Raw genomic sequence first — 72,089 nt, 5'->3', positions numbered from 1 at the left:
GTCACTGTCCTCACTCATGGATTTTTCCCACTCCTCCCGGTTGATGGCCGGGATTTCCACCAGAAGAATAGTCTCCTCCGGAGGGTTTTGCATCGGGTTCCCATTGGTGATTGGTAGTCTGGAGAGACAGTCCGCAACCCTATTCTCACTTCCTGGGACGTATATCATGGTGTAGTTGAACCCTTGCAGACTCAGCACCCATTTAGATATTCGTGGGGTGGTATTTTCCAGGCGCTTAGTGGAGAATAACGGAATTAAGGGTTTGTGGTCCGTTCTCAGCACAAACGGGATGCCCCACAAGAAATATTTGAAGTGGTTTATGGCCCAATAGCACGCCAATGCTTCTTTCTCTATCGTCGAGTAGTTCAGCTCGGCATCTCTCAAAGTTCTGGAAGCGAAAGCAATCACCGTCTCTTGACCTTTCGTCCTCTGCGTGAGTGAAGCACCCAATCCCTTAGCGCTAGCGTCTGTGGTGAGGGTAGTTTTAGCATTAGGATCGAAAGCACTCAAGATAGGTGCATCAACGATGGCCTCCTTGATGAGTTAGAAGGCTGATTGGTGATCTTGCTTCCAAACAAATTCAGACCCCTTCTTCAGCAACTCTCTGAGGGGACACACCTGATCCGCAAAGTTTTTGACGAACTTTGACATGTATTCCACCAGCCCCAGGAACGATTTGAGTTCATCTTTGTTGGTGGGTGCCGGGGCTAATTTAACGGAGTCCACCAGACTGGATCTGGGTTTGATTCCCTCACTTGAGATGGTGTGACCTAGGTATACTACAGATTCCACCCCGATTCTGCATTTATCTTTCTGAGTGGTGAAACCTGCCTTACTAAGTCTGGTCAACACTGCTTCCAGAGTCTTATTGTGTTCTTCCTCAGATGAGCCATGAATCAGGATGTCGTCCTGGAAACAGAGAACTTTTTCCAGACCTTGCAGGATATGCTGCATGACGCGTTGAAATACTGCCGCAGCAGAAGCCAGGCCAAAGGGTAATCTGGAAAATTGATAAGCTCCGTGCGGGGTTATAAAAGAAGTGAGGGGCTTGGAATCTGGGTGGAGAGCGACTTGGTGGTAAGCCGAGGATAGGTCTAGGACAGTAAAGACTTTAGCTCCATGGATGGCTGACAGCATTTCATTAATGTTGGGGAGGGGGTGTCGATCCACCCAAATGTTAGAGTTCAAATCCCTAAGGTCAACACATAGGCGGATCCCCTTGTTTCCACCTTTGGCTGCTACGACGATGGGCGCCAACCATTCAGAGCTCTCAATCCTCTCTATGATTTTGCACTCCTCCAACCTGTCCAGCTCCTTCTTGAGCGGTTCTCTGGTCAACAGCGGGATAGACCTTGGTTTGTGGATGATAGGTCTGGCATCGGCTTTAAGTTTGATTTTGTGGAGGAAGCCTTTTAGGAGTCCGAGTTTGTCTGTGAACACCTCTGGGAACCGATTGCAGATTTCCATCCCAATGTTGGTCCTGTCGATAAGATACACAGGTTCCGACGCGTTGGGGTCTAGTCTGATTCCTAACTCTTTTTGGTGTTTCCACCCTAGTAAGTTGGAACCATTCTTCGTGATGTAGACTTTTCCCACGGTTGACCTATCCTTAAAATTAATGTTCATGAGTAACATTCCTACTAGTGGTATGGGATCTTGATTATAGCCCCCTGGTTTGACATCAGGAGGTACGAGGGTATACTCCCTTGTCCCCGAATTGGCCTGAAATGTAGCTTCATTCACAAGTGTATATGGGGAACAGGAATCAGCGTAGACCTCATACTTTACATTGTCCAGAAATATTTCACACTTGGGGTAAGGAGTGCTGTTGCCTTCTGAAAAATTAGATACTTGAAAAACAATATCTTCGCTAGGTAGTTGAGGATCTAGATCACTGCCTATCATGTGGGTGACACTGTTCGTTACGTTGTGGCATACTTTAGAGAAATGGCCTCTTTTCTTACACTTGCTGCAAACAACGCCCCTTGCAGGACAGTTAACGCTGTTGGCCAGATGATTTGGATTTCCACACCTATAACATTTTGGCTCATTCCCTGATGCTGTAGGTGCTTCCGGATTGGAAGGTGAAGGTTTGTGTTTGTGGACTTTACTGGAGATCTTGTGTACACTGTTCTCCGCCACTTGTTTTACTTCCCCCGCTTCCTTCATTTCATTCATGCAGTACGCTGTATGCTCTATGCTTTTAGCTATATCAATGGCATGTTTTAAACCAGGGGCTTCTGCTAGGAGTCTTTCTTGTATCTTCTTGTTAGAGGTACATCTAACTAGTTGATCTCTGATTAGTGATTCAGTTAATATCCCAAACTCACACGTAGAGGCTAAACCTCTCAGAACAGCAATATAATTTATCACTTTTTCATTTCTTCCTTGAATGCGCAAAAAAAATTTGTGGCGTTCTAACACAATATTAATTTTGTCACCAAATTGAGCTTCCAGTTTCAATAATGTTAACTGATACACATCATACTGGATATCACCCTCGCCCCCAGCCCCCTCATTAGCATTTTCTACATTATAATCTGGCAGGTCATCAAAAATATCCCTCCCTTGCTTTCCTAGATTATGCAGTAGAACATGTTGTTTGCGCACCGCCGAAAATCTGTCCCCCCCAATGGCGATAAGGTAAGATTCAAACAGGTTTACCCATTTTTTCCATGGGATCACCGGATCTCCACTCTCATCCAGGAATGGGGGGGGTTGGGACATAGCGAATGCCGACATGGTGGAGAGTAGTGGGAGAGGAAAATGCAGGAATAGGGAAGGAAGAGGCAAAAGACGGAGATAGGGGTGAGGATTGGGAATAAAAGCGTGAGGGAAAGCTAAGTGTGAGATTCACAGAAAGTTGCAGTAGCAGTAGAAATGACAAAAACCCACCCGTACGCCCCCACCGTATAATGGAAACATTCAAACGTGGGAAATGTTAAATAAAACACTACATTTCCATGGGCTGAGCCTGTCAGCGAAAATTTCGAAGCAGGCTGGATGAGGGAAGACACGTGCAATATTATTTTCCACCAGCAGGAGGAGCAGACGTAAAAGCAGCAGGGAGTAGTGTCTCTCTGCGGAGCGTCCTCTGTGGAGAACAGTCTGAGGAGAAGCGGAAACACCAGGAACCAGCAGTTTGTGAGGAGAGTTGCTACGTCGCCTCAGCCACACACGAAGAGCAGTACTGTCGTCCCCGACCATCCGCAACACACTTCCCTTCACAGCGCTCAGTCTGAGGAGAGGCGGAAACACCAGGAACCAGAAGTTTGTGAGGAGAGTTGCTGCGTCGCCTCAGCCACACACGAAGGGTAGTACTGTCGTCCTCGACCATCCGCAACACAACCTCCCCTCACAGCGCTCACTCCTCAACGACGGCACACAGAAGACAACAGGCGAACTCTCTAGGGGAGAGTAGGCGTCTCCCTGTCAGTCAAGACGGACAGCAAGTCCGTGGAGCAGCGCCGAGCAGCAACGGCAGGGACTCACCGGGGGGATGATCAGAACATCAGAAGAACCGAAGAACTCCCGCAGGCAGCGAGCTCCGGGGGAGGCACGAAAGAGCCCAGCAGTCGGGAACTCCCATCAACGGAGTCCGGAGGAGGCGTGAAGGAGCCAGCAGCCGGAGACTTCAAACGGCGGAATGAAAAGGGGAAAGCTCCCCCCCCACGCCGGCACTGGGACCGATGGCAAGAAAGATGCCAATACTGCCTGAGAAGTCCAACGAGAGGCGGTAGGGCACTGGGGGAAGGATCCAAACCGTCCCCAGCACGGTAAGACAGCTCGTCGCCAAATGAATGTTGTAATAACTTCCACCACGATTAGTTTGTCAGGAGATGGATATTTATTGTATAGATCCTTCAGCCTCTCGTAGTGAGAATGCCAACATTCTAACAGGAGCTTCAGCCCCAACGTTCTAAGGCTGGGCAATACCAATTAGCGGAGGAAAGGAGGGGGGAAGGGGGGAAAGGAGGAGGGAAGGGAACGGGAGCAGATTATAACACATATTAAGTGCATCCTTGTGAATTATGAAGACAACGTCATTGATGCAGTTCGTCCTCTCAGTCATGTTCCTCTTTGTGCAAACTCACACATGGAAAAGAACAATGCACAATAAAAATTGCAGCGTCAGAGTGGAAAATGTGCAAAATCTGCAAAGCACAGAGAGTAAAATGTATCTGTATTTTCTTCTCTTCGTAATGCACATGCTAATATTTCTGCGTAGCCGATGTGCAAATAACACAGTCTTACAATTGGTATCAAACTAATCATGAAAAATAGAAAGTGAAAAGGTTATTAGCGGTGCTGTCAAATTCTAAGTGGGAGAACTATGGGGTTAGCTTGCTTAGTTCAAGAATATATTGCTCACTCTGGTGCTTAGGAGATGGTCAAAACATGTCAGAGTTCTAGAGAATGATTTACACAGTTTTTTTCTCTGGGTAGTTGTGTGTTATTTCCTCAATGAATGTGAATTACACCAATATATTAAGGCCCGTTTCTGTGTGATTAGTTGAGTCTTGCTCCTGTCTTCCACGTAAATTACTCTTGACTATTCAGGTCTGAATCACAAAGCATCTGAGCAGTTATTTCTTACTTAACAATTAGATGTGACTTATTCCTTATTTTCTAGGAGCTTGGAATGCTTACCTGTGGCAATAACGTTCAGTGATTCTCAAAGCATTTTTAGGTTCGGTCTAGAACTAAATTGCTAAAAAACATGCATTGGCAAAAGCCAATTGGGCTGTCATTGGCTGTCATCTTTTTGGCGTATTCAGTCCGTGGTTAGTTTAGCATACTTTTTTCAAACGTTGTTGTACAGGATGCCGGGCGCTAACCAGTCAAAAAAATCAAAAAGAGAATTCTGGTGTAAAATAAAAATTTACATCTCAAAAAGCACACATTTCCATAGTAGTCACTTGTACTGGCACTGTAGGGATGTGCTCCTTTTGAAGGGAAGTATAAGGCTGCTCACAGAGAAATTAGCCAATGACTCAAGTAGGCTGATCTACTACCCCATGTCGTAAGAGGTGGAAAAAAGTGTGCGTGACACACTAACAGACCAATGGATGAAGAGGACTTGCTGACAGCCCTGTAAATAATCATGCTAATGCATATCATTTTACTAAAATCGAAAGGTCTTGGGCAGACCTGCATACTGTTGTATTTACTTACATAGAGATGTGTTCAGTCAGCCCTCTTTCTACATTGGTCTTTTCAACTCTAAGCCACATTTTTCAGCAGGGAACAATGCTTCAGTCCACTTCATCCACTGGCTCTCTTGCAGTATGAGTGATGACATTTTTCTTGGTTGAAGGGGCCCACCCACCAAAAAAGAGCAGACTTTAGTGCCAGATCTTGTGAGCTGATGCGTTGTCTTCACTTTGCCAATTTTAGTTTTCTTTCAATTTTTTTTTAATCCAATTTTTTTTTTCATTCTTGTATGTGTCAATAATCTCTTCAGGTTACAGCAATTGAAAACCAATAGTAAAATGTTTTTTGGCAAAATAAATATATTTTCCTGAGATGTGCATTAGGTCTAAAAAGAATAAACAGATGAATAAGTACTCTCTGTATCTAAGCAGACTTTGCCTTTATCTGCCAGAAGCTTGTGGGAAGTATTGTGTTTTCTTTAACTGTTGTAAATGCTGCTGCCTGGTATGATTTGCTCAAACGCTTCGTCCATCATCCCCTTTGGTATCGCTTTGTTCGCCCTAAGTTGGCAGGGTATGCCCAGACGTGGGTACCTTGCTCACTTTGCCACTGGATTCAAGATAGCCTGGCTGATGAGCGTTATGAATCCAAAACCGGTCCCAGGATGCTTGTTTCCCGGTCCAGGGAAGACATGGCTTGGCAGTTCCGGCTGGACTGTTCCCATGAGGCACAGGGTCAGACTGATTTGCATATGGCCATGTCTGAACTGGGATGGTGGAGTGAGCTAAAGGAAGATGATGGATTAAACACAGATCAGTTGACTGGGGGTGAGTGTTTAATTTGCTCAAACGCTTCGTCCATCATCCCCTTTGGTATCGCCTGGTAGGAAGCATAAATAATATTCTAGAAAAAATATATTAAATGTCTTCTTTTTGATTTAAAATGTTTTTTGCAAGGTTATGGCTGTCACGTCAAGGTAGCAGGATCGTTTATTTTCTTTCTTTAAATTTTATACCATAGGCTGTCAATAATATAATAAAAATAAAATTACCAACCCACCAGTTTGTTAATTACAGACTTTTTGCCTTTGCTACTGCTTGTTTTCGTGAGCAATCATGGTTTACTCTACGAGGTGCACAATTACATCTCACTCATATAAGACACAGCTACTTACAGAAAAAAAGTTTGTGAATGAGGCCTTCAATATTTTCTTTTTGGCTTTATTTGCTACGACTTGTGCTTTTTAGATGCCCAGAGGAAATCGCAACGGTCGTATCCCTTAATTTTTTGCACTTTACAAAAGCAGCAAAGATTCACTGAACACATAATTAGGTACTTAACCCCGTCATCTGAACTGTGGCCAGTGATTTTTGCAGAACGTTTCAGAACTTTCTCAACAGGTTTAGATTTACTAAGATTTTGTTATTACTTTCTCTTGCAATACTTTCGATTTACTCCTGAATTTCAGGCCTACTGTTGGACTTCATGAATAAGTGAGAAGTACCAGGAGAGTATATCACACATTCCCACAGCACAGGATATGTGAACTGGGCCCACAAACATCTGAAATGTGCCATTTTCAAATAATAAAAGCAGTGAAATTGTACTAAAATACAAAAGTCAAAATTCTTCGTTTCTCATTTGAGCAGTACATGTGACAAATTCTAAAAGGTCATTCTAAATCTGAATTTGACAGCCATTTTCTCCTGTGTCTTCTCGCCTTCGGCGTCTCAAATTAGAGTTACTCAATTTGGAATTTTCCCAATCAACGGAGCAGCTTCTTTCATGTTGGACTTGTTTTTCCAAATGTCATAGCCCATTCCTGGGCTGTGCCCTTTAAGGTCTGCGGCAGAGCTGGTGCCTGTGCTAATCTGAAGTAATTGCTTGGTGATGGAACTGTGTACTGTGTGTGCCATGCTCCTTATTACAGCATTTCATTAAATCTGACAAGTGCAATTGTTGAAACTTGCCATTTGCGTCATGCGCATTGTTTTTACGCCCTCTTGACACATTAACCAAGCTGAAACCAGTGGTGTAACTCAAAACGAGGCTCCTGCTGCAGAATTTAATGAGTGGCCCCTAAGTCTCAAATATCAATTATTCATTAAAATTTGCCTGAATGGGGGCCCCTGAAGGGTTGGGGGCCCTTGAATGGGAGGTTTATGCCTCGCTTGGGCTTAAGTTACACCTATGCCTGAAACGCATTAACAACTGAATACAATGCTAATTCTATTTTCTGAATTGTATTTCTGGTTTATTAAACAATCAAACCTTTATTTATATATTCTACTTTTTTCCTCAGCATATATTAGGTTTCCTTATGTGATATGACTGGCATTGCCAATGTCTGTTCAGACTGCACAGGTTCTGGAAGGTGAGACAGGCTCTGTACAAGATCTGGTGACTCTACAATACACTTTCATTAGAGTTGACAAGGACGGCAGGGGAGACATAGTACATTTTTTGTAAAAAAAAACGCAGTATTACTTGAAAGTTTTTCCATTGATTAGACAAATCAATGGACTCTCAGAACCTATGCAGACTTTGACATTATCTGACAGAAGCTTGTGGGTGCCATTGTCTTTTCTTTGTCTTCAGCACAAAGAAACCCCAATGATTCAATAGTAGCTTTGATAATAATGCGTAACATAACATAATATAACTAATGTCTATAGCTGACAATCTGCTATACACATATTGTTCAGCCGCGGTCTGTGCAGGTAAGAGTGGTGGGGCAGTGGGGCCGGGTTAGGGGGGATTTCCACAAACGATGACGAGGGAAAATTAAATAGATAAATAATTTTCCCTCTTCATGGTCCGTCGAAATCCCCCCTCACCTGGCCCCACCGGCCCACCACTCTTACCTGCACATGCCGCGGCTGGTATTGTTACCTCCCAACTGAATTAAAAATCTATAAATTCTATTTGGCTATTTCTGGTTAGGCCCTGGTGTAATTCAAACTACCAAAAAGTCTCAGGCAACTGTTCATCCTTGCCCAACAGCCAGCTGTGCATGTTCGCACTTGTTTAGAAAAGTATTGGTGATTGTTTTCAAAACATTTATGATTCTTTCCGAAACATCCATGTTTGTTTTAAAAACATATCGATTCTATAAAAAACCCTGGAGTGACCACTTTAGTATAAAAGACCCTCACTCCCCCCTACAAATTAGAGGGCATTCCTTCCAAGCTGTGTCTTGGGTCCTGCATGCCGAATCTCCGACAAGCAGCGGTCTGACATACCTTGAGGGTTGTCATCCTTGACACAGGGATGGGGTCCTTTGTTGTTAACCATCATGTTGAGGGGGCTGGTTCATCCCTAGGGGTTTCTTGACTGCCCATACATACACCTACACATCCAGGTTAGGCTAGGTACATTTTAGCAAATTACTTAGGGCGCGCATTTTAGAAATTTGCAAGTGCTACTGTTTTTATCTGAACTGTTTCTGTTCATCTTATTATCACTATGGTAGAAATGTATCTACCATTCCCTATATTGGTACTAGGAATCTCTTTTTTATGCTTCTGTCGCAGCACATATGTTTTACACAAGGCTGTCGCTGGACCAATAAATTCTTATTGAAACGTCCTAATTGCGGCCCTGAGCGTTCTCTGAGAGAAAGCAAGCACGAGTGTCTGAGCATAACGTACTGTACTGTTTTCCACATCTCTGCGGAATCAAGGTTGTCATGTTCAGTGGTTGCCAGAAACTACCTATACCACTGTAGAACACTGGGGGTGATAGTGGCTCTGTAGAGCTAGCTGGTTTAACGGCTGACATATCCTGTGGAGGTGTCCAGAAGTGGTGGGGACCCCAAGCCCTTAGTTTATGTCATCCAAAACGCACAGGTCCTGGGGGACTCCAATGAACTACACGACAATATCTTGGCTTTGACAGACAGCATGGATCATGATAAATTGGGCAAGTGATAATACGTTATCTAAACTGCCTGACTGCTCTCACTTGCTCATAAAATCAGGCTCTTATTCATTAGCTGAGAAAGTATCTTATACCTGATGTTGATGATGAGTTCAGAACAACTTGCTTTGTCTTCAGAGTAGAGAATCACAGTCGTACTTCAACCTTGCTGGGACATTATTGGCTTTCTAAAGGATAAGATGGCTACAAGCTCCACAGGCTCCCATATCATATTACTATTTCCAGAAAAGGGAGAGGAGGAACTGAAAACCTCTTCTGGATCTCAAGAGCTTTGTCTATCAATGCGTAAAGCTTTTTCTCTGAATTGTGTGCCTGCCACTGGTTACTGGACATTATCCACTGTGAGCTTTAATGCTTACCACTGTGTAGAAGGTCTCAGGTTCTGTTGCTCTTTCACTGGAAAGCCAAGGTACTTCTTTGGCCATATTACCCCTTAAATGTAGATTATTTAAGCAATCAATGCATTTATAAGGCGAACTCCAGAAGTTTAAACAGTGTTGGAACTCAGGTTAAAGTATGAAACTAATCACAGATAACAAACTTCAATATCCAGTTTGAATTAGGCACAGGCAACATTTCGATTACACTGGTATAATCACACTTAATTTTTTTAAATAAATATTTTTATTGACATTATAAAATCACATTTCATTTTAGTCATTTTATTTTATACTTCTTATTTGAAATTCCAGAAAGGACACTATTACGCCACATCTCATAGTTCGGCACCTTGCACAGGAAATATTTGGCAAGCACACACAGTCACAAAATAAACAACCAAAAGGTGTTGGAGGCAAATGCAGTTTTTGCGGTATTTCTTTTAGCACATGGCAGAACCCCTCTCAGAGGGCCACGAGGCACAGAGGGGCTACTGGACCTACCTGTGGAGATTGAGGCATTTTACTCTCGATGTACCAGGGCCTGACCTACTATAGATTCCGAGCAACTGGGCCAAGCACCCCTCTGCATTTGACTTTCTCAAGTTATGCATGGTTGGAGCAGTCCAATGCTCTCTCGGGGAAGGTGGCTACAGATTAGTGAACACAGGCTCAGAACTCAACATGCGTGCAGCAGCAAGTATAAATCATAGTCCAGCAAAATACTCACTTTTATAAGAAAAAAAGAGTAGTATTTTATTTCTACCACTAACCACACAAAGGAAAAATACGGAAACAACAAACAATTACACAGTTCTCTCTGAGGTCAGGGCTCTAGTGTTTCATTGGCAGTTCACTGACCCACTCCCTGAATGGGGATCATCAGGCATAGAGTAGGGAGTATTTGGGTCCCAAAGAACTGGTACCAAAGTCCAAATTATAGTATTATGTTAACAAGACACAGAGCTCTGGTAGTTGGTGATGGAGGGTATGAAACTATATTCAGAAAGAACTTAGTTACTCCTTCAGCTATTCTCAAATGCCTAAAACACAATAGGGCAACATTTGATGCACAACTTTTTTTTTAGCACTCAGAGCACACGTACTGAGGTATTAGGCTTTAGAGGCACATCCTTTGTAAATGCCTAGCTATAAATATTTGGTTGCAGCAGCATCCTCAAGCAATGGAGCACCAATTCAACCCTGAATAACTGAATTTGAAAAAAAACTTAAGGCTAGATTGCATGTTTGGTTCACAAATATCATTGCAACTTTAAGGGCTAGTGATGCCCATAGGACTTACAACGAACAAGGAAAAACCTTTGATCTTTTCAGATTAGGGAGTGTTAAGGTTTCCCACAAAGTCAGGAGTGGGGCAGGGTGGATCAGGGCAAAGCATGAGCACCTGATCACAGTCTTGGAAGTTCTCCTGTAGGTCCTCAACCCTTTTGTGAAGTAGATTTCATATGTTCGGTACTTGCCTGTTGAGCTGCAAGATACCCGCTGCTCCTGGATAGCAGGGTAGGACTGGGATATAGGGCAATCAAGCTGTGCACGAACGGCTGACTTGACATGTCAGTGTGTAGGCTGTTTTTTGGTTGTTTGTGGGCTTATGTTCAGGTCTGCTGAGCCAGCTTTTACTGTTGATTTCCCAGACATTGAAACAAACATTGCCTGCAGCAAGTGCAAACCCACACGGTATTCCATCCCTTACACAACACTTATAGAGCGTGTCTTTACAACTTCAAAACTGCCCCAATTTTCAGATATATGCCACATATTTAGCTATCTAATTTTTCAAGAAGGGGCACTTTTATTTTGGTGCCAGGGCTATATTCTGCCCAGTCCAATCTTGCTGAATAACATTACTCATGGGTCGCTCCCTCTCTCAAGATAATATCCATAGAGGCTACAGTATGCTAGATTACTCTTCTTGTCCTCTTGACAAAAGTCCCTCTTCCCCATACCAGGCACTCCTGATTCCTCTACTTCACAGCATCAAGGCTTATTCAAGAATACTATGCTCGCTCCCTAACTTGGGAACGGCATCAACTTTCAGGCCCATGTTCCCGATCAGATATCCATCAGAGCTTCTCTAGGACACCTTGAAATCAAACCTGGTAACTCAAGGAGGCCTGCATGTGCTGGAGCGGGTAGTACAACATTTTAGTACAAAACTGTTGCAGCGTGGAACACATGTATCTAAAATTGGAAGTAGTATGGGGAAGTAAGAGCAAATCATGTTGGGGCAAATGGTTCAAAATTCATAAAATGAGCAAACCTAGGTTGACAGAACCTTGACAGTATTTCTTTTTCAGCATTTGCAAGGGATCAGATTGGCAAGCACAGTACACATTTCTCAAGGAGAAGTCTATCAATGGACTGGTTCAAAAATGGTTAGTCACAAATAGTGCTGGTTAAGTGAATTGGATCTGGCCCAAGTGACTAATCAGTGAGATGTTCCATGTATTATGATCCATGTCAGTGTCTGAACTAGTGAACAACTTGAAGGGATATATGCCTTTGATCAATGCTAATAGAATTTGTAATATAGGATTTATCTGTTAAAGAGAGATAAAAAGACAAAAGATTTTAGGGAGTTGACAACAAAGTTTAATTAATATCGAGTTTCTTGGATGACTGAAACAAGGACATCTTCTTTGACTAATGTGCCAAAGATATAAAACCTGCCCCTGAAAGTCTTTTCAGAGGATATGTTCTATCTTACCAAAGTGTTTGTTGATGATTCAAGGTTAAGTTTTCAGTTTCACTTGAAGGAAACTTCGTCGAAACTGGTATTTCTGTTCTTAACCCCTGTATTCTCCTCTTATTCACTGATGGTGAACACCCCTTCTTGCAGTGTGAATCTCCCCAACAAAGTTGCCAAATGCAAAGTCTCTGTGCTTTGTGCTTGATAAACAAGCATTGGCATAGCCAATAGGTCTCGCCTTTGGAACCTTATAAGTGTTTAGCCATGCAACAGTTGCATAACTAAATACTTATAAGGTCCCAAAAGTGAGACCTATTGGCTATGCCAAGCGGCCGTGCGGCCTCGAAAGTGATCGCGATCGCGATCAAACATCAGAGCGGCCGTGCGGCCGCGAAAGTGAAAGTATTCGCGGTAAAGCGCGGCGCGCGCGCCCGCGCACATGCGCTGTAGCTCTAGGCTGGCCTGGTAGCACTTTTTGGAGCCCTCTCAATAAGTCTCGCCAGACCAGCGCATGCGCTGGGTCAGGCGAGACCTAAAAACTCTAACTCTGGGGCCAATGTATTTACCGGCGAGGGGCCCCTTTCTCTCCCAGGGTGTTGGAGTAAATTATCGCCCTGATGAAGATGCAACCTGCTGAATTTAGACATGACCACTAATCGTGCAGTCATCTCTAAAACATTCCTGTTAGTGTTTTTTGCAGTTTGGAGCAGGGCTCCGTCAGCCCTTACTGAGGCAGGCCGTCTGAGAAGTTTGGCTATGGCAGGGACAGAGTAGCCTCTGCCGCAGCCAAAATTATGGTCCGTGCACATGGACAGGCAGACTCTGTTGCCCGTTGCAAAGGATCTCCCTAACTGCCAAAAAATTAATCAGCCCCTATATCTCATATAAAGAAGGGTTCACAATGCTAAGTCTGTCTGCATCAAACCATCAAAAACTATAGCCTGTATTTGTGATCACTGGCACAAGCTCTTGTGATATATGTTTGTCTGCAGACAGTGGCGACAGTGGCGTAACTAGACCTACTGCCACTGGGGAGACCTCTAAGTTTGCCGCCCAGTGCAGGATGGCAGCCAACGGCCGACTTGTTCTCGTGGGCAGGGGGATGGTGGTAATTGACAGACACAACATGTTCACCTCTGCCGCTCTCAAAACTATTTACCCCCCCCTCCCCCCCAGCTACACCTCTGTCTGCAGGAATGTCCCTCCAAAGGCCTTCCAAGAACTAATCTATGCTTGTCAACTTAAAATCTCTTCATCGCTGTGCAGCTAGATTGATCTGTGGCTCCAGATACGTCTGACACATTCCATATCTCCCACGTCCTCCAAGGGCTCCCAACTACAGGATGGTATGCCTTTGGAACGATTTTTGTGACATTTAAAAGAATCAATCTGTGCACCCCATTATGCTTTACAAACATGATCCCTATCTCCAGCAGCATCCATGACGTTTGCAGCGAGAAAAGGTGTGTACTTTATGGAAGCCAGTTTTCAACCAAAGTTCCAAAAGTATGCACTGAACATTTAAAATAATCTTGTTCTGGAACTTTGACACATCCTTTCCTGATTACATTAAAGAAAAAATATTCATATTCAAGAAATTATTCATTTGCATGGAATTGTAGCGCTGCCTGGGTGGCTAGGGCCTAGCGCAGCGCTGAAGAGATACACACACCACATAGTTGTGCTATCGTGGCGGGAAGACCCCCAGCGGTCTCCCGTCGTTTATTTAATACCCCGGGAGGAGCCTGCCCCGAGGAGGGAATGTAGGCAACAATGTATGAGAGAGCCCGGGTGGCTCTCTACATCAATGACTTTACAGTAAGGCCAATTGACAACATAAATCACATATTTACTTCGACACATTCCCCCTTATATTTGGAAATCATTTCATAATTTTTGAACTTCATGACTCTGTATGGGACTGTGCCTGGAAGCCTGTAACAATTACTGGATCCCAAAGTGATCACTGGAAAACTCATGTTAATTCCTATTTACAGCAAGGAATTTCGGCTACTATAACGCAATCTATAGTCTACTATAACACATACTATATAACTATAACTATACTATAGTCTACTATAACACATACTATATAACTATAACTATAGTCTACTATAACGCATACTATATAACTATACTATAGTCTGCTATAACACATACTATATAACTATACTATAGTCTGCTATAGCATATACTATATAACTATACTATAGTCTACTATAACACATACTATATAACTATACTATAGTCTGCTATAGCACATACTATATAACTATAACTATAGTCTACTATAACGCATACTATATAACTATACTATAGTCTGCTATAACACATACTATATAACTATACTATAGTCTACTATATAACTATACTATAGTCTGCTATAGCACATACTATATAACTATACTATAGTCTACTATAACACATACTATATAACTATACTATAGTCTGCTATAGCACATACTATATAACTATACTATAGTCTACTATAACACATAGTATGTAACTATACTATAGTCTGCTATAGCACATAGTCTATTATATCGCAGCGGCAAAATGACTTGCATGAGTGCTATGAAATGCTGTATTTTTTTTCCTCTACCGGCAAAATATCCCACCCAGGAAACAGATGTAGTTCTACCCTTAACAATTTCCAACGGTGTCCATGGAGGAAACCCCGTACTTCTCAACTTTTTGCAGCAGTTTGGCGAATGTGACTCTCAAATTCAGCAAGAAAGTCCTTTTTTTTTTTACCCAAGTACACCTTTTTTAACTTTTTTCCAAATATTTAAATCCCTGTTTAAAGTACACTCATTAAGCATTGATTGACGTATTATGGCATATTTGACATAGTCATATAACTTTTCCAGACAGGCTCAGTCCTGCAGCACTCTTCTACATCCTTCTACCGGCTGTGGAACTATCCGCTGGTTCAATACAGGCGGACTTTTCATCACTTCACCAAAGTGGCAAGCAGCAGGTCAAGATACTGTGGAAAAGCTGCCTATGGAAATAAAACCGCATTTATGTTGCAGATTTGTAAACAAGCAATCATTTGTAGTTTCAACCTCATCAGTGATATAAATGATGATGCGGTATGTGATATTAAAAGTGATAACAAAGGTGATTGATGGCATCTTTGGGAAAGTCTTAGCCAATGGCAATCGCTCTCGGTGTTGCTTTCCATTTTTAGGTCTCGCCTGGCGAACGCAGCGTGAAGCGCTGTCGCCAGCGAGATCTATTGTTGCTGACTTGCCTCGGAAGTGGGACAGGAGATGGGCACGCGCAAGGCTTTTGGAGGATTTGAGCCGGTGTACGCGCACGTGAACACACGCAATGTGCACATCTCCTGTCCCGCTTCCGACGACATGCCAGCCCCGTTGGAGGCTCCGTGTGGGCTATTGTTGGCGTAAAGTGTAATTCTGAGCAACAATATCCCACACGGAGCCCCCCCAGCCCTTCTTTACTTACCGGGCTGCTCTTCTGCGGGGGGGGCTCCTCCTCGCGGCTGCAGCACTTCTCTTGCAGGGCTTCCCTTCACTACTTGGAGCCCCGCGCTGTCGTGGGCAGCCTCGGCCGCTGCACTCTTCCCCCGGGCCCCCTCCTGGGACCCGGGGCTTCTCTCCACTCCGGCCGCCACCGCGGGGCTCTCCCTCCAGCATGGGAGCCCCGCGTTAGCACGGCACGCCGGCTTCTCTTCCTGCCGGAGCAGGCCCCGCCCACGTCCCGGGCAAGGGCGCCTGACTTCCAGCTTGTGTTTTTAGGTGGGCGTCAGGAGAATGAAGCTCCAGTTGAATTCTATTAAAACAAGGTTTTAAAAGAGGCAATTTTGAGCATGAGACCACCAAAATAACCCAATTTATGGCTGCAAAGGCAATTGACGAGTGAAGAGCGCTGGTGCAGGCTGGATCGGAGTCTTACGAAACATTTTCGCTGGCAACTTAACCTATATTATAGTAACATTGAAAGCTTGTTCTTGAGGCAGCTTGGGAAGGCTCTGTGGTTGCACAGCTTCTCTCCCTGGGTTTTGATTTCAAGCGCATTGTGCGTGGCGTATATGTATTTGGATGAGTGCCTGTAAGAGTTACGGGATTGCGTGTGTGCCTTTGTGTGGGTTATCTTGTTTCTATATGTGCCTCTAGTTATTTCGTCTGTATTAATCGTATGTGTATCCACACATATCGTGCAGCATATCCATTTGGGCTTTGCCAATGTCCTTGTTAGTATGAGGTCTTGGAATGTACAGGCACTGGCTTTGGGTGTAGTATTTACTAAATCTGAATAAATATGTTTGCATTTTGTAAATGTCTTCCGGTAGGAATGTTTTCGGCGCATGCGCATATGAAGCTCGTCACACTCACCCTGACTGCTCCTGGTGGACAGTTATACTATTGAAAGATTTATCTGATGGCCAGACAGATAAACCGCTTTCCACATTGAGAAGCACACACTGAGGGGCACGCGCTAAGGTCAGGGGGGCTTCCGGTGCAAATTTGATATGACGGTGCAGTGAGCTGTAGATGAGTAATGGCAGCAGAGGAATGCTGGGTTATTGGTTGGATTAGGAAATGTAATTACGCATGGTATTGGCTAATGAACGTTTTGAGGGGTGGCAGAAAATACACAGCCCCTTTGGCCCTGTGTGCTTGCTTTTCACTTTCACTGTATGAAGATTTTGTACATCGTCACTTAAAAAAACACATGCCCAGCGATAGCTTGGAGGTATTAGCCCGGAAACTAAACTGTAATTAATAATAGTGATCAATTAATAGGATGCACGTCCTGTAAAATTTATGTTTGCCTTTAAACAACAGTGATGTGTCGGTTTAAGATGGGCACCAATGCCAACTATTTTATGGACATTTCAAATCGCTCTGTCATGATTGTCTTCTGAGACAACGCGCTGTTCCTGCATTGCAGATTACGAGCGTAGGGAATGATATTACAGGAGCAGCACCAGGGTTGTTGGCTGACCTTAGTGCCTGGCTTGAGCTAGGCCTAAACCAACGGCGAGCAGTATCAGTAGAGCAGTGCCGATGAACAAGGGGGGGGAATGCATTAAGCAGTTTATCCCCGAAGTATGGGGGCTCCTGTGATGGCAGAAGCTGGACTATTGTTTATTGTTGGCATTCAAAACACGTGCTTTGTTACCATTCCTTGGCCTCCCTTTTTATTTAGAGATTATTTTTGCGTGCTGTTGACGTTTCACTGTTTTCTCAGCGATGAGGGGGTGCACATTATGTCAAATGTTACAACGGTTCTTCTACTGCCAACACGCACAGGACTTTAAATGGGCCAGGTCCAGCCCTGACAGTAATTAAAGACAAGCATTTGCAATTCAGAAGGTCTCGCATTTGCGAGCGTTTCAGCAATTGGCATTGTAAATGACAATGCCTTTTATTTATCTGTTTTAAAAATCAACACATAAATAAAAGACATTGTCATTTACAATGCCAATAGCTCAAACTCTCGCAAATGCGAGACCTATTGCATTGCAAATGCTTGTTCCATTTGTGCACAGTGTCACGTTCCAGGCGGGGAGCAACCATATGGAAATCATTCCTGCTGTTGTTCCGATAGGAACCATTTGAACTGTCAGGCCACATATAAAGCACCACAGACTAGTTTCAGCTGTGTTGGGCCTCATCAGTGAGGTGCAGCTTTTATTATGTAATAACTGTGCCCTGTGGAATTTCTAGTTGCTTAACTCATCATAGCTGCTGAATTTCAGCCATTTTTAGGTTTGGATTTTAAATTTAACATCCCTTCAACTGAATTTCAGTATAGTGAATACTGCTTTTGGTTCTGCTGTCTAATTGTACAGCGGCGACCTCAATGGTGGAGGAGCGTCGCCCACTGCCTGGCTCAGAGTCAGCAAACATAAGTAAAACGATGTTCTGGCATTGTTTTATTTTTAATTTACCGGCTCTGAGCCAGCTTGTGCAGGGAGAGGAGGGGCATGGGAAGGGAAGGAGGAGTGCTTGTGCACTCCCTAAGAATGCACATGTGTTTGGGCGGCAATCTCATCTCAGGCTGACCAAAACACATGCACACTTAGGTTTCTCCAGCCCGGCTGTATTCAGCAGCCAGACAGGAGAAACCCCACAGACTCCATGACCCCAGCAGAGCGTCTTTCTTGCCCGCAGCACAGGATTGGATGGGAGTCTGTTCCAGGGGCTGCTGGGACCCTGGAAGAGGAGAGGAAGGGTACGCAACGCAATTCTGGTGGAGGCCGGCGGCTAAAGGTAAGTTTTTAAATAATATATTATTAACACATGCCCCCATGCACTCCCCCCACACCCCCCTGCTTCCTCCACCTGCCTACCACCCTTTGTTAGTGGTGGCTGCCACTGTAATTGTACTCTCTATAAAGACATAGGGTCATATTTACAAGGAGTTAACGTCACCTGAACATCACTTTTTTCGACATTCTGGTGATTTAAACACCTATGCCTTATTTACAAGACGGTGTTAAGCCACTTAACGTGGCCTAACACCGCCTTGTAAATAATGCCCTTATTCATGCAGCATTTAGCGTGAAAGGGACGTTCAATGGGTGTTGCAGTGGGCGCTCCTTCCTGCACAAAAACAATAGCCCCTGCAGTGCTGGCATACTAGCAAAATGTCACTAGGGTGCCTGAGCTGGCTCTATGCAGCTTTTTAATGCCAGAGCTAGGAGAAACACGGGGGTGCACCATATTTTTGTAAATATGACGCATCCTGTGTTTTGAAACTGACGAGCATGGTGTTACCAATTTTGGCGTAACACCGAACATCACCAGTTTCTTGTACATATGGCCCATAGTTTAACAGATTTTGAGTCAGAGAGGTCATAAAATGACCATTTGGTCACCTTCATCACCAGAATGGCTGCTGCCTTATGGACTCTACTTATGTGCTCATTCTGAGCCATTTGCTGAATCTAAAGTTGGGCACAAATAAGTTGTTTCCATCTGATATTACACAGAGAGTTGAAAAAATATTTGTCCTCAAACCCAGGTCCAGATTTACTAACATTTTGAATTGTGGTTGCACCAATTTATTGATGCAACCACAATGTAAATGGGAACCCGGACTGGGAGTGGGAGGGCTACGACTCAGAGTAATGAATATTACCGGTAAGTAAACGGACATTACCTCCTCGTCATCCCTCACCGTCCCAGTCAAAACCAGATGAGCATATACCAAAGCAAGAATTGGCTTCATTTAAAAGCAAAAACAGACTTTATTCAGCACAGCAATAAGTCACACCACTGGAGCAGAACGCAACACTGCGTCCCCAAACCCAGCAGACTCAGCCCCATCCACCACCCAACGATAATGGGACATAAAAGTGTGAGAAGAACTCCAGGTAGAAGCCCTACAGATCTCGGCCATGGAAGCCCCCTGAAAACAAGCCCAGGTAGCAGCCACCCGCGAGTCGACCTCCCCTGAACCAACCCAGGCGCCAAAACACCACAAGCCTCATACTCAGCACCCACAGCCCAGCGCATCCAATGACTGAGATTAGCCTCAGAAGGCTTCAGACCCTGACCAGTCAGTCCAAAAGTCACAAAAAGAGAATCCACCTTACGAAAAGGCTTAGCGCAGCAAGTACACCTCCAGAGCCCGCTGAATGTCCAAACAGTGCAGCCACACGTCAACCTCCGAAAGAGGATCTGGACAAGACAGGCAAAACCAGATCATCCAAGCAGTGAAACGAGGAAGGGACTTTAGGAACAAAGGAAGGATCAGGCCTCAGAACCACCATATCAGGAAAAAACTGCAAAAAGGGCGCCAAACAAAGCAAGGAGCCCAACTCACCAATCCTCCGGGCCGAGGTAATAGCGACAAGGAAAAGCACCTTGAATGTCGAAAACGGCAAAGAAACCTCAAGCAAAGGTTCAAAGGGTGCCCCCAGCAAGGCCCCCAAAACCAAAGGCAGATCCCAACTAGGCGCAAAGGACTTAATGACAGGTTTCTGAAGGAAACAACTCTGGAACAACTGGGACACCAAGGGGACCACTGGCTCACAGTCTGAACCCGAAAGGCCCGAACATCCACCCACTGAGGACACAGCCAGACCCAGGTCGAACCCATCCTTCAAAAAATCCAAGACAAGCACCAGATCGACCTCCAACGCAGATGACCCCCGATCTGTACACCAAGATAGAAAATAGACCCAATGTGTGGCATAGGACCTGAGAGTGGACGGGCACCTGGACCGCTGAATAAACTCAGCCACAGAGGTTCATACTGTCAACAGCCAACCCGCCAGTCGCAGGCAGACCAGACACCCCTGAGACAGAGGGGGAAATGACAGGGGACAAGGGACCACGGCAACCTCCAGCAAGGCCCCACCGCCAACCTCAAAAACAGAGGGAACCAAGGCCTCCTGGACCACTCCGGAGCCACCAGGACCACCAAGGCCCGATCCAGCTTGATCATCAACAGGACCCGTGGAAGAAGAGCAATCAGTGGTAAAGCATACATCAAGCCCTCCTCCCACCAGAAGGACAGGGCATCCACTCTCCAAACTGCGTCCGACCGAACCAGAGAACAAAACCTCTCCCTCAAGGCGTTCCCCAGAGCGGCAAACAGGTCCACCACCGGGACCCCAAAAAGTGTCATCAGGCAACCAAACACGTCTCACGTCAGGCACATGTCGGACAGGGAGGGAAACACCTTGCACAGGCGCTCGGCCTCCAAGTTCAAAACCCCCGGCAGATGCAAAGCCCTCAGAGACAACAAGTGCGACTCCGCCCACACGCAGATCTGGTGTGCCAACAGGTTGAGGGAAGCCACCTTCGCACTCCCCTGGCAGCTGACATAATACACCACCACCGTGTTGTCCGTAGGCACCATTAAATCCATCTGGAGGACCCAAGGCAGAAAATGAGCCAATGCCAACTGAACCGCCTTCAACTCCCTCCAATTCGATGACATGCCTGCTTCCAGCACAGGCCACAGCCCCTACACCGACTCCTGAGCCAACACCACCCCAACCGAGTTTGCTGGCATCTGTCATCAAGACCAACCTCTCCGGGGACACAAAGGGCGAGCCCTGTTAGAGGTTCCGTTCCACCAGCCACCTGGACAACTCTCGGGCGATGTCCACACTAGGCCTGGGCTAAATTTCCGTTCCGCTCGCGGAAATTGCGATAATTTGACATTTTCGCGTTCCGCGGAGAGTGCGAAAATGTCAAAATTTCCGCATTCCGCAGCTTAGCGATTATTTGTTTCTTGCTCGCGCTGTAAAATAATACATTCTTGCGCACGCGCGATCGCCTTACCTGAATCCCCGCGTTCGCCGACAAGTTTTCCCGATCCGGTCGCGTTCTCCACGAGATGTTGGATTGTTGGTAGCCATTTGCGCTGTCTCGCGACAGTTCGCGCCCGCAGTAATGTCATTGGTCGTGCGATCACGTCTTTCTTCTCGCGATCATGCACCGCGAGAAGAAGGCCGCGCCCGCGAGCAACCGCATGGGTAAGTTGGCGAGCCGCGACCACGCAGAAAATACCACGAACGGGCGGGAAAAAAACTTCCGCATCTTCGCGATATTTCCGCCTGTTTGTGGAGATTTTTAACATTTTCGCGATAATTTGCGAAAGTCACTTTTGCAAATTCCGCCCACCCCTAGTCCACACTCCCGGGAATCAACAGCTTGTAATCCAGAGAGGACGGATCCCAATGCCCCAGAACATGATTTCCAGGGGGTACAAGTGCAAAGGGGCCCAAGGAACAATCATCACAGTAGCCGACATCAGCCCTTGAACACACAGCCACTGGCGAGCCGTGGAAGACTGAGCCCCTAACACCTTCCTCAGCTCGTGCACCAGAGTCAGTCTGCGGGGTTCCGATAGGAAGACGTTTCCCATCCTGGTATTGAAACCCCCCCCAATGATCAGCAGTTCCTGAGTGGGGCAAAGATGGGACTTCTCCAAGTTCAGAATGCACCCAAACTGTTGAAGGAGCCTGCAAACCTCCTGGGTATGTGCCTGAACCTGAAGGAAAGAAGAGGACAAAATCAACCAATCGTCCAAGTAAGGGAACACCTGGATCCCCTGAGCATGCAACAAACCCACCAAGGGTGCCAACACCTTAGTAAACACCCTAGGAGAGGCAGACAGGCCAAACGGCAATACCTGGAACTGGTAATAATAATAATAATAATAATAATAATACTGATATTTGTAAAGCGCGAACAGCTACCTCACGAGGAGGTGTCCCGGCGCTATAGACCGCTGGGGAACCCGTCCTGGCTATCCCTGTGAGATGGTCCCTTTCTGGGTATCTCCAAGGTGAAACCAGGCATCCCCAGCATCTGTGGGGGGCCATTGTAGAGATGATCCACCCCTACACAGAAACGCAGGAACCGTTGCGAAGCCGCGTGTACCGGTACATGAAAGTAGGCATCCTGGAGATCCAGAGAAGCCAGGAAATCCCCCACCGACAGGATGGGAAGGATCATCTGCAGAGTCATCATTTTGAAGGACTGGTGAGAGACACACAAATTCACAGCCTTCAGATCCAGGACAGGGCGGTAGTCCCCATTCGGCTTCTGGATCAGAAACAGGATTGAGTAAACCCCCAGACCCTGCTGACTCACAGGCACCCTCACCACAGCCCCTTTGGCAACCAAGTCCAGAACACGGTCCAACAGAGTACGACACTTCATCCGAGATCTGGGAACAGGGCTAGCCCTGAACAAATCCACCGGAGGCACCCCAAATCCGATCCTGTGGCCCAGCTGGACCACCTGCAGGACCCACTGATCTCGCACAAACTCCTCCCAAACAGGAAAAAAAGACTTGAGGTGACTCTCAACTGGCACCCCCAATGAACTCATTCCATAGTCACGACTTGGAGGGACCTGAAGAAGAGGAAGCAACCTATTGACCTCTGGATTTGTGGAAGGAAGGGACACTCCGGCCACGTCCCCTACCACAAAAGGGCTAGCCGCCATCTTAGATTGAAATGCCTGCCCAAAAGCCCTCTTATAACCTGCAAACTTCCCCTTCTGAGAAGAGCGGACGGGAGCCAACAACTTCTTGTCTTTAGCAATCTTCTTAATCAACGCCTCCAACGGATCACCAAACAGTTTAGTGCCCGAGAAAGAAGGAGGAAGCAGCCTTCTGAGCTGCTTCCTCCTTCCAAGGATTAAGCCACAACTGCCTCCGAGCAGCCCCCGAGGCCCCAGACGCTGCCGCCATAAGGGAATAGAAGGACAAGTCTGCCAGGAAACGGAACTGTTGCTCCAACATGGACAAAGATCCAGAGGGATCCTCATCCTGCAAGAGCTGTTCAGAAATACCCTGGCAATCCTTAAGAAGCGACTGAACCAGATAGCTGGTGTAAGCAGCAGACCGAACAGCAAGATTAGAGGCAGCAATGGACCTCTTCATGGCCCCCTCAACTCGTTTGTCCCCAGGATCAGAAGGCACTGCATCCTCGGACACGACCAGGCACTGGGACGCCATACCAGCCAGCAGATAATCCACCTCCACCACAGCAGTGAACTCCTCAGTGAACCCCTGCAAAGGATACCTCTTAGCCAGAAACCGGGGAAAGGCATGTTTTTCCACATCCTACCACTCCCCCTCTAGCACATTCCTCACCAATTTATGAAGAGGGAGGCTTTCAGGCTCCTTCTTTTGGTAATTGGCAAAAAAGTATTCCGACTCTCCACCCTCCATGGGACTAGGGAACCCCAAATTGTCCGGAACATACTGCAGAACATTGTGAATGTCCGCCCCCTGGACAAAACGACCCTTCACTTCCTCATCTGAATCCCCGTCCGGGTAAAAGTCTGCAGAGGCCTCCAACTTCAGTCTCTTAGGCCCCTTGGGCTCACGAGCCATAAAAGCCGCAGCCACAGCAGCCTCAATCATCTTACATCCGCCAGGGAAGGAACAGTGGAAGACCCAGCGACCGCCACCTCCTCACCACGGGGCCCACTCACGTCTGAACACCTACTCTCCATGATGTTTCAGGAGAACAGAGAACCAGTCTTCAATAAATACCCTAGATAACTCAAAGCCAGAACCCACAGGCCAACCAGGGGATGCCACCTGAACTCCAGCCAATCCCCAACAGGGAAGAAGGCCGGCCCATAAATTCGCCAATCAGAGACAACCCAAATTCACCAAAAGGAAGGACTGACGCAGGCCCCAACGTAATGCACCCGACAGAGCCCAGAAGCCCCTGACACCAGCGCACCACCAGGTAAGGGCCCACATACAGAGCAGCTCCTGCAAATGCTGATACTTAAGTAGGCCGGCCCCCACAGGCAGAGAACCTATGGCCTGAAAACATCCACAGTAAGCCATGAGCCCCATGGGAAAGCGGGACCCCTGACACAAGCACAGGAGCGGAAAGACAGAGTCCCTCCACCCAACGGGGGAAAACGGAAACCCCCAGCGGCACCAAAAGCAAAAACGAGCGGGAACACAAGCGCCCGCAGTCAAACCGCCATGGTATCGCAGGTTCCAACAGACAGCGTCCATCCAGTCTAATAGCAAAAACAGACTTTAAGCGGCATCCAGAGTCACAACAGAGGGGAACACGGGCTCGAACGAGAACCGAGCCCCCACAGAAGACCTCCGAGCAGGAGCCAATCAGTCACGCCCCCGGAGCTCCCAGAATGGCAAGCCACGCCCAACACACCTCCCCTCCCTTCTCAGGTGATCCCGCTAGAGCAGGGAACAAACTTGGAGGAGGGTGAAGACGCAGCAGGGTCCACCAAGACCCCACCCCAAGTAGTCCGGACCCCCCAAAGCCTCAGTCCCACTAAAGCAGGGACTTGAACACACCCGATCAGGCACGTAAGGGGAACCAATGGCCGCAACAGCAGACTGTCACACACCTACCTGATGAAGGCGCAGCCAGCACATCACGACAAAGTCTTGCCAGGAGCAGCAACCGCAGAAAAAAACAACAGGTTGTGTTTCTGGGGGTCAGTGTTATATGCCTAAGAGTATGGGAGTGGCCTGGAAGGAAGGGATGGGTGTGGAGTTTTGCTTGGGAGTTTCTGGTGGGAGGATGCTCATCTGGTTTGGACTTGGACAGGGAGGGATGACGAGGAGGTAATGTAAATTAGCGCTTTGCACTGCCTTGCAGTACCTTGCGTTATGGTGGAGCATGGTCATTCCTGTAAATTCACCTATGTATTTAGTCGCAAACCGAGATTTACTATGGTTAGTAAACCTGGCTTTGCTCCAAAATGGTGCATCTACCTGACGCTGGTGTAAAGAGGAGAAATATCTTAATTTCTTCTTGTTATTTCCTCTTTGAATGCATGCCACATTCTGCAGCACACATGTAATGAGGAATAAGCTTCTAAGGATTGTTTTTGTGCAGGAAAGTATCCCTTCCTGCACCAAAACAATACCAACCATAACCTGGGCACACTTGCACCATGACGCAAGGGATCCTGTATTGGCTACAACAAGTGCGTTTGCGGAAGGAGAGAGCAGAAGTGCACCGTATCTTAATAAATATTGCACATTTCTGCTCTTGCCCTTTCTCGAAATGCAGTGCCGCAAGTTCCCTTGCGGCATCTTATTGCGTTGGTGAAAGATTCGTAAATCTGGGCCCCAGCGTCCTTGAAGAATCTATAATAGGAAAAATTAATGGAAAGAGGTTTACAGTAAAGTAAATTGGATCCTGCAAGTTACCTCTCAGTTCATCTTTCAGAACTCATTATCAAGAGGTAAAACCACCCAGAAGAAAACCACAATGTGCATAATGGTATCTCCCTTGGCAATTTTATTTCCCAATAATTCCCGGGAGGCCACCATTACCTGCTCAGTGTCCCCTTCTGCTTTTTGTTCTAACAGATGAACAGCAAAGCATGGAGTGCACTATACTCAATCGAGGGCAGGAGTCTTGGGTTAAGGTCAGAGGGAGGGAGAGAAGCTACAGCCCTTCTGCTTCAAATGTAGAATGTATACAAAATGAAAATGAGCAGAACGCAAACATATATGTGCACACATTTATCAACAGAAAGTGTGCTTCTTTTTTCTGCGCTTTACACCTACTTGTCCCATTTAAGTCAATTTGGGGATTATTCAATTTTCATTCCAGGACCTGCTAAAGGCATCATTTTCTTGTAAAAACTGCCCTTTCCAGGTTGCTATTACCAGCTTCTCTGTTGAGCTTAAAATGCTACATAAATGTATGATGATGCAACAGTTAAATATTAATCGGATGATTTGTTTGCTAGGAGGCATAATATAATTAATGAGAAACGAACAATAGTCGTGTTTTAACACAGCTCTGCGTAAAACAGTTTTGCCATTTTCTAGCACTGCATATAATAAGATTAAATACTACTTAAATTATTATGTTGACAGACAAGAACCTGTGTCAACAGGGAAAGGATTTGAGCCTGTGATTTGCATATTATACATTCCTGGCAGCACAAACAGTTTAACTCACTGAGCTATTTTACCAGCATATGGATACAAGACAATGGACCTGATCCGCAATGCACTTTTTCTTAGAAGATGTGTCTTTCTGCAGTTTTAGATGGGACATACTCTTGAATTTCCAGGAGTAAGACTTAATTACTCCTCGAAACTACTCACAGAGAACATGTTGCGATTCAGGCCAAAACTTTCAGTTGTAAGTCATGTCTAATATAAAACTAAGGGCCTGATTTAGAGTTTGGTGGAGAGGATAATCTGTCCCACAGGCGATTTTATACCCTCTTTGCCAAAGTTTCGGTCTGCCCATCCAATTTAGAGGTGGGTGGAATACCAGGTTTATGCTGACACAGTAAAATGTACTGTGTCGGCATGAACCTTCCTCTGGTGGCCTAATGTGGTAGGGAACGCAAGATATAAGCCATCCAACCATCCACCCTATTTGGAGTGGTGGTCAGATGTTTTTTTTAATTGTCCTTCGCCACAAGGTATATTCTGGCAGTGAGGAACCTTAAAAAACAGAAGAAGCATTTGCAATGCAATAGGTCTCGCATTTGGTGAGCGTTTGAGCTATTGGCATTGTAAATGACAATGCCTTTTATTTATGTGTTGGTTTTTAAAATATAAATAAAGGTACTGTTCAGCAATCGCTGCTGTCTCCTTATTTGGGTATCTGTGCTTGCAGCTACAGCACTAAACACAAACCACGAAAGAATATACATCCTCACAACGGTTGCTTCCCGTTCCCAACCCATGCTTTTATTACGCCAGCCAAAAGGAAAAGAAAGCAGAACAGCGATACAGACGCTCCCGTCTCAACTTGCCCCACCACACTCCATGCATCTAAAAACACAGCTGCAAGCATGACTCAGACATGCTTGTGTTTATATACATTGGTTCCTTAAGTCAAAATGAGATCCAGTAGTTAATTTGCCCAATCTACCTAAATCCCCATTAGGCACTGCTAGTCTGCTTTTGATTGGCCAGCACAATTCAGTGCGTATTTAGTTACAACTTTGTGGTGCAAAGTCATTTCTACTGACCGGAGAGGGGGAAGTGAAATCAGTAAATTGAAACGCACTTAACGGAATGCATTTGAAAGTGAAATGAAGTGCACCTAGAACAAAAAAACTTTGGAAAAGTTAGATGGCCAGCTGTCACGTTTGACATATATGTGTAACATACTTTTCCTACATCATAGGAACAGCCATGAGGACAGTTCCTAACAATGTATAGAGATGTCTGCAGGGCCGGTGGACATCTCTAAGGGGCATATCAGCAAGGGCCTGCTATAATTATCGCTCAGCGCTTTTAGCGCGAGGATAATTATCACAGGCTAACGCTGGATTCTATCTCGGAGATAGCGAGCTATCAGCAACGCTTATCTCCCAAGCGATAGGAATCCATGCGTTAGCTGGAAAACAGTGTGATTATCGCTGGAAATCCAGCGATAATCGCACTGCGACCAGTGATACCTTGCTGATAGGCTAAGTCAGATTACAAGCAGGCGTAAGGAAAGTAGCGATAACTGTGGTTAGAGCTAATTTTCTTATTGCTCTGCTTGTTTGCGTGCAGCTTGATAATTGGAGAAATGTCGGTTAACGACATTTCTTCAGTTATTTTGGCACGGAACGCCCACTTTGCATCTCATCTGGGCGTTGTTGTAAGGGCCGCTAAATCAGCAAAACATGCGACCCTTGACCTTGCCTGGTAGGTCGCTCCCCCCCGCTGCAGCTCCGCCTGCACCCCCGCTGATGCCTACTGCCGCCGCTGAAGTCGAGGCCCTCCACCACCCGCAGGCTACCACCTGCGCCTCATCCCTGGTGGCCAGTGATGGCCTTAGGTTTGTATCTGCTCTCTGTTGCCTGTAACTCCGTCTGCACCCCGCTCGCCGCTTTACTTCTGTGCACCCCTGTTTTGATTCTGCACCCCTTCACTTACTTCTGTGCCCCCTGTTTTGATTCTGTACCCCTTTACTTACTTCTGTGCCCCCTGTTTTGATTCTGTACCCCTTGCCTTGTCTCCTTCCCGCGACCGCTCCGCTTCCCTGCTCCTGTCCCCGCTGCTGCTTCCCCAGCAGCTCCGCCCCCTCCGTGCCCATTCGCTGCCCCTGACAACCGCCTCCCGCCTCCCAGCTGCTCCTCCCTCCCCACCTCCCCATATATGGCGGCCGCAAAAGGCAAGTCCGTCTGCGCCCGTCCGCGCCTGGACCGCGCCCAGCGCCAGAACCCTTGCCCCCTGCACCAGCCATGAAGACCGCCTCCGCTACTACGCCAACACCCTCATCGCTCTCAACCCAGGAAGGACCCACACCTCCTGCAAGGCCGCCCCGAAGCGCACCCACGGTCTCTTCGCCTGCCGGAACTGCAGCTTCTCCTGCCCCGAAGGCGCCGAGACACCCGCAACGACGGAACCCAACCAGCTCAGATGCATCCTGATAAACACCCGCTCCGCACGCAAACACGCCGTCGAGCTCTGGGATCTAATCGACACTGCATCCCCGGACGTCGCCTTCCTGACCGAGACCTGGATGAACGAAGCCTCCTCTCCAGACATCGCCATAGCCATCCCCGATGGGTACAAGTTCACCCGCAGAGACCACACCAACGGAGCCGGAGGAGGAATCACCATCGTCCACAGGGAACACCATCAGGGTCTCAACAAACACCAACGACACTCTCAGCACCGCCGAACACATGTACTTCCAGATCCACACGGACCCCAAGACCACCCTAAGGGGCACCCTCGTCTACAGACCGCCAGGACCCCGGCCACAATTCTGCGACTCCATCGTCGACCTCATCAGCACGCACGCGCTGACCTCCACCGACTGCATCCTCCTTGGAGACCTGAACTATCATCTGGAGAACAACAACGACAACAACTCCTCCACCCTGATCGACAACCTCGCCAACCTCGGACTAAAACAGCTCATCACGACGCCGACCCACATCGCCGGTCACACGCTTGATGCCATCTTCTCCTCTAGTCCCGACGTCGCCTTCAGCCACGCCTCCGAACTCACCTGGACAGACCACCACTGCATCCACTTCTCCGTCCGAAAACTCCTCACACACCACCGCACCCCACAGATCCCCCGCCGCTGCTGGGGCAAAGTCACTGAAGAACAACTACAGACAAACCTCGCACTCAACCCTCCGACCAACCCCACCAAACCCGACGATGGTGCACTCACCCTCAGATGCTGGATGGACGACTTCACCAACTCCTTAGCCCCGCTGAAAGAGCCCACCAACAGAGACACCAGCAAGAGAGCCAGCTGGTTCAACCCGGAACTCCTAGCTTCAAAGCGCACCTGCCGGAAATTGGAGAACAAATGGCACAGCGACAAGACGCCGGACAGCTGCGCTGCCCACAAAGACACCATCTGCAACCACCACCACCTCATCAGGACCGCCAAAAGGACCTCATTCAAAGACCGCCTTGACAACAACACACACAACAGCAAGGAGCTCTTCAACATCGTGAAGTAACTCTCGAACCCCAGCTCCAACACCAACGACATCCCGCCATCGCAAGCCCTGTGCGACTCCCTCGCCACCTTCTTTCACCGAAAGATCACCAACATCCATGACAGTTTCAACCCCCAGATGACCCCCACAGGCATCGACAAACTGGTCCCACCACACACCACCGACCATGAATCCCTGACAACCTGGGCCAACGTGAGCATCGAGGACACAATCAAGACCATGGGCACAATCCACTCCGGATCCCCGTCTGACCCTCTCCCACACCACATCTTCAACAAAGACAGCAGCTCCATCGCACCCCACCTGCGCAACATCATCAACCTCTCCTTCGAGACCGCTACCTTCCCTGAGAGCTGGAAGCACACAAAGATCAACGCCCTTCTGAAGAAACCCAAGGCGGACCCGAGCGACCTCAAGAACTTCCGGCCCATCTCCCTGCTTCCGTTCCCAGCAAAAGTCATCGAGAAGATAGTTAACATCCAGCTCTCTCGTCACCACGAAGACAACAGCATCCTGGACCCCTCCCAATCAGGATTCTGCAGCAACCACAGCACCGAGACCGCCCTCATCGCCGCCACAGACGACATCAGGATCCTGCTAGACAACGGCGAGACGGCGGCCCTCATTATCCTGGATCTCTCCGCCGCCTTCGACACTGTCTGCCACCGCACACTATGCATGTGCCTCCACAACGCAGGGATCCGAGACAAGGCCCTGGACTGGACCACCTCCTTCCTATCCGGCAGAACTCAGAGAGTCCGCCTCCCCCGTTCCGGTCCGAAGCCTCCGAGATCATCTGCGGCGTCCCACAGGGATCCTCCCTCAGCCCGACGCTGTTCAACGTCTACATGGCTCCACTAGCACGCATCGCCCGACAGCACGACCTCAACATAATCTCCTACGCCGACGACACGCAGCTGATCCTCTCCCTCACCAAGGACCCCCTCACCGCCAAATCCAACCTCCACCAGGGAATGAAGGCCGTCGCCGACTGGATGAAGGAATGCCGACTTAAGCTGAACTCAGACAAGACGGAGATCCTCATGCTCGGGCCCAACCCTCAGCATGGGATGACTCCTGGTGTTCCGCATCACTGGGGACACCCCCGGCTCCTACCAACCACGCATGCAACCTGGGAGTCATCCTCAACTCGAAACTCACCATGACCAAACAAGTCAACGCAGTCTCCTCCACCTGCTTCAACACCCTCCACAAGATCTACAGATGGATCCCGACAAACACGAGGAAAACAGTCACCCAGGCCCTAGTCAGCAGCAGACTCAACTACGGAAACGCCCTCCACACCGGAGCCTCGTCCAAGCTCATCAACAGACTGCAAAGAATCCAGAATGCCTCTGCACGCCTAATCCTCGACGTCTCATGCCGCGACCACATCACCCCCCACCTGAGGAACCTGAACTGGCTCCCCGTCGATAGAAGAATTTCCTTCAAGCTCCTGGTCCACGCACACAAGGCACTCCACAAAACCGGCCCAGCCTATCTCAACAGCCGACTCTCCTTCTACGTACCCAACAGGAAACTCCGCTCCGCTGACCACGCCCTGGCCGCGGTCCCGCGCATCCATAGAACCACATCCGGAGGCAGGTCCTTCTCCCACCGCGCCGCCAAGACCTGGAACACCCTCCCTCTCAACCTTCGACAAACCGAAGACCTGCTGACCTTCAGGAGAAGACCAGTAGCAGCAGCACCCTCTCCCCGCCCCCCACTCAGCGCCTTGAAACCCTCACGGGTATGTAGTGCGCTTTACAAATGAGCTGATTGATTGATTGATTTATTAATTATCGCTGCTTTTCGCCCGAAAACGGACGCAAAAGCAGCGATAATTCCATAGCGCCACCTGATATGCCCCTAAATTTGGCAGGTCGGAGTAAAGTGCAAGTGTAAAGTCCTCCGCCAGCCTGTCTACTTTACTTTGTGTATGGGAAGAGTAATCTGGACAGGGTAGTGAAACATCCCCAGTCTGCATTGCTGAGCATGTGCTGCACTGCTTTGGGGATGCATGAGTAGGGGAGTAAAGGTTAACATTCCTAACGATAAAAAGGGAGAAATCTAAATTTTAGCATTCACATATAATGTCAGCACTCTTTGGTTGATAAAGGTATGGAGGCAGGAGTCTGCTGAACATCAGCATGCCCACATCAACATGTCAACTTAGTTCACTATCAGAATGTGAGTGTTATAATGCCCTCCACAAACGTGCACCCATGGTTTTGTAAATCCGACCTCACATATTAAAACAGTTGTAAAATCTTCTGGCTTACTGGCAATCCTAAGTACACTTTTAAAAATACTTCAGATTTACAAAGATTGTGAAGTCAACACGATCCATAAAAACCTAATTTTAAAATGAGAGAAGTTTATAAGGCCAGAAATACCAAAATTATTTTAAAGTCGAAACCCTCAGGTACTTTACATTGAAGACTTTGTCCCTCATTGCAAGTTAATGACTACAAGTGTTTGCAAAGGGATCAGAATGACGAGTAGCATGATAATTAATACACACTCCGGGCCCAATTCAGAAAAGGCCTCTGCACTCATGGCGGGGGTCGCACACTTTGGGCGGGACCTCTGTACTGCAGATACCCATTGCGTAGGTCCCGCCACGAGTGAAGGCAACTTGGCGGGACCTCTATACTGCAGATACCCATTGCGGTGTCCCGCCACGAGTGCGAGACCCCCAAGAGTGCGGGACTGCGGAGCCTTTCCCATGAGTGCGGAGGCCCTTTGTGAATCGGCCGATCAGAGTTTTTCACTGATGGAATTCAGGCATGTAATGCCAGCCAAAAGTTATTTGGAGAAAATGAATGGGAAAAAGGCAAAACGTGTAATTCTGTGTTTTAAAAAATAATTCTGCATGTTATGCCTCATTTTGAACTCAGAATAGAAGGCATTTACCACAAATGAGAAAAACCTCTCCCTTTGGAAGTTGTATTTATGTGTGAAACATACCCAACCGTATTTCACTCAAGTGAAAATAAGGGCCTTAGAGAGAGAAAATCAACAATCAAATATACAAAATAGACATTGCAAGTCGATATTGTAATACATCAACAAGAAAGTAACAGAGTTTCGAAGAATTAATGAATTAACTTGATTTGTTTAGAAATACTTTTAAAACAAACAGGCCACCCATTATTGTGACCATAGGTGTTACCATTTTTCAAAAGAAACAAGGTCCCATTCAATTCGGATGGGTATAGTATCACAATTTTCCAGTCAAAAATTGGAATATACACGTTCTTAAATCGACTCACGTCTCTAAACTCTTAACTATACGTTGTATTTTATAATCGAGTATGAGATGTTAACTAATTGTAACTTTCTATATTTTCTATTCTGCAAACACTAAAAGTCACATTTTTAAGTCACTTGCCTGCGGTAAGGAAATCGTCTGTTTTCCTTTTAACCTACTCACGGGTTGCTCACTTATTCCACCACATACTATTTGTTTTTTCGCCGTATTGTTATTAAATCACATTTATTTCTCGATTTAAGAACGTGTATATTCCAATTTTTGACTGGAAAATTGTGATACTATACCCATCCGAATTGAATGGGACCTTGTTTCTTTTGAAAAATGTATCTACCCTTTGTCCCATCTGACCCATAGGGTTTCCTTGTTTCTACTCATAGGTGTTTCCATAGCAAAAAGATATTTAAATGCATTTTTTAAAGTTCTTATTGATAATTTGCGTGGATTAGACGGCCAAATGATAAATTTAAAAGACATTTGTTATGAAAAGTCCTTCAGATACAAGCACTATTTAAACAGTGTATTTTTATCAAAAGACTATTAATCTTTCCCTCCATCCCGGTTTAAGGTGATCTCTGTGTGGCCTGCTTTTTTTTTTAGCAGCAAAGCATTAAAGTGTCTTTAAACTCCCATTACATTGAACTAAAGACATATGATGGTTGGTTCAGGGATTTATTTTACCTCTTTATGGTCTACACAAAGTAACCTAAGGGGAACCATTAAAAATGCAAACCATTAGACTTCCAAAGGCACATTCAGCGGCCTGCTTTTTAGAGGTAATGCTGATGGACCATAGAGACAATCATGTGGAAGACAAAACAGCCACAAATATACCATAGGAGACAGTGATACACATTTTATGGGATGTCGGATACTGCAATGTACCCATTGGATGCCTGGGTCGAAAGAAGGTGGGCGCTTTACCGAGAGCAGCACCCAAGACAGCAGCGGCAGCACGTACAGGTAAGAGCGGTAGGGCCGGGTGGGAGGAGATTTCGACAGATGATGACGAAGGAAAATTAATTATTTATTTAATTTCCCAATGTGGTCATCTATCGAATCCCCCCCAACACTGCCTCATCGCTCTTACCTGCACGGGCCATGGCTGCAAGACAGGAGCAACACACAACGGATGCAACACAGTCTGGCTCATGCAGGCCAATGAAAGACTCCCACATCTGTTATCCAATGACAGCACGCCTACTGGACTGAATAACAGTCCTGACCAAGCACCAATAACCACTTCTGATTTACAGATGATAATTTAATTGATACAGTATTACCAATTGCATATGTGAACTATCACAGTCTTTGCACCAAGTTAGCTGTCTGCCACCATTGTCCACGCAAGGGCCAATTTTATGGATAATAACTAGAATCTGTCTTGATACCTATATAATTTTTTGGCTAAACCCTTCCCCCCTACAAGAGAATTTTCTATCATTTATGTCAAGCCTCAGCTTTCTGCAGTTCCAAGTGATCAGACTTAGGGTCACCGGTTGGTCTTTGTTGGTGAAGCAGACCAGACTTGTTTTGAAAGAAGATCCGACTGATGTTTCATTGGCTCCTGTTTTACATGAGACAGAAAAGCTATTTATTATTCAAACATTTCGGGGCAGATTTACAAGCCCCTTACGAGACAATTACGCCGCCGTTGCGTCACTTCTGTGATGCAGCGGAGGCGTAAACCATGCGCCATGTTGCGTCTTATTTACAACGTGACGCATCTAGGGAGATGCGTCACGTTGTAAAGCCCTGCGCTACATTAAACCTGCGTCAGGTTTATGTATGCAGGGTGGGCGGTCCGTCGGAAAAAGCCTCGGAAAAGTGACGCAGTGAAATCTACAAGATTTCACTGATTCACTTTTCCGACGCTGCTGCGTCAAAACCCTGCGCCTGCTTGAAGCAGGCGTAAGCCATGACTCAGCATGTTCGGTATGGGCAGCCCCTGAGCATTGCTGGAGTTGCGTCGTGCTTGCGGCACGACTCTAGCAATGTGCCGCCCTTATACCATCAGATGCGTCACGCATCTGTTTATTCATGCGCCACGATGCGCTGCATTGTAAATGCGGCGCATCTGTGGTGGCGCAAGGGTAAACTTACGTGACGCATCTTTCCTGGCGCATCCCTGCTGATTTGCAGGGATGCGCCAGGAAACATAAATCTGCCCCTTCGTGTCTGCGGTTTTTCAAAGAGTCTCTTTATGAACAGTACAGTACATTTTTCACAATTATCCAAAAATTCACTGTGTGTAAGACTTATCATTGGACTAGCAAACACATCTTCTTTAACAAAAAGTTCAATTGGATTGAGATAAGTCTTAAGATCATAAGGCATCTATATCCCTAATTTATTTTAATATATTTATGTTTTTGTCGTGCCAAAGGCCTTCCACCAGTTCTCAAAAATGGAGGCCAATCCAGCTAATTGACCTTAATTCTGTGAAAATCCAGTGCAATGTTTATCCCATTTTGCATTCTTTTACGTTGCTGGCAAACGTCTCCTGGCGGAGTTATTTATAAACTTGAACCAGAAGGAGCATGCCCCAGCCCCTACAGAGGCTGACTAAACTCCTTCCGGCGACCTGCAGCAGGGGAGAGAGCAGGCCTGGAGGAATCCTGGCCCGACCAGCCTCGGCCTGTTCCCTGCTCACACGTGGCCCCTAACAAACGTCAGCTGCGAGCTCTTTGTGAAAAGCTGCTGTGGAATGTGCAGGATTTACTGGCATACGACTTGCCGAATATCGTCTTTCTATTTTTACTTCATTCTGCAATGACAGCACATTTAGCGAAAACTAATTTCTGATAGTGAAATATGAATTATTCATGTAGTGTAACGTACCCGATTTATAGTTCTCTTGAGGGCCTTGATACGAAGCCGCCCACATCCCTGTGGTTTCAAATGGAGAATCCCAAAGAATGATTGGGGGCATAGGAGGGTCAACCCATAGCTCAGTTTAATTGCGAGAGGAGTGTACGGGAGATTTTAAGCAATCAGGCTGCGGTCTAAGCAATCTTACTGAATGGGCAGGATGGATTATCTTGGAATTCCTTAACACCAGATGGAAGTTACGACTCAAGATAGAACAGGGAATGCGGTTACACGTTTTTGGACCAAGCCTTCTGTGGGTAATTAAACACTCCCGCAGTTTTTCTGTTGCATTCTCAAAATGACGGGTCTAGGGCAGAAATCAACAAGCATTGGCAAAACCACTATGTCTCGCTATGCAAGAGCTATTGTCTTTGCTAATATGTCTTAGCAATATTGTACAGCACAACACACAGGATGATGGACGGAATGTTGCACATTGGCAAAAAATTCACCCCCAGTCACAGATCTGGGCTTAATCCATCGTCATTTTGCTCACCACGCCACCTCAGTTCAGACATGGTCATATGCAAATCAGTCTTGACCCTGTGCCTCATGGGAACAGTCCAGCCCGAACTGCCAAGCCATGTCTTCCCTGGACCGGAATCAAGCATCCTAGGACCGGTTTCGGGATTTCACCCCTCTTCAGCCAGGATAGCTTGACTCCAGTGGCTTAGTGAGCACGGGACCCACGTCTGGGCATACCCTACCCACATAGGGTGAACAGCAAAACACACAAGATGATGGACGGAATGTTGTACATTGGCAAAACATTCACCCCCAGTCACATATCTGGGTTTAATCCATCGTTATTTTGCTCACCATGCCACCTCAGTTCAGACATGGCCATATGAAAATCAATCTTGACCCTGTGCCTCATGGGAACAGTCCAGTCTGAACTGCCAAGCCAGGTCCTCCCTGGACTGGAACCAAGCATCCTAGGACCGGTTTCGGGGTTTCACCCCTCTTCAGCCAGGATAGCTTGACTCCAGTGGCATGGAGAACAGGGGACTCACGTCTGAGCATACCCGTCCCACTCGGGGTGACAAATGCAAAAACAACAGTTGATGGACAGAATGCAGAACAATGTCATACATTCACCCCAGTACAGAGATCTGGGCCTAAATCCATCGTTTTTTTGCTCACCATGCCATTCCAGTTTGAACCCCGTCATATGCAAATCAGTCTTGATCCTGTGCCTCATGGGAACAGTCCAGCCCGAACTGCCAACCCAGGTCCTCCCTGGACTGGAACCAAGCATCCTAGGACCGGTTTCACCCCTCTTCAGCTAGGATAGCTTGATTCCAGTGGCATGGAGAACACGGGACTCACGTCTGAGCATACCCGTCCCACTCGGGGTGACAAATGCAAAAACAACAGTTGATGGACTGAATGCAGAACAATGTCATACATTCACCCCAGTACAGAGATCTGGGCCTAAATCCATCGTTTTTTTGCTCACTATGCCATTCCAGTTTGAACCCAGCCATATGCAAATCAGTCTTGACCCTGTGCCTCATGGGAACAGTCCAGCCCGAACTGCCAAGTCAGGTCCTCCCTGGACTGGAACCAAGCATCCTAGGACCGGTTTCGGGGTTTCACCCCTCTTCAGCCAGGATAGTTTGATTCCAGTGGCATGGAGAGCAAAATTACAGTGAAATTACAGCAAAAAACGAGAGCGGCCACAGGAGGCTTGAACTCGCTGCAGCAGCGGGAGGAAGGGCCCAGGCACAGTCAGGTGGAGCTAGCTGTGCAGCGTGGGGAGCGACCTGCATGAACAGAGGGTCAAGGGTGGCATAGAGGGGCATGGAGTGTCGTACAGTAGAGTTGAGTGGTGTGGAGAGGAGAGGAGAGGAGTGAAGTGAAGTGTCATGGAGTGGTGTGCAGTGTTGTGGAGTGTCGTGGCAGGAGTAGAGTGTAGTAGAGTGGATGGGCATGGAGCTGAGCAGTGTAGAGTGAGTACAGCGTCAAAGTTGAGTAGAGTGTCATAGAGTGGAGTGGCATAGAGTGTGGTGGAGTGGTGTAGAGGGTGTTAAGTAGAATGTTGTAGAGTAGATTGGCAAAGAGTGTAGTAGATTGCTATAGAGTGGAATAGAGTGCTGTAGAGTTGAGTGGCATAGACTGGAGTGGCATAGAGTGTAATAGAGCAGAGTGGCATAGAGTGTCAGAGTGGTGTAGCATAGAGTGGAATGAAATATAGCGGAGTAGTGTGTCATTGAATAAAGTGGAGTAAAATGGCATAGATGGAGTTGCGTAAAGTGTCATAGAGTGAAGTAGTGTTGTAGAATGGCAAAGAGTGCAGTAGAGTGCTGTAGTGTGAAGTGGCCTAGAGTGTCATAGAGCTGAGTGGCATAGAGTGTAAGAGTGGTGTAGCATAGAGTGGAGTGGAATATAGTGGAGTAGTGTGCTATTGAATAGAGTGGAATAAGATGGCATAGGGAGAGTTGTGTAAAGTGTTGTAGAGTGAAGTAGTGTTGTAGAATGGCATAGAGTGCAGAACAGTGCTGTAGAATGGAGTGGCATAGGGCGGAGTAGAGCCTCAATGGAGCAGAGTTTAATGGAGTAGAGCATCATAGAGTGAAATATTGTGAAGTGGAGTGTCGTAGATTAGAGTATAGTAGAGTGGAGTAGAGTGGCATAGAGTGAAACGGTGTAAAGTACCATGGTGCAGAGTAGATTGTCACAGAGGGTATTAGTTTTGAGTTAAGTGGTGTGGAGTGCATTGGCGTAAAGTAAAGTGACGTATGGTGCAGTGCCATAGAGTAGAGCAGTGCAGAGTAGATTGCAGAGGCGTAGAGTGGTAGAGTGCAATGGCATAGAGTAGAGTCCCACAGCGTGGAGTTGAGTGGTATAGAGTGGGGTGGTGCAGGGTAGAATGTAGTAGTGCAGGATAGAGTGCAGATGTGAAGAAAAGATTGGCATAGAGTAGAGAGGCAGGGTGGTATAGAGTGCAGTGGTGTAAAGTGAGGTAATTCAGAGCATAGTGTCATAGAGTGTAGTGGCGTAGAGTGCAGTGGTGTAGAGTTGCTATAGTGTGGCGTAGAGTGGAGTGGTGCAGAGTAAAGTGCAGGGGTGGAGAGTGCAGGTCCATATAGTGGTGCATAGTAGAGTGGTGTGGAGAGCAGTGATGTAGAGTACAGTGGTGTAGAGTAGAATAGAGTAGCATAGAGTGCAGTGACGTAGAGTGCAATAGTATAAAGTAATGTAGCATGCAGTGGCGTAAAGTGCAGTAGCATAGAGTAGAATGTTGTAGAGTATTGCGGCATAAAGTGCAGTGGTGAAAAGTAGTTGCCATAGGTGCAGTCATGTAGGATACATTGGTTTTAAGTAAAGTGGTGTAGAATGCATTGGTGTACTGTGCAGTGGTTTAGAGTACAGTGGCAAAGTGTATACTGCAGAGGTGTAGAGTGGAGCAGCATGGAGTGCAGTTGCGTAGAGTGGCATAGAGTACAGTGGCATAAAGTGCAGTTGCATAGAGTAGATTGTTTCAGAGTAGAGTGGAGTGGTGCAGGGTAGAGTATAGTGGTGCTGGGTAGAGTGCAGTGGCATAGAGTAGTGGCGTAGAGTGCAGTGGTGTAGAGTAGAGTGGCGTAGAGTGGCATAGGGTGACTTAGAATAGATTGTTTCAGAGTAGAGTGAAGTGGTGTAGAGTGGAGTGGTGCAGGGTAGAATGGAGTGTTGCAGGGTAGATTGCAGTGGTATAGAGTAGTGGCGCAGAGTGCAATGGCGTAGAGTGCAGTGTGACAGAGTGGAGAGGCATAGAGTGGCGTGGTGTGGAGTGGGGTGGTGTAAAGTGCAATGTCTTAGAGATATTCTTTCAAAGTGGAGTGAAGTGGCGTAGAGTGGAGTGGTGCACAGCAGAGTGGAGTGGTGCAAGGAAGAGTGGAGTGGTACAGAGTAGTGGCGTAGAGTGCATTGGTGTAGAGTGCAGTGTTGCAGAGTGGATGGTGCAGAGTGGAGTAGCCTAGACTGGAGTAGAGTAGAGTGCAGAGGCGAAGAGTGCAGCGAAGCATATTAGAGTGGGATAATTGGCACTGGCATAGAGTAGAGCGGTGCAGAGTAGAGTAGAGAGGCATACAGTGAAGTGGCATAGAGTAGTGTGTCATAGAGTACAGTGTATTAGAGTGCAGTGGTGCACAGTATACTAGAGTGGCCTAGAGTGTAGTGGTATAGGCAATGGCTTAGAGTGTAGTAGAGTGCCATAAAGTGGTGAAGAGTAGAGTACACTGTTGTATAGTGGTGCAGAGAGTTGTGACATAGAGTACAGTGGTGTAGAGTAGAATAAAGTGGCATAGAGTGCAGTGACATAAGACGCAATGGTTTAGAGTGATGTAGCGTGCTGTGCCGTAGAGTGCAGTAGCATAGAGTAGAATGTTGTAAACTATAGTGGCGTAGAGTGCAGTGATGCAAAGTAGTTGGTGTAGGAGCAGTGGCATAGGGTGCATTGGTTTTGAGTTTAGTGGTATATAGTAAATAGGCATAGAATGCTGTTGTTTGGAGTAGGATGGCATCGTGTAGATTGGAGTAACGTAGAGTGGCAGAGCATAGAGTGCAATGCCATGGAGTGGAGTGGCGGGGAGTTGAGTAGAGTGGCATAGAGTACAATGGCATAAAGTGCAGTGGCATAGAATATATTGTTTCAGAGTAGAGCAAAGTGGCAAGGAGTGCAGTGGTGCATAGTAGAGTGGAGTAGAGTGCACTGTCATAAAATAGAGTGGTAAAGAGTAGAGTAAAGAGGTGAAGAGGGAAGTGGCATAGAGGGCAGTGTCAGAGTGCAGTGGTGCACAGTAAATTAGAGTGGCATAGAGTGTAGTGGCATTGAGTACTTTAGCGTAGAGGGCAGTTGAGTGGCGAAGAGTGTTGCAGAGTAGAGTGTAGTGGCATAAAGTGGTGCCGAGTAGAGTGGCAGAAAGTAGAGTGGCATAGAGCTCAGTGGTATAGAGTATAGTGCAGTGCTGCAGAGTCAAGTGTTATGGAATGCATTGGTGTAGAGTAGAGTGGTGTAGAGTGCATTGGTGTAGAGTTCAGTGGCATAGAGTGATACAGAGTAAAGTGACGTAGAGTGTAATGTAGAGTAGAGTGGCATAGAGTGCAGTTGTGTAGAGTGAATGGGTTTTGAGTAAAGTGGTGTAGTGCGCTTTGGTGTACAGTGCAGTGGTGTAGAGTTTAGCTGTGTAGAATAAAGTAGTGTAGTGTGGAGTGGTGCAGAGTGGGCTAGAGTCGGGTAGATTGCAGTGGCATAGAGTAGATTGTTTCAGAGTAGAGTGAAATGGTGTAGAGTGCAGCGGTATAGAGTAGAGTGTCAGAGTGCAGTGGTGCAAAAGAGATTAGAGTAGCATAGAGTGGATTGGCGTGGAGTGCCATGGTGTAGCGTGAAGTGATGAAGAGTAGATTCATGTAGAGTTAAGTGACATAGAGTGCAGTGGTATAAAGAAGAGTGGCAGAGAGTGCAGTGTTGCAGAGTATACTTTCGTAGAGTGCAGTGGTTTATAGTAGAGTGACGTGGAGTGCATTGGCACAGAGTAGATTGGCTTACAGTGATGCAGAGTAGAATAGGCTGGCATAGAATTTAGTAACATAAGACAATGGTGAAGAGTGCAGTGGTATAGAGTAGAGTATCATAGAGTGCAGTGGTGCAAAATATATTAGAGTGACTTAGAGTGGATTGGCCTAGAGTGCAGTGGTATAGAGTGAAGTGATGCAGAGTAGAGTTCAGTGACGTAGAGTGCAGTGGCATAGAGTAGAGTGGCACAAAGAAAAGTGGCAGCGTACAGTGTTTGAGAGTATACTGTCGTAGAGTGCAATGGTTTATAGTAGAGTGGCATGGAGTGCATTGGCGTACAGTGCAGTGGCGCAGAGTAGATTGGCGTACAGTGATGCATAGTAGAAAAGGGTGGCATTGAGTTCAGTGATCAAGTACAATGGAGTAGAGTGCAGTCGCTAGAAGGTAGTGGTGTAGACTAAACTGGCGTAGAGTGGATTGGTTTTGTGTAAGGTGGCGAAGAGTGCATTGGTATAAAGTATAGTGGCATAGAGTGGTGTGGAGTAGAGTGGAGTGGTGCTGAGTGCAGTGGAGCCGAGTGCAGTGACGTAGAGTAGATTGTTTCAGAGTAGAGTGCAGTGGTGTAGAGTGCAGTATGCAGAGTAGGGTGGCATACAGCTGAGTGGCGTGGAGTGGTGTAGAGTGCAATGGTAAAGAGTGCAGTGGTGAATAGTAGAGTAGTATGGGGTAGAGTGCATTGACATAGAGCAGAGTGGAGTGGTGTAGAGTTGAAAGGTGTAGAGTGGAGTGGTGAAGATAAGAGTGCAGTGACGCAGTGCGGAGTGGAGTGGCGTAGTGTGGAATAGTGCTGAGTGGAGTGCACTGACATGAAGTGGTGCAGACTGCAGAGCAGAGTGGAGTAGGGTAACATGGAGTATGCATGGTATGGTAGTGTACTGCCATTACAGACAACACATCTTCAATTGAAATGACGATTACATTTGCACTCACATCCAGTTTCACTGATTAAAGTATACAGCGCACAAACGATAATGTGTGGAAATGTCATCACCCAATGTATTGATTTGATTGTCAGCACAGTTAATTTACAGACATTTAAATTTTGTTGAGGTCCCCTCCCCGTTCTAAAAATACCTAGCCCTGGGGGGTGGCGGTCCCCAGGGGCACCTATGGCTCCAGGGGGATTACTGGACAGAGCCCCAGGGAGGTGGTATCCCTGAGGCTGCGGGGGCAGAGCCCCCGCATATTATATTTAGCCCAGGGGAGGTGGCTGTCCCCAGGGCTTCAGGGGCGTGGCCCGCCTGCTTTTGTGTCATGTTTTGCTACGGGGAGATGCATGTCCCCGGAGCTGTGGGGGGGCCGTGTGGGCTCCCCACATTAATTATACATTAGCCCTGTAAAAGGGGGGCGCGGGTCCCCAGGACACGAGGGCAACACCCGCATAAATTATGAAAAATGACCCAGGGAGGTGGTTTTCCCTGAGGCTTTAGGGATCTTAGTAGGGGGTCCAGTGCACCCCCTCCTACATATTTGGACATGCCCCAGTACCTGACACAACCGGGTGCTGATAAGAAACAAATTGCAGGAGACCACGCATCATTTAAAAAAAGAATCCTGCAGGAATCCCAGATCCAGCGTGGCCCCTGCAGAAATGTTTTTTTAAAAATGCTTTTTTGGCCCTTGCAGGGTCCCTTTGGGATCCCCCAAAAGGCCTAGGTGGTCAGGATGTTTCTACCCTGCCAAAGTTTTTTTTTTTTAATGTTTTTTCCTGTGACTCAGTTCAGCAAGATGGCTGCCAACACTTCCTGGTTTGAAGTGATGGCAGCCCATCAAATCTCACAACGAGATCTGGAGGGTCGTGGATCCACTGCGTCCTTATGTATACAACTGGAATTCTTTTAAATAACTCAGCAACTACTGAATGCATGTACACCATTTAACAAAAGGTCACTTTCTACACCAACAGCTATCTTTCTGCCAAATTTAGTGTAATTCCTTTCCGCAGTCTGGGCTGTTCTGAAATGCTTATATATTCGCTGTAAAGGTATGCATGGTAAATGTACATGCATGGTAAAAATGTGTGTGGTAAAGGCATATGGGTGGTCATTAATGGTTGTGCGTTGTAATTGCTGGTTCCTGTATAATCAAGTGTATAGCCATTAAATAAAGAGTTGAAACTAAACATAAACAAGAAAGCATGAGTCACAATGATTGTTTTCAGAATTATGCCAAATAATCAAAACCAAATAGTTGCAAATGCAGCAAACAAATACAATGTCTATGAGAATCTGTATGTGTATGAGTTTGAACATTTGTGTTTGCACGTTTGTATGTACATCTGTGCCAATAAGTGGGACTTAATTTCTGTGCCTTCTTGTACCGCTATGCATGTATAATTGCGTGTGTGCCTCTGTATCTATATTTATTTGCCTCTCTATGCCTGTGAGGATGACTATGTATGCGTCTATATGTACAGATCTCTGAGCCTGTGCCTTTGCTTGTGCGTTTCTCTGTATGCTTTTGCAAGTCTTTTTGTTTGTGTGATCATGTCTTTATCTATGTGTGTCGCTGTGAGTATGCATGTATATTTGTGAGTGCTTGTATAAACTCACATCTTTGTGTGCCTGTGTGTGACTCTGTGTATCTGTGCTTGTGTGAGTATGCATATGTTTGAACTTGTTTATACCTTTATCTACTTGCTTCTATGTGTCTGCATGTGTTACTTTCTTTGTGATTGTGTGTGCTCGTTCATGTGTCGGTATGTGTAGATTTGTGCGTTGGCATGCATATGTGTAGGTATGTGTGCCTATGTGTGCTAGATTTGTGTATGTGTGCAAATGTGTGTCTTTGTTCACATGTCTGTGTGTACCTTTATATTGTTAAGTTCAAAATCACGAATGAATGTTCGTGTGTGTGCTTACTGGTTTGCATGCATGAGATTGAGACAAATCAAGTGCGTGCCTAGGGTTCCTGTGTGTGCTTTTGTCTATGTATGAATGTCCCAGTCTATGCACCCATGCGAGAGCCCTTTCATTGTGGTGTGTGTGTGTGTCTGTATGTCGGTGTCTGTGTGTGTGTACCTTGCCCTTAGTATGCATATCTGCATATGTCTGTTCTTTAAGAACCTTTGTATAGAGCTAAAAGGCCACCTTTCAGCCACTTCAGAAAGCTTCAATCCAAAATGTTCAAGATTTTAGATGGGTTACATAGATATTGTGTTAATGGGAGGACAGCGGATATGATGGAAATGAATCTAGTCAAGGTATACAACAGTCTCTGTTGCCTGTGGTGCGGTCAAGAAAGATAGTTTATAGGGCTGAGGAGGGCTAAGTTACATGTTTACTCTTACAAACTGCAAGAAGGGTAGTCAGAATGCAATGACCTTCTTCCATTGACCTTCTTCAATTTCTGTGGTTGCTTGTGGTCTAGGTGAGGCTATTTTTAATAAGCCATTAGCCAATGGTGGGAATATTGGTGACCATGCTTCATCTTTCTAGTGTGTTCTCTGGCAACCAATGGACAACCCCTAAAATTGGTTAGGTAGGTGAAATGAAGTAAGTTAATAGTGTCTACTTTGAAGTATTGGTAATGTCAACAGATCTGAGGTGGACAGCTGTATGCTGTTATGGTGGTCTATATTAATGGGAAGCCTGCCTAAGTAAGTCTGTTTTCGGATATTTCATGAACCATAAAAGATTGGATTTGACATTCAACAATAGTTCTAGGTATTCTATATGTCCAGTCATTATATTTTGAGTGATTTGATATTTCGGATTTTAAGTCTGGGTGGTCGTAGACTCACAAGGGGTTTTGGATAGTGTGTAGGTAGATTCCGAAAGTACCCCTCACCCTCACTACAGTAAGCTACGTGCATAGCGCACATGATTTTGAAATGACTTTTTCCTCATCAGGGTCAATTCTTTTAAGACTGAGACTCAGCTTGCCTCCTGATTTTGCACTTGCCGGGGTCTGGTTAAGACCTTTATTGGCAGGCAAGTCAATACAATTTTTCAATATACCAGCTAGGCCACCATCATTGATTGATCTAACTAATTCTACTCAATGGAATGCATGAAGAAATCGTAAAATCTTTCTTAGTACTTTGAGTTTAACGTTGGTATTATAGCTACTTATTTTATTTTAGGCTCCAGGGGAGAGTTCAAAGTGAGATATAATGTTAGGAGTTGTCGTCTGGAGAGTCTGTGCTGGGGCTGGTCCCAGTATCATTGGTCAGATGAAAGGGAGGGCATTGTCCTTGGTGTCATCCAATATTAGGATATTTGATTCCATTAGGACTGATATAATTTTCTTCATCCAAAGTATTCATGAACATGACAATTTTAGATCCACTCAAAAACTCCATAAAGATCTCCAATGATTATGCAAATCTAGTGTTATCATCAAACAATTGTATTGTAATCAATCACCTTGCTCGCATATATATGTTAATGGTAAACACAAGGGTTAATAGAACACATCTCTGAAGTATGCATATTTAGACCCTGCGATTAATACACTTTGCTATTCAGATTTCTGCTTTTTGTGTGGTTCTTGAGGATGGATTTGATCCACTCAAAGGACATTCCTTGAATTGCCATACATGTCTTCATTATGAATTGCAATGTCAGTTCAGTTCAAAAATGCTTTATTCGGCATGTATATACAGCCACATAGCAAACATGAAATAAAAACATACAACAATCATACAGTAAAACTATAAAAAGGCAGAATATAGACCAATTGCATGAATATATACAAAACAAATTAATTGTGATACTATCCCCACAAATTCATTATGATACCATCCCCATAAAAGAGCCAATGCATGATGTGATGAACAATATAAAACAGATAAGATAGTTCTGATAAGCTTTATAATTTATATATCCTAAAAACTAACGTGCCGGTTAATGTGCAAAATATACAGAATAAAGTGCAATCCGCAATTCTGGACATGTGCAAAGAAATCGCTTACGATACTTGATAAAGTGACGGTGCAACTTACTGGAGATCTAATGAATTACATAACAATGGATTTCCTGGCACTCATACATTTCAAAATATAGGTAGCTATATAAAAACATATATCTGCACTTTCCAGATTAAACATTAGCTGCATTGCACTCCTAGTAGACCGTACATTATATCTTAAAAAGATGGGTTTTAAAAAATGTCGTCTTAAAAACACATAAAATTTACAAAACAGCATGAAATGACAACAACTCTGTTTGGATAAATCATCACAGGGGCATAAAGTATTACTGTGCTGCCTAGTGATAGGGAAAGACACAAGGTGGTGTACTATACCAAGCCTTAGGCGAGTAAGAACAAAACGGTGAGATCTTCTTGTAACTTCTGTCAAGTATGGCTGGAAACCTTCACTTAGGTTATTTTCGCGGTAAAAAACATAGGTGCATTGTTTGACACAGACAAGATCTCTAGATTGTCTTGAATGACGTAAGAGAGACACCTTGAGATCTAATTTAGATATACTGGCAGCTTCCTCGGGTATTAAAAAAGGATCCAAATTAAAAAGGAGCTTATACCAGTAATAAATATGTCTGAGCCAGGGAATATGCAAACAGTGGTCCAGCCTTAGACAGTCTCTAATTACTTTTTGAGTAAATATGGTTTCGGTTTTGGACCAGATGGAACGCCATAAAGCCAGAGGGCGAAGAACTGCAAGATCTTCAATGTAATCTAAGCCCACCTCTCTATGAATTAACTCTGTGGAAGCTGATGCAGGGGCACTCAGTAGACGCCTCAAAAATGAGTTTTCGTCGAGTTGGATGCGGTTACCACAAAGGGTATGGTGCCCCCACACACCAGCGCCATATAAGGCTGATGATATACATCTGGCTTTATAAATCGAAATCATATCCTTAATCCTACTATTCCCAAGCTTGGAAGCAAATCTAAATACTCCATTAGTATTTTTTACCATTTTAAGGCGCACATTTTCGCATTCATTGTCCCATCTCCCATCACCAGAGAATGTGACACCAAGATAACAAAAACTAGTCACGGATTGGATTTTATTCTCATCCAGGAAAAAGGTCCTTTTAACCCCTTTCTTGTTCCCGCAGGTCATTATATATGTTTTTTCTTTGTTAATTAGCAGTTTCCTATTGTCAATAAACCTACAGAAACAGCTAATTAAGCGTTGTAGGCCAATTTGAGTACGTGACAGGAGGACGGCGTCATCCGCATATAGCAGTATTGGAATGGGATCGCCATCTACTCGGGGGGCGTCAGCAGGAACTTGCCTAAGAATTAAATCAATTTGATTGACAAACAAAGAAAAAAGCAAAGGGGCTAAAACACAACCCTGCCTAATGCCTCAAGTAACTCTAAAAAAGGGGGTAGATTCCCCATCGGGCCCAAAACGCACTTTACAGGAGAGCCTTTCGTATAGTCTGGCCAAGAAATGTACGATATCTATTGGTGCGCCCATTTCCAGAAGTATTGGCCATAAAATAGAATGTTCGACCAGATCGAAGGCACTGCTGAGGTCGGCAAAACATAAAAACAGATTGCCTTTTTTGACCGTAACATATTTATTTATGATGAGGTCGAGGTTCAGGCACTGCTCCATCGTGCCCATTCCCCTCCTGAACCCATATTGAACTGGTGATAAAATAGTATTTTCTTCTGCCCATATCTCCAGTCTATTAAGGAGTATTCTACTTAAAATTTTAATTGATGAGTCCATGCCGCTATAGAAGGTAACCTTCTGAAGGTAACCTTCAGAGGAAGGTTACCTTCTATAGCGGCATTAAAAATACGGTTTAAAATAGGTGCCCAAAGATCCATCTCCTGTTTGTACAGATCCACGGGGACACCATCCGGGCCCGGGGCTTTACCCCCTCTACTTTTTGTCAGCCCCAAATAAACCTCATCCAGGCTAATGGATAAAGGTGACGATAGCCATACAGAGTTGTGATTTGCTAAAAGATCTAAAACCAGCCTATCAGGATTAAAAATATTAGTAAAATGATCAATCCAATCATTGCAGTTTACATGAGACGTTAATTCGGGGGTGGTATCATTCTTAAGGAAAGGGCAGTTGATTATCTCCCAGAATAAGCCATTATTATTTGTGTTAGCAGCTAAATTGAGTTTATGCCATAGCTCCTCCTGTATTTCTTTTTTCCGGATTTCCAAGGAAGTCTTATAGTTATGACGTTCAACTTTAATAAGAGTATTATCCCTAGGTTTAATAGCCAGGGCAGTTTTTAATCTCGACAAAGCCTGTATACAATTTTTGTCAAACCAGCCAACTGACCTGCTTTTTGATGGCCTACTCCTACCTGTCAATAAGCCTTCAATAACAGTATTAATTTGATAAAATTTAGAAAGCAGTATGGCAGGTACTATCTCATTACTTAGGCAGTAGTCAATTTCTGTTATACATTTAGTAATAACTTCTCCCAGAAGTTTAACAGAATTGACATTGGCCCACTTAATTCTTACCCCATTTGGTCTCTCTGCAACAACATCGCTAACAGAACTGGTGGGGTCTGAATGTACATTTCCCCACATCAGTAAAGTTACAGAGATACTATTATGGTCGCTTACTGCTTGCTCTGTTATCCATCGATCAGTATAAGCAGTGTTGCAGGAGACAAGTATGTGGTCAATGTTGGAGTGGGCACCCCTACCTGTAAAGGTTGGGCATATAATATTACCCTTTTTCAGGGAACAGTCGAGTAACTCTAAATCCAATTTAGCTATCAAATTATTAAGAGAGGTTCCGTAATCGTCATGAGGGAAATGGGTATGTGGAGGATTAACATTATCATCTATTTCCCCCAAGAAACCACATGTCCTTTGGTTTGCATATGGACAAGCCTGTATATTGAAATCTCCTGCCCAAAATAAAATCGGTTGGTTCCTAGAACCAGCCAGCAACTTATCTATTTCTCTACCTATTTCGTGCACAATGGGACCCCTGCGTGCATCAAAGGTATTGTTATAATAATTAATAATAATTAAGTCCTTACCTGCGGCATGCTCCAAACATAATAACTGGGCGTAAGGGGCCACCTCATAATAAGTATTAGGCTTGAACTGAATTAATTTAGTTGATACTAAAATTAAGAGGCCAGCTTTTGCCCTTCCTGCTGCTGAATTCACAGCCAATACCCAGTGTGATGTATAGCCTTCCACATAAATAGCTTCTTTATACCAGGTCTCTTGAAGACATATAATGTCGAACCCTTGTGCAATGAAATCGTTCCAAAAAGGGGTATTTAACTTTGTACTTAGGCCAGCTATATTCCAGGTCATGATGTTAAGTCCTACCTCTGGTAATATAGCATTTTTAGATATTATTAGGCTAGTTGTTGGTTTATCAGCACCTTCCTCAGAGATACTTCTTACTTCTACTAAAGTCCTCGGGAGTACTACAGTTGGCTTCTCCACATAAGGCTTACCAAATGTAACACTTGGTCTAACCCCCGATGTTACTTCCCTATTAGTAATATGACTGTTATAGACGTCTATTATCTTCAAAGGGGTGGATGTATCGTCGGATGAACAGCAACCTGGGGAGAGCAGGGAATTACCTAATGTAATTTCCCCGCCCCTCAGTCAGTCAACAGACTCCAGGCTGCTGAACCGATTTTGCAAGGAAATAGGATCTAAGGAGAAGGGGCGTCTAGGCCAGTGCCCTTGTGGCGGGCCCCTCCCATTTCTATGCACAATTTTCCATCCATCAGATTTTGTGGCAAAATGGCCAGGGGGGTAAAAATAAGTCAAAGGAAAGGCCTTAATTGACACACCTGTTTTGGAATCATTCCAATTGCAGATATAGTCGACTATAGTGGGGTCATCGAAGTTGATTAGGATACAATCCCCCTCTATGTTTTTTACCAAATGGCCAACCCATGGCGCCCTCCTAACCATGGTTATCTTACAGGCTTTGTGCAATGGAAGAGGTCTATTTTTATTAAGCCAGTGCACGACCCTGTTTCTCAAGGTTATAGGGGATTCGACCTCATGTTTGCCGAATAAGGGAACCCCTGTTAAGATAACAACAAATGGGGCAGCTTCGGGTGGTAAGTTTGGAATATTTTCTCCCCTTGGTGTCTCGGGTATAGAATGCCTAGCATCATGTTTATGTTGGAGTGCTTTGCATTGGGCGGGTTGCTCATTAGCGGGCACAACTAAAGACTTGTTAATTGCGGTTTGATCCTGGTGAGTTAAGGGCAATCCTGGCAAGTTTTGGGGGGCAGCCAAAGCAATTTCTACTCGGGTATTATCCAATGTTTTGCAAACCCCAGGTTGATCAGTGTTACTTCTAGAAGCGATAAGGCCCCTAAGCCCTTGTTCAATCCTGGATAGATGATCTTCAATCTTATTTATTCTATCCTCTATGGGGCGGAGGAGAGATCTAATTGTGTCATAAATGTTGGACAAATCATGGCACATTCCCTCGTCCCTAATTATGACATTTGCCCCCCCGCTTGCAGCCTGCATAACAGGTAATGGGAGAACTAAAGGTGCATTTTTGTTTACGGGTGCGGCCAGTATATGCTGCTCCAGATGGACATTAGACGTTCTAGAACTTCTCAAATGGTTCACAGGCTTTGTTTTTTTACTTCCTTTCTTGGCCTTTCCACCATTTGTGGGGATATACCCTTGCTTAGTTTTGGGGACAGCCCCAAGATGCCTATCTCGCAGTTGTCTGGTGCATGGCTCTGGGATTACACTATGTGGGGATGGTAATGGGCAGGGTGAGTTCAACAATGAATCAGAGACCATGGACTGTTCACCCACTGATACTGCGACTGTTCCACTGGGCAGCAAGTCCAAAGTCGAAACATCAATGTCAGAGCATGGGGTTACAAGGCTTGTAGTAGTGTGTTGGACGGGGGTACAGACATTGGCTATATGGCCCAATGAAGACCTCCTGGCCGCCGCAAGATCCTGTGATACGCGGCGTTCCAGGAGCGTGATTTCCTGATCAATAACGCAATTGACTTTAGTGATGAATTGGTCCATAGTTCCAGAAAATTGGACATTGGAAGCTTTCCCTTTCGCATCTTTAGCAGGCATGGTACTGACAAAGACGCGATGACAAATTAAGGTGTTATTAGCTTCACTAGTCAGCGAGGTTGTACAGGAAATATGACGTCAATATATTGTTAGATTATCACTCGGTATCCCTATCACTACACTCTCCAACATGCAGAATTAAATAGGCAAATTAAGTGGTACCTGAAGACGTCTAATAGGGATACAACCTTAGGGGGGTGGCCCAGTCCAGTCTGTTCCTGTCAGTGACGGGCAAGGACGGGCCCGCCCTTGGCCCGGGCGCTGCCCGTGCGCGTCCCGCGCTGCGGTGACACCTGGCAGCCTAAGTAGTGGTCCGACGCTGCCAGGTGTCGTCACCGCAAGCGCCGCTCGCCAAGGATGCTGGGGACTGAAGTTCAAGTATGCCGTTCCCCTCACGGCGGTGGTGGAGACGTCCACAGGCAGAACAAGGAAGAGGGCAAAGAAACACCCCGCTGAAGAGAGCCGTTCCCCTCACGGCAAGTAAGTAGTTGTAACAGCAGGCAGGTCTTGAAAAAGCGTCCCGCGCTGCGGTGACACCTGGCGGCCTAAGTAGTGGTCCGGCGCTGCCAGGTGTCGTCACCGCAAGCGCCGCTCGCCAAGGATGCTGGGGACTGAAGTTCAAGTATGCCGTTCCCCTCACGGCGGTGGTGGAGACGTCCACAGGCAGAACAAGGAAGAGGGCAAAGAAACACCCCGCTGAAGAGAGCCGTTCCCCTCACGGCAAGTAAGTAGTTGTAACAGCAGGCAGGTCTTGAAAAAGCGTCCCGCGCTGCGGTGACACCTGGCGGCCTAAGTAGTGGTCCGGCACTGCCAGGTGTCGTCACCGCAAGCGCCGCTCGCCAAGGATGCTGGGGACTGAAGTTCAAGTATGCCGTTCCCCTCACGGCGGTGGTGGAGATGTCCACAGGCAGAACAAGGAAGAGGGCAAAGAAACACCCCGCTGAAGAGAGCCGTTCCCCTCACGGCAAGTAAGTAGTTGTAACAGCAGGCAGGTATTTCGGATTTTAAGTCTGGGTGGTCATAGACTCACAAGGGGTTTTGGATAGTGTGTAGGTAGATTCCGAAAGTACCCCTCACCCTCACTACAGTAAGCTACGTGCATAGCGCACATGATTTTGAAATGACTTTTTCCTCATCAGGGTCAATTCTTTTAAGACTGAGACTCAGCTTGCCTCCTGATTTTGCACTTGCTGGGGTCTGGTTAAGACCTTTATTGGCAGGCAAGTCAATACAATTTTTCAATATACCAGCTAGGCCACCATCATTGATTGGTCTAACTAATTCTACTCAATGGAATGCATGAAGAAATCGTAAAATCTTTCTTAGTACTTTGAGTTTAAGGTTGGTATTATAGCTACTTATTTTATTTTAGGCTCCAGGGGAGAGTTCAAAGTGAGATATAATGTTTGGAGTTGTCGTCTGGAGAGTCTGTGCTGGGGCTGGTCCTAGTATCATTGGTCAGATGAAAGGGAGGGCATTGTCCTTGGTGTCATCCAATATTAGGATATTTGATTCCATTAGGACTGATATAATTTTCTTCATCCAAAGTATTCATGAACATGACAATTTTAGATCCACTCAAAAACTCCATAAAGATCTCCAATGATTATGCAAATCTAGTGTTATCATCAAACAATTGTATTGTATTCAATCACCTTGCTCGCATATATATGTTAATGGTAAACACAAGGGTTAATAGAACACATCTCTGAAGTATGCATATTTAGACCCTGCGATTAATACACTTTGCTATTCAGATTTCTGCTTTTTGTGTGGTTCTTGAGGATGGATTTGATCCACTCAGAGGACATTTCTTGAATTGCCATACATGTCTTCATTATGAATTGCAATGTCAGCTGAGCAGTATGCTGTCAGAAGGTCTTCTTCCTGATTATCATTGTCCAATAAAACTTGGATGTCCTCTTTGATGGTGCCAAGAGCTATGTCAGTCCCTTTGATTATCTGAAGCTTGACTGGTGGTCATGGGGTAATATGCTCTGTTCTCCATAGTCTTGGAGCTTCTGGGTCATCTTTCATTCCATGATTTATCTTGGGAATCAAAGCTAAGGAGTCGTATGTAATTAGTTGAATCATCGTAATCTGTGTTGGCTTCATTAGGACCTTTAGGCCAAGATTTACAGAGGCTTTATTCTGCGTAAAATTGGCGTAAACAAAACAAAGGGTATTTACTTTTCAACGAAAAAAGATATACTGCCCTCGAAAATTTCCCATTCATCACCAGTAAAAACGCTTTCCGCTGCTTTGCACGACTTTGCATCAACGGGCAGTACTTGGGCATTATTTGGGTGGATCTGCACATGCACCTTGTATTGAAATAGTGAGATCAGGCTTTTTGCCTACTTAAAGCTCTTTTTCCAGTCACAATCCTCATTGTTTAGCCTTAAACATCAGAATAATAAAAATGGCCTAGAGACCTTTTCAAAACCATGAATGACCAGATGCATGAAGCGACAACTGCCCTACGTAAGGTTCATCACTATAATGACAAAGTCATGCACTACACTGAAATATGTTATTCACCACCCAATACTTCAACATAAACATGAACTAATTCTTGTACGCAGAAAAGAACCACCAGTATCATTGTCCTCCATTGGTTCCATTTCAGAGCATGACATGAAAAATGCTGTTGGAAGCACTACGCTGTTGCCCCATTCCACTGTCTCAATGCCTCCATCCATTGCTAAGGAACGTGCTGATGCCTTACTGCCCATATGCCCGGAAATCCTTAATTCCGTTCTTGCATGAGGACTTTACCAGATGTGTTCATAAATGTGGGCCATCCTGACAAACTTAAAAGAACGACGGGCCCATTATAGGCCTACCCATCCTGATTAAAGTCGTAGAGAAATGTGTAGCTGCCCAGTTAAAGAAATGTACATCAGAAAAATCCATTTGTGGGACTCCATCAGTCTGGTTTTAGACTTAGTTACAGTACAAAAACCTCCAAGCTCAAAATCATAGAAACTCCTTACGGATCTTTGATGAAGGCAAAAACTGCATACTAGTACTGTTTGGTATATCTGCAGTTCTTAATACAATAGACCACAACATTCTCTCACACACTGCATTAGCATGTATATTCAATTACAATATTCATCAGGAACAAAGCATGCATGTCTACCAGAACACAATGAATTGAAACAGATGATTCTATCTCTGTTACCACAGCAATCCCTTTTGAAAACTATACGCATCTATAGCAGTACCCTATGATATGACTTTGAAGAAATTGGTGAGATATTCTCTGAGGCAAGTATTGACTTCCACCAGTATGTGAACCATCTGCAGCTGTACTTCAAATCTGATAGTACAAAAGATATTAATACTCTGCCCAATATCTATGGAACATAAGCTCATGGATGCCCCAGGTGAAACCTAAACATAACCCTCAAATAACTGAATCCTTTCTATTATTACCTATCGGCTTTAAGGTTATCTTTCCTGACTGGATACCTAAGTTTAAAGGCCCTGAGCATCTTCCCCAGGATTGTGAAATCAACCAAATTCTGAAGTGTCACACTAGATAGCTCCCTCAAGAGTTAGCTTTATATCAAACCTATCCTTAAATGTGCTTTTGCACATTAGAAACTGCACCGTAACCTATGTCGTTTCACGTCCAACTTTGAATTCAAAGGCACTGGGTATACCTTACATAGAATAAGGGAACTCTCTAACTCTCTAACAAGCAGACTGTCTAAGCCTTGCCTAAACCCTCTAAAAGCCATCCTCCACTCTGCATCTATGCTGATCACTCACATGAGAACATTCAACAGAATTACTTCCATCCTGAGCCCTTTAAAATGGTTAAGGCTTGAACCTCACCTCACATATAAAACTGTTTTTATACAGACACAGCAATACACTTTTATTGGCCTCCACTCCCGTACCCCACACTTGCTTAAAAACTGGAACTGTCTGGTAAAAATTGCAACCTAAAAAACAATACGGCCCCCCTCCCCTTTAGCAAAAATACAACCCTGGGATGAGGTCCCTGGGGGTTGGGGGGCAATCAGCTGCAAAACAGGCCATGCGGCTAACTCCACGCCACACACGAACAAAGGCCTTGGGGTGCGTGGGAGTGGCTGCTTCCAGGTGGCTGCCTGGGGTGAGTTAGATGCAGGGCCTGCTGCACTCTGGGCCCTGCAGCCAGCCTCTATTGCTGACCCCCGGTGGCAAAAACAGCCCCCCAGGGGCCGAAAACTGGCTCCCACCCTTGCGGCCCACCGGGGAAACGCCCGGTGCCCACCGCTGCCAGTCCGGCCCTGACCTCTGCTGCTCATAGCTGGAGTGGCAGGGGCGTTGGCTTTACGTATGGCTAATAAATATTACTTTACATTGAAGAAACCCTAAACATTCACCGAAAAAATAGTTTAAAATAACAATATAGTTAGGTGTGATTACAAAATCTTTTTTTTTTTTTTTTTTTAAATGTAGAAATCCACTGAAAAAAGCAAAGGTTAAAGTGAGGCTACAAGTAGGTGAATATGTCAGTGAGTACATTATTGGTATGAACTAAAAAAAATGAAGAAATTCACCGTTTAGAGTTCGCAGAGCTAACCATAACAATCGCCCCTGCAATGCACTGCCTATGACCACACACATTACATCACTCATGAGCAAAGGCTGTGTGGGGTTGGCTACTTCTGGGTGGCGGCCTGCGGAGAGTTGGATGTAGGACCTGCTGCAAGCCATCCACCTGCTGTGCATGGCCATGGGCCATGCTCCTCTAGTGCTTGGCTGCCTGTGAGGTGTTTGCTGCTGGTCCTGGCCTATTGCCAGGGCATGCCAACAACCCCACAGGTCCTGCAGACAACCCCAACCATGCACGGCCTTCACAGCGGTTGGCTTTCTTCTTTGATTATTGCTACCACACAATTTGTGAATTTGGCAAGAAGCTAGACCTCAGTCCTCAGATTGTGCTTTTTGAGATTTGGTGTAAATCTGTTCAGTATTTTTGGAGAAATTAAGGTTTAAAAATGTTTGTATATAAGGATGGTTGGTGTTTGAGGGACTCTCCCTCGAGACTTTTGTTCTGTTTCCCTGCGCACTGATGCGGCAGTAAAACAGAACACATATTGCTCCTATGCGGAGGGAGCAAGCATATATGGCTGCTCCTTCTGGGCGGTAGCAATGCCGGCTCCAGTACCATTCGTGGAGCCAGTTGGGCCTGCAAGGCCCCTGAGGCTCCCCCCTGCTTCCCCAAAATGTGGTATGTGGGTGCCCTGGCTGGGAACCAGGGCATCCACCTCTGGCCCTGGGGGGTCCCTAGGCTAATGAGCTTTGGGGATGTGGTGGCACGTTGCCCCCATCCTGTTTTTAAGTGTTATTGGCCCCAGTGTTTGGGGTCCCCCGGGCCCAAGAAGTTTCAGGTGGGGGCCACAGGGCCTACCTCGCTTTTAGAGTAACATGTGGCCCCAGGGAATAGGGCCCTTGGGCCTGATAAGGCTAGTGGATGGGGGCCATTTGGTCCCCCCTTTTTTATTATATTTGGCCCATGGGATGGGGCCATGTTGCCCCCTCCATTTTTAAATTATATTTGACCACCGAGGAGATGGGGTCACGGGCCACGTGTCCCCCTCCCCTTTTGTTTATTACATTTGGCCCCAGGGGATGGGGTCCCTGGGGCCTGATAAGGTTAAGGAAGGGGTCCAACTGGCCCTCTGACCCTTTTTTTATTGTACTTAGCCGTGACAGAAAGGGTCCCAGGGGCCTATTGAGGCTTTGCGAAGGGGGCTGGATGCTCCTTCTGCTTAGAATTCGGCCCTGGGGGATGGGGTCTCTGGGGATGATTCAGGCTCTGGCGGGGGCCATTTGGCCCATATCTACCTTTTTTGTTTTATTTGGCCCCGCGGGGGGGGGGGCTTCTGAGGCCTATTCTTATTAAGACTTCAGGACGCCCCTTCCCCTTAATATATATATGTTTTGGCCACAGTGGATGGGATCCCCGGGGCAACCCTAAGCAGCATTGCCAAAGGATGTGCCTGGCATGGGGTTGGCAGCCTATGGGGAGGGGGGGGGGGGGTGTTGGCCACAGGCCCTGGGCCCAGGCCAAATATGCTGTGCGCAGTGTGGGGTTGGTTGCCCGGGAGGGTTGGCAACACAGGGCATTGAAACAGGCCAGGCTGCGTGGCTGACCTCTCCCGAGCATGGCCGTAGGCCTTGCGCAGTGTGGGGTTCATTGACTCTGGGTGAGCTGGCCACAAGGCCTGCCGCGGCCAACCTTGCAGCATGGGGTTGGCTACCTGCGGAGGTAGGGTAACTATAACTTGCGCCCTCGCCATGCACTGCCTATTACCCCTCATATTACATTACTCTTGACTTTTTCTATTTCTCTTTCATGGATAATATCACTGCAACACTTGTAATGATATTATTCATGAGAAAACTGTGCATGAAAGGGGCACAAGTTATAGTTGTCAAATTGTAATGACAGGTACTGGGTTATGCTTAAATGTTGCACTGCTTGCACTGCTTGCACTGCTTGATGGTCACTAAAAAAGTTTTGAAAAGCCCTGGGCTTGTTTTTTGCAGTGATTCAAGTATCTGGCAACTCTTTAAAAATTAAGTGCATCTAAAAAGACTGCTAAAAGCCACATTCCTTTAGAGTAATATTTAAAACAGTTTTTTTCTACAGGTTTACATCCATAGACTGTATGCTTTCGCAAAAATCTCCACCTTCTACATGCCTTCAAACACCATGCAGGATAATGGACCTTAAATTAAACTTCCTTTTTCTATACTTTAATAATTCTGAATGCACTGTTCTTTTCCTTCCACCATATCATGCCTCTCCTGTGTATAGACTGTTAGAAATGGGGTTCTCTAGTTGGCATAGGTAGGTATCTTTGTCCAAATAGGGCCCCTTGCTTCTAGTCAGGGTAAGGGGGATACACACTTTAGATAACTCCTGCTCACCCCCTGGGTAGCTTGGAACGAGCAGACAGGCTTATCCCAAAGGCAATGTGTAAAGTATTTGTACTAAAAATACACAGTAATACAGTGATAACACCACAAATGGACACCACACCAGTTTAGAAAAATAAAGTATCTTTATCTAAACTCAACAAGACCACAACGACAGAAATCCAATATACAGGTAATAAGATATGACTTTAGAACAGTTATTGCAAAAATAAAGGTTGTAGAAAATAAATAGCTCCATCTGTTGCTATTGCAACGTCATAACTGCAATAAATCCAAAATACAGCGCTGAACGCGAGGAGCATGGCATCGGGCATGGAGTAACACAGACCCCCGAACAAACAGTACCTTGGAAACAAAGTCTATGGCGATGCACGGTGTCATGGAGGTGAGGCATCGTTGCCGAGGTCGAGGCCAGCTCCTTGGCCACCATGGGGGAGGAGCGGGTGTCGTGTCCGCGAGGAGGTGACATTCGTGTCCAGGACAGGGGAAGACAGTTGCGTTGGCGGTGAGGCATCGGTTCCGGTGACAATGCAAAGTCAACGAGTTTGTGGAGTCACCCTCGGCGGTTATCGGCGCCATTATAACAGGGTGCAGGCTCTTGCGATGACGGAGTCGGTGCGAGTGCTAGCATCGGTGGGCATCGAAGGGCGTCGGAGCTAGGGTGCATGCTGGGCGGTTCATCGTTCACTTCACGAGCGGTGCAACCTCCTGAGGCCCAAAACTGGAGCTGGCACCTCCTGGCAGGTCAGAACTCTCAGCAATAGAGTTCAGAGGAGCTGGGGTGAAGTCTTTGTGACTCTGAGACTTCAGAACAGGAGGCCAGCACACTCAGGCCCCAGGAGATTCTTCTTCAAGTAGGTTCACAGCAAAGTTCCAGTCTTTGACCTCTCCTTTGCAGAAGCAGCAACTGCAGGCCAACCCAACACAAAACACAGCAAAGGGGCAGTACTCCTCCTCACAGCTCTTCAGCTCTTCTCCTTGGCAGAAGTTTCTCTCAGTTCAAAAGTGATCTAAAGTTCTAGGGTTTTAGGCCTAATACTTACACCCCAAAATGCCTTTGTTCTCATTGTGCAAGGATCTCTGAGCCCAGTCCAAACCAGTTCAGTCCTCACTGGTGCAGTAGACCACAGGGGGTAGAGACAGCATTGTGCAAGGGAAACAGGCCCTATTCAGGTGCAAGGAAATCTCCTCCCACTACTCTAAATTCAGCCACAGTCTATACAGCCCAGCTCTGAGTCATCCGTAAAGAGATGGTAGAGATGGTAGAAGTGCGTTCAGATAGAGACACTTCCAAGTTTTTATCTCAACAGGAATCGTATTGGATCTGGTTCATGCAAACTTTGTCCCCCAAGGGACTCAATGACAAATTTGAATTATCTTGTTTTGTATAAGATGTCGATTTGTTGTCAATGGCCAACTTTGTTTGTCATTTATGCACACTGTTGATGGTTATATAGGACAGGTGCTTTATCTGTATTAGACTAGGGTGTTTGCATCATCATGTTTGATGACACTGCTTTATTCATGCTGTTTTTATAATGTTTCACTTTTATTTTCATTCATGTGTATTTCGGTGCTTGCACTGGTTTTCATTAATGATTCATGTTTCACATGGAGCTGACCAGTTGGTTTACCTTGCCAAGATGGCGGCTGTGTACTTCAGTTCATGCAGTCCTACCTTTTTCTTTACACATGTAGTCCTACCTCTTTCTTTACACATTCACGTCTTTTTATGAAGCGTAGTTCACTAGCCACACTCGAGAGAGCTGCAGGTTCGCGTAGTGAGATTTACACGTTGCGCATTGTGTTCAGTCAAGGTGAGGCCAGGAGAGACTTGTGTGTTTTAATGCAACAAGGGCATAGATGGATTTTGCCAGTGAATACGACACTGTGCGGTTAAGCTTGTGTTACCGATAGAATTTTTTAGACACGTATCAAGTTTTCAATTCTTGCGAGTAGATTCGTCACGACTGAATTGATTTAACGGTTTTGCAAGGCTTGCATGTTTGACAGCAACTACAGCATTTGAATAGTTAGGTAACCGCCACTGAATTTACAATGTAGGGTTCTTTTTTGATTTTGCAGATTTTCGTGGTGAAATATCTGTTTAACGGAGTGTGCTTTCATAGTACATCATAGGTAAGCACATATTCCATGGGGAGATTCAATTCATTTACACGCAGTGCACCAGAGCTTAATGACCATAAATTGTCTCCTCAGATATTGATATTCACACGGTGCGTGCCAAGCTTGGTCTAGAAGTTTTTTGCGCATGGTAGAGGTACGAAGAGTTCTCATATATGCATGTCAGGTTCACGTCTCGAGGTTGCATGGGTGGCATTTCACTTCACGATTCGTTATGTTTTTTTCGTGTCAAGCACGTTCGTTCTTTCACCAGCAAAAGGGACCCACTTGGTATGAATCCGGGGCTCTTTCATGTTGATCTGTTATTTTATAAAATATTCTCCTTTCTTTCTTTTTCCATTCCTTTGCGTATCACACACACCGAATGAAAATAGCAGTGCATCATGTTCCTGTTCTTTATGGATTCATTTTGTCTTTTTAATATTGATTCGCATATTGTGATTTCATATGGATTATACATGGGTATTTTTGCCTTCACAGAATCCCCTGAAGAAGGGCTCATGAGAAGAGCCCGAAATGAATTGGGATATTTAACGTTTGATTTCCTGCTGATTACAAGCACAATAATTTTGAGTTGCTTCGACAACTTCATCTGCAGTTTACAGAAATAAAAGCAGATTCAAATCTATTTCGTTCACTTGGACTGTTGGTATACTGAACATTGGATTCCATTTTTATGTTTCATGGTACACTTTTTGGATTAAGCGACTTGATGAAGTGCAATTGTTATATGATAAGTACATGTGTTGATAAAACTATATACACTGGAGAGTGTATAATTTGTAGTGCACTGGACATTCCCAGACACACCTCTGGGGTAGTTTTTCCACATACTTTCTAAAAGTGACATTTTCAACCACATAATTTAAAAAACATCTTTACTAAAAGATGTGTTATTAAATTCTAAGTTCAGAGAGCCTAAACTTTATTTCTCTATCTTGTCCCAGTGGGAAGTTATACTTGTAAGATGTTACAAAGCATTTCCCCTTCTATTCTATGGGGTAAGATAGTCTTTTAACAGTGAAAACCGAAATTGGCAGTAATTCACTATCAGGACATGTCACACACACATCCTACCTTTTACATACACTGCACCCTGCCCAGGGGGGTACATTGGTCCTCCCATAGGGGTGCCTTACAGGTAAGAAAAGGTAAGGTTAGGGCCTGGCAAGTGGGTGCACTTGCCAAGTCGTCAAGGCAGTTAACAACTGCGCACAGACACTGCAGTGGCAGGTCTTAGATACCTTTTCAGGGCTTCACATGTGGGTAGCACCAATAGTGCTGTAGGTCCACTACTAGCATGTGATTTACAGGCCCTGGCACACTTCAGTGCACTTTACTAATGACTTACCAGTAAATCAAATATGCCAATCAGCGAGAACCAATTGTAACAACAATTTACACAGGGAGCACTTGTACTTTGCCACTGATCAGCAGTGGTATAGTACCCAAAGCATCTAAGCCAGCAAAAACGAAATTCAGCACAGCATAAAAAATAAAGGAGGTAGTGGCAAAAAGTCAGAGGAAACCACGCCAAGGATGCCAAGTCTAACATACACTACTCTAAATCTCATGCCTGTCTGTCTTAATCTCTTTTTTTGAAACCATGCTCCTGCAGCCTAACAATATCTAGTGCTTCCAGCAAGCATTTATACTTTTATGCTTCTCACATAGGCCCCACTAAAGGTCACACCCTGGTCATAATGTACCACAAAGAAACTGGAATAAATGCATGGAATGGTTTCCTTTAGCATTCAAGACTAACTCCAATAACCAATAGACTGACCACTAAGTCGGGGTGCCTGAGTAGCAAGCTACTCCTGTTAAAGTGATATAACACTTCATCAGGGGTAGCAAGTGTTACATAAATTAAATTGGAATTGAATTGAATACTCAAGGAAAACTGCAATGGCTGCAGTTTCCAAGGAGCATTCCTGGCTTTTTTATGAATTCTCAAAAAATCATGCGCTTACTCCAAAGAGGAGTAAACATGTAAAGTAATATTTTTTGTTTTCAATTTTACTCAATTCCATTATGAAGGAGAGCTAACGGGATGGAAGAGAGAGAGAGAGGGAGAGAGAGAGAGAGAAAGAGAGAGAGAGAGAGAGAGAGAGAGGTAGTTAACAGAGAAGTAGCCTGGAACAATTCAATTCAATTTCTTCATTCGATCATTGAGAGCAAATTATCAAAAAAGTACAAGACAGGCATAGTTACAAAGTTCCAAGAAAAATCACAGTAGATAAAAACAATGACATCTTCTAACATCATAAAAAAATATAAAAGTCATTAACACAGTCATGCAGAGGTCTAAAAAATGTAACATTTGAGAGAGAACACCAATTTCATTAAGAAATCTTCCAGGGACATATTGGGTGTTAAAGAACAGATAACCAAATTAACTTTTTTTCCAATAAAAAATAAGGCTTATGTCAGAAAAGTAGAGCATAGATAAACACAATTTGAGAGAGACATTTAGGTACGAAATAGTTTTACTTTCATTTTGAATTCTAAAAATTGTAAGAGAAACATTTGCCGGTGAGGTTGGCTGGGGATGTACGAGCACCCCAACCTAGGCGAGACCTTTATTTGCAACTATAGTGCCCTTAATGTTCAAAACAGAACTAGAGAATATTTTAGTATAGGATGTATAAGGTTGCATAGGGAAACAACCTGAGAGGGACATAGGGAACATCAATGTACATCAGTTTTAAAAAGTTGCATTTGTACGTGAGGGAACACCAAGGAGATATTCTCTCCAAACGTGAATGCAATTTTTGGACCAAAAAAGAGACACCTCGTTCTGGTAAATGCTACTTGTTGGGCAGCCTTTGAAACAGTGTTTGAGTTATTTTTTTTTGTAAAATGTATTAACCAGAAAGGTAAGCAAACACAACTGGTGAAAATTGTGTGTTGTAAAAACTGTTTGCAAATAATCTTTAATATAAAGAGCAGGTGTAAGAATCCAAGGGGCGCAGGCTGAGTAATTAAGATAGGTTTATTCTAAGAAGAGGACCCCATCCACAGATGAGAAGTTACGATCAAACCAACAAGCTCTAACTGAAGTCTCTTCTACTTTGCATCATAACATTCCATGATACAGCTTTGCATCATGGCATTCTGTGAGTCTTGGCAACCAGTGCAGAACCACAGAATGCCACAGCAGGATATTTTGCATACGGTCAGACAGGGCTGTGTGATAGTTTCCTACCGCATACTGACATTTATTTGCAATAGCAATGTAAAGTCATCCTACAAGCTGCTAATAAACCTTTTGCCAGAACAAGAGGACAGTTTGAAAGGTAGTATACAACTTGGGAGAGGCGTTTGTTTCCCAATACAATTCAGTTTATTTTTAAAACCAGGTGCAGAGAAAAAGAGAGAAAAAATGGCGAATGAGGAATATTTGTGAGAGAGGAATCTGTGCTCTGAAACACAGGGTGAGAAAGTAAGTGCAAGTCTGCACCTGATGAACTCAGTATTGGTTGTCATCTTGAGGATTTTGGTGATCCGGGAAAAAATATTTTGGGTGTCCATTGCCTGAACATTTTCTTAATTATAATATCAATTTTCTGATAATTCAAACACCATGATGCCAAAAAGTATTGAGTTATGTTGTAGTTCTTATTGTATTTATAAAGCACTTACCACCCCTGGCGAGGCACAAATGTAAGGACAGAACTAGACAAACATTTCCCTTGCCCGGGGGCCCTTGGAAGATGGGAGACATGTGCAATTACCAACTTTGCCCATGCTTTAAAATGTCTCTGTTCAAATGTATTACTCTGGCCAACCCGAAATCGGGCCCTTAGTGTGGTAACCATAGTGCCTAAAACTATGAACCACCTTCACTTACCTTCACGACTGTTCCATTCGCTTGTGCTTTACATTGTACCTATTTCCCCGCTTTCCTGTCATTTTAAAACTGTTCTTTTTTAAATCCAAAAACAAATGCGCCTGATAAACAAAGCTGTGATAAAACATCCTTCCTTTTCAGACTGTTGGATTCTTGATTTAAAAAAAGTACCTAGATACCTTATAATCAAGGGCGAGCACACTAAATGTCATTATTTTAATTGCAGTTCCTAGATAGATTATCAAACATAAACACAAAGTAGAATTATGAATATAAATTAAAATTGAATAAACACTTAAATGCGCACGCTACGGTTAGCTCCACGATTCATAGGTCCATCAACCACCATGCAAACCATAACTTGCACACTCATGACCTCACCTTTGATGTTACAGATGCAATTAAAGGTGCCATAAATGATCTTGCAGCCCATATTACAAACACTAGTTGGCCTACCTACGCATTAATGGGTTACTGACCAGTGGTGCCCAGCCTGCACAGAAAGTAGGTGCAAAATGGAACTGTAGTGATACTCCAGAAGAGCCAAGTACATGAAGCAAGCGATTTGAAACTCGGATGTGCGGGGGAGTGGGGGCAGTAGTCTTGCTACTCTTCCCACAGTCAAGTGGAGAGTGCAGAGACATTATAAACTACATTGAAAGAAACAAAGGAAATTCTGTAGGAATTAAGTCAAAGGTATCTCATAGAATATCACAATCTCACAAAAGAATATCAAATTTATGCACATTATGACAATGAGCCATAAAGTAAAACATTTTGACTGTATTGCCTGAATTAGAAAAGGTGGCTGATCTGTGATTAATTTCATAATATTGTGTTGTGAGGAAATTAGTCCCATCTGACATAAAGACAATGCTTATTGAATGATGCTTCACTTTTATGTCATGGATAAGCTGGTTACCACGAAACATCTACATTTCCAGATTCAGACCAACCCCAGAACGACCCTACGTGGCACCCTCACCTACAGACCTCCAAGACCACGAACCACATTTGCTGCAATTATTACTGACCTATTCGCGCCCCACGCCATCACCTCCATGGGCTAGATACTGCTTGGAGACCTGAACTTCAACCATGACAACCTCAGCGACCCCAACTCCACCACCCTCCTGGACAACCTCGCCAACATCGGACTGAAGAAGCTCATCACCAACCCCACTACAAGGCAGGACCCACCCTCGACCCAATTTTCGCAGAAGGGAACAACATCTGCATCGGCCACACTACGTAATTCCTCTGGATGGACCACCACTGCATACACTTCTCCTTCTCCAAACCCACCGCACACAAACCTACACCATGCCCCCGTGCAGAAATTGGAGAAAGGTCACCGAAGGGTACCTAAACTCCACACTCAACCACGCTCCTCCTCCGCTCACGACTGACGTCAACTCTGCAGCAAATGAACCCCACAGATGGATCAACGACTGCACAGACAAGCTTGTCCCTCTCTGGAACTCTGACAGACAGTGCCCTACGAAAGCCACCAGGTTCACCACTATCTCTGAGAATCCCCACACACCTGCCCACGTCTAGAGAAAGGATGGCGAAACAGCAAATCCCTGGAAGCACGGACCAGCTACAAGAATGCCATGACAGACTACCACCAATTCAGCAGATCCACCAAAAGGAACTTCATCCTGGACAAGATCCGCGCCAACTCCAGCAACTCAAAGGAGCTCTTCAGCATCATACAGGAATTCACCAAACGCCCCAGCAAAGCCTCAGACGTCATGTCCTCCCAGGACCTCTGCAACAGACTCGGCTCCTACTTCCATCATCAACTTCAACTAACAGACACTAGACACCGAAACCACGCCTACTTCCAGCAACGCTAGCCAGCCTACAATTGCTGCCTTGACCCCAGTCACTAGAGAAGATACCACCACGACCATGAAGAGCATTCACTCAGGAGCCCCATACACCCTACCACAGACGACATCTGCACTCTCCTCGACCAGAGCCACACAGCAGCTCTCATCCTACTGGACCTCTCTGCAGCCTTCAACACGGTCCCCCACCACACACTTACCGCTAGACTCCATGCCGCTGGCATACAGGGAACCGCCCTTGACTGGATCTGCTCTTTCCTCACTGGCCAAACCCAAAGAATCAGACTCCCGCCCTTCCTCTCCAAACCCACAGAGGACTACTGCAGAGTACCCCAAGGATCATCGCTCAGCCCCACACTTTTCAACATCTAGATGGCCCCCGCGTCCCCATCGTCAGACAGCATGGACTCAGCATAGTATCCTACGCTGACAAAACCCAGCTCATCCTCTCCCTCACAAAGGAACCCAACACCACCAGACTCAGCTTCCAGGAAGGAATGAAAGTCGTTGCATCCTGGATGAGCAGCAGCTGCCTGAAGCTCAACTCAGAGAAGACAGAAGTCCTCGTCCTGGGGCCCACCCCCTCCGCATGGGACAACACCTGGTGGCCCACCGCCCTCTGCAACTCCTTACGCCCATGGAACACGCCCGAATCCTCGGCATCATACTAGACTCCTCCCTCACAATGATCCGACAGATCAACGCCGTCTCCTCCACATGCTTCAACACCATCCACATCCTCTGCAAGACCTTCAAGTGGATCCCCCCCGAAGCCAGAGAGCCCGTCACCCACACACTCATAACCAGCAGATTGGACTACGGAAACACCCTCTATGCCGAAATCAACAAATCCCTGCTCTGTAAACTTCAGACCATCCATAACACCACTGCCAGACCCGTCCTCTGCATCCCATGACAAGACCACATCACCCAGCACCTACGAAAACCTCCACTGGCTCCCTGTCGAGAAGAGAGTGACCTTCAAGCTACTCACTCACGCCTACACATTACTACACTGGACTCCAATACCTCAACAAAAGAGTCTCCTTCTACATACCCAAGGGAAGCCTCCAATCCGCTTACCTGGCCCTTGCTGAAACCCCTCGGATCCACAGAGCCAGAACAGATGGAAGAGCCTACTCCTACATTGCAGCAAAGACTTGGAACGAACTCCCGCTCGGCATCAGACATTCCCCCACTCTGCAAGCTTTCAGGAAGAGCCTCAAGAACTAGCTCTTTGGGTGAGACTGAGCTGCACGATCTCCTCCCCACCCCAGTGCTTTGAGACCCTCACAGGTGAGTAGCACGCTTCACAAATGCCTGATTGATTGGTGCGGACTCTGGTGCTTTAAACTGCTTCACTTATCCGGCATTGAGGAGCTACTGGGATACTTTCTATAGCGCTAGTACATTTGGAGCCTGTTTTATCTGCTGGGACTGCGAGGTCCAGGGTGCGTAGCCACGAAATCAGTTCAGCGCACCTGGTCACTCTTCCCGGCCCCTCCTCCTACTGCCTCGCTACTTAAACGCCTCGCGGCCCCCGCTTCGCGGGAGCCGCTCGCAGGCGCGGACTCTGGTGCTTTAAACTGCTTCACTTATCCGGCATTGAGGAGCTACTGGGATACTTTCTATAGCGCTAGTACATTTGGAGCCTGTTTTATCTGCTGGGACTGCGAGGTCCAGGGCGCGTAGCCACGAAATCAGTTCAGCGCACCTGGTCACTCTTCCCGGCCCCTCCTCCTACTGCCTCGCTACTTAAACGCCTCGCGGCCCCCGCTTCGCGGGAGCCGCTCGCAGGCGCAGACTCTGGTGCTTTAAACTGCTTCACTTATCCGGCATTGAGGAGCTACTGGGATACTTTCTATAGCGCTAGTACATTTGGAGCCTGTTTTATCTGCTGGGACTGCGAGGTCCAGGGTGTGTAGCCACGAAATCAGTTCAGCGCACCTGGTCACTCTTCCCGGCCCCTCCTCCTACTGCCTCGCTACTAGGGGTGGGCGACAATTTCCGTTCCGCTCCCGGAAATTGCGACAATTCGACATTTCCGCGTTCCGACCGGAACGCGGAAATGCCGAATTGCCGCAATTTCCGGGAGGGAACGGAAATTGTTGCCTGGCCAAGCACTTACAGATATAAATAAAGCAGGGGCCCGAGTGGAAGCTCAAATTCAGTAACGCTTTAATCAGCACAAAACATTCGGGAGCTAGGTCGAGGCTGGGCAGGTGTGCTTTTCTCCCCATATCTACCGTCAAAAATTAGCTGTGGTCCTTACCTGTCCTTGATAAAGCTCTGTGCAGCCATGACTTTATCGAGCGCAATCCCCGTGTAGTTCCTGACACCAGGAGGTTCTGTCTCCTCGTCTGCTGCTCTGATCGGTCTCTGGCCCACGGCGTCTCTGGCCCACAGCATGTGAACTGCATTGGAAACCCCGCCCCACACACCAGCGGTGGGCAACGTCTTCCGCCCTTTCCCCCACTACGATGGACAGCTGACTCGAGGGACCCCAGGGACGTCGGCGCCGTGGCTGGCAACGTACACAAACTGTAGCAGGCGGCAGCGGCAGGCCGGAAGCACCAATTTCCGCGATCACGGAAATATTGCGTGAGCGCGGAAATTGCATGCATTCTCGCGAGAATTGGCGGAAGTGCCTTCCGCCAATTCCGGCCACCCCTACTCGCTACTTAAACGCCTCGCGGCCCCCGCTTCGCGGGAGCCGCTCGCAGGCGCGGACTCTGGTGCTTTAAACTGCTTCACTTATCCGGCATTGAGGAGCTACTGGGATACTTTCTATAGCGCTAGTACATTTGGAGCCTGTTTTATCTGCTGGGACTGCGAGGTCCAGGGTGCGTAGCCACGAAATCAGTTCAGTGCACCTGGTCACTCTTCCCGGCCCCTCCTCCTACTGCCTCGCTACTTAAACGCCTCGCGGCCCCCGCTTCGCGGGAGCCGCTCGCAGGCGCGGACTCTGGTGCTTTAAACTGCTTCACTTATCCGGCATTGAGGAGCTACTGGGATACTTTCTATAGCGCTAGTACATTTGGAGCCTGTTTTATCTGCTGGGACTGCGAGGTCCAGGGTGCGTAGCCACGAAATCAGTTCAGCGCACCTGGTCACTCTTCCCGGCCCCTCCTCCTACTGCCTCACCACTTAAACGCCTCGCGGCCCCCGCTTTGCGGGTGCCGCTCGCAGGCGCGGACTCTGGTGCTTTAAACTGCTTCACTTATCCAGCATTGAGGAGCTACTGGAACACTTTCTATAGCGCTAGTACATTTGGAGCCTGTTTTATCTGCTGGGAGTGCGAGGTCCAGGGTGCGTAGCCACGAAATCAGTTCAGCGCACCTGGTCACTCTTCCCGGCCCCTCCTCCTCCTACTATATAAATTAACGCCTACAATCGCGTAAGTGGGACGCGTGCGGGGCGTAGTCCGGGGCGAAGCCCGGGCAAAGGGCGGGCCCGTCTGAGCCCGTCCGAGCACGGCAGAGGACGGGACGGGGCATAACTCTCGGCCCCTAGGGTATGTGGATCTACATTTGTTACATCAAGTTACTGGTTGCCTGTGTTGCCTTTGAAACACCGGTCTGCTGAGCTCTTAGAAATATTGCTCTTGCTGTTCGTCAATATCACTGGTGTTTTGGCTATGGCAACTGGAGGTGTGGGGAAGGGGAGGAAGTCCCTTACTGGTTCAGGAGTTGTTGGCACACTAGATAACTTTATCACCAGGGCCAGCTCTGTGTTACAGAGGGAAATTGAGTTAACTGAAAAAAGGCTCTCCTTGGACCAAATCTTTACCAAACGGTCCTCACTGGGGAACATTGCTACAGTGCAGTCACCAACTAACCATCGCACTTCCAGCCAAGCGCATATTGTAAATTCCCATGACAGCCTATCTATATCTTCAGCTTTGATCCATAATACCAACAGCTGTACCGAGCTTGAAGAGTCTACTGATCAAGCTCCAACTCTTCCTGTAACCTCTGTGGGGATAACTAGATCTGGCCTACCAATCCGCTTGGAAGCTTCTAATGCTACTTTGATAAAGCAGACTGCTAGACGTAAGCGGAGTGGCACAGTTCTGCCTAACAAAAGATCGAAATATTCTAAGCGGCTTAAACCTGGAGTTTTAGACTGCGCAGTTAATACAGAATCTGTCAATCTGGCGACGCAAAGTACTGAGTGTGACCTGGGTACGGATCTTGGAGGAGAATTCTGGACTAAGTTGGAGCAGCTATTTACTGCAATATGCCTCCCAATGTGTAATAGACTTGATCTAATTGAAAAAAAGCTCTCCGCTTTTGAACTACGGTTTGCCGGTGCCTTGGGGGTCACTGAGCCTAATATGTGGGAGGGCACTAACACCAATTTTTCTCTCTCTGCTAAAAACTCAGCCGGACCAATTGCCTCTGCACTCAAACCACCTAACCCAAGGCTAGAAGTAGTAGTTCATTCCACCCTGCAGTGTGATAGGCCAGGAACCACTGCCCAAATAGCACCTGATGGCCCAACCTTACTATCTGTAACTGAGAATGCTCCGAGCAAGGGAAATCTTGCCACCACAAATTCACCTGTTGATCTGAGCATTCACAACGCTCCCCAAAATACCCTTAGTCGTCCAAACACTGACACTCAAGCAACACACAAGCTAACTTGTTTGGACCTCCCCCCTGAATCAGTTCCTTATGTGGTGGTTCTCTCTGGGGTTCCTACCTTAGACAAGGGTATAAAGGAGGACTTTAGTAAGCTTAAAAATAAGTGTATTCACTGGCTGAATCGTCACAAACCCCTTCCCAATAGGTGCAGGAGCGAAATCCTTTTCGTAAGACGGCTAGATTGGGTGGGTCACAGAACTAAAGATGTACAGGGAGACTGCATTGTAATCAATTTTAGAAATCCTAGAACAGTCAGTTATATCTGTAATACGCAGTCATGTACCTCTGGCTGCTCTGAAACATCCATCAAAGCCCTTCCACTCACATATTTCTACCCGGGTCCACCTTTAGTAGGCTGTGAAGCTCTTGGGAGGGGCTGGGTGATTGGTCCAGGAAGGGCCGAGGTGGGTTTCCCTCCCCATCGATTCAATGAAACCCAAGTTAATACTCAATTTTGCCCACCTACTCTTGAAACTTTCCACCATTTCAACAGCTATAGTGTTTTAGATCAGGTGGACTGACGCTTGGACCCCAGTGTTTCTACCACCTTGACTGGGGCCCAGAAAGGGTTATACAACAATAAGGTAGCCAGGGGGCTCAACCATCTCAGGTTTGAGCCATCCTCCCCCTTGTTCACACCTAACTCCAAGGTAGCCAAATCTACGGGATGTTTTACTACACCTTTGGAAGATCTTCCCGTTCTGCCACTGCCGGGGGGGTTGGAACATGAACATGTCCGGGTAAATTTAGACAGGGAATGTACCCTCCCAAGTGTCCTTTCTACTAAACGAGAGCCCAAGATCGATATCAACTTTATTTCTTGGAACGTAGCGGGCTTAAAGAATAAACAGATCTCC

Source organism: Triturus cristatus, chromosome 6 (genome assembly GCF_964204655.1).
Source record: "Triturus cristatus chromosome 6, aTriCri1.1, whole genome shotgun sequence".
Lineage (NCBI taxonomy): Eukaryota > Metazoa > Chordata > Amphibia > Caudata > Salamandridae > Triturus > Triturus cristatus.
This window is presented reverse-complemented; position numbering follows the sequence as displayed.